Source organism: Danio aesculapii, chromosome 5, assembly GCF_903798145.1.
Source record: "Danio aesculapii chromosome 5, fDanAes4.1, whole genome shotgun sequence".
Lineage (NCBI taxonomy): Eukaryota > Metazoa > Chordata > Actinopteri > Cypriniformes > Danionidae > Danio > Danio aesculapii.
Window position 1 is genome coordinate 11,839,903 of NC_079439.1, and position 72,089 is coordinate 11,911,991.

At 33.9% G+C, this 72,089-nt stretch overlaps 2 protein-coding genes and 1 long non-coding RNA gene across 3 annotated transcripts; 2 read left to right on the plus strand and 1 right to left on the minus strand.

Annotated features, from left to right (window-relative positions):
* The first annotated feature begins 21,184 nt into the window (after positions 1-21,184).
* Positions 21,185-27,510, plus strand: selenoe (selenoprotein e). Its single transcript, XM_056456846.1, has 4 exons — positions 21,185-21,368; positions 24,374-24,450; positions 24,693-24,771; positions 27,193-27,510. The coding sequence occupies exons 1-4, from the start codon at positions 21,252-21,254 to the stop codon at positions 27,334-27,336; spliced, it is 417 nt and encodes a 138-aa protein (XP_056312821.1). The 5' UTR covers positions 21,185-21,251; the 3' UTR covers positions 27,337-27,510.
* Positions 27,511-29,257: 1,747 nt separating this feature from the next.
* zgc:112294 (transmembrane protein 17A) lies at positions 29,258-37,819 on the plus strand. Its single transcript, XM_056456847.1, has 4 exons — positions 29,258-29,387; positions 30,764-30,870; positions 35,459-35,572; positions 37,502-37,819. Exons 1-4 carry the CDS (start codon positions 29,258-29,260, stop codon positions 37,817-37,819), a joined length of 669 nt encoding a protein of 222 aa, XP_056312822.1.
* Positions 37,820-70,579: 32,760 nt separating this feature from the next.
* On the minus strand, positions 70,580-71,849 carry LOC130228421 (uncharacterized). The gene is made up of 3 exons (XR_008837760.1): positions 71,676-71,849; positions 71,469-71,535; positions 70,580-70,939 (listed from the first exon to the last, which is right to left on the minus strand). It is a non-coding gene; the product is annotated as an uncharacterized LOC130228421 (long non-coding RNA).
* Between the last annotated feature and the right edge of the window lie 240 nt (positions 71,850-72,089).

Here is a 72,089-nt window from a genome sequence, read left to right on the forward strand (position 1 = left end):
TTTCTGTCACTAATTGACTAGCCTGCATTAATGCATTTAGTGTAAGCTGCAAGATTAATCATTAAAAGATCGGGATTTCAACACCCACGCAACAAATATAACAAATATATAAATGATGGTGATTTGCATTTGATTATTAATCCTTTGAACCGCTACATTCAAATCTGTGTTTGAAAAACACAAAAATCAAGAAAGAGATTTAGTCTTTGGTCTTTTGAATTAGTTATTAAGTTACAAACTGAGAAATGACACAGAAGTACTGGGATACCAGTTTATAGTTTAGATAAAATCACTTGAATCATTTATTGTAAAGGATAATAAAAAAAATATGGGTTGTATAAATTATAATGTTAAATTTACACATTTAGCATTCTCAGCAACAGTAGTAATAATGTAGTAGTAGCAGTAGTAGTTGTAATGGCGATCTTTTTCTTCCAGTTGTCTGCCATTTTCATAGGGACTCAGCACAAAGGATTTGACGTGTAAAACCACAAACTTGCAATGTAACAGTTTACTTTTCTTATGTCAGGATACAACAAAAAATAAAATTAATTAAAAAAAACAAACAAAAGAACTATTTACAGTTTTCCAAGCTTCAATACAAATATGGTTTCCAAGAACGGTCAAAAGACTGTCTACCATCAAGCCGCTTACTTCTTTTTTATCTTTTTTCCCTGTTGCTTACGCATATATATATATATTTTATTTATATATATATAAAAATATAAATATATAAATATATATGAATGACATATGGTATTAGTTAACATATGAAATGTCATGTTCATAATATAATATCCTAAAATATACAAATCAAATTGCTGTATCAAACAATAACTATATATTTAAAAATAACTATATCAAAAAAATTACAAATCTCTTAGCGCTCTTTATGGCTCTAACAGTAGTAGTAATAAAAAAATGGTCCGATCCGTGACAAAAAACCATAACGTGATCCAAACTTAAAGATTTGTTATCCATTACACTACTAATAGCAATGATATTATTTAGAATTATATATGTTGAATATGATGGTTCATACACTGTCCCACTACATTAAAATAGTGTAGTTACTTTCCCTGGTAATTAGTTACTTTAGAAGTAACTATGTAACTATAACTAATTACTCTTTTAAAGGAACGTGCCCAACACTGGTTGGGACAACACAAATGAATTAAGTTAACTTTATTACTATTATTATTATTGTTGTTGTTGTTGTTGTTATTATTGTTATTATTTTATTTGAATTGGTTCACAAATTTAAGTGGATTGAACATAAAACAGTTAAGTTTTTTGGATTGAACATAAAACTTAAGAATTGTGTTGTTTCAGCTCATTTTAAATATTTTCTCTTCAGTGTTTGGACTTTCAGCAGTGAAATATTGACCACCCTGAACTGAACTAAACTGAACTTCACCTCTGAAAAGTAGACTGACACGGTGTCAATTTACTATACCATATACATTGTAAAAGCACTATAGAAATACAGATGAATTGAATTGAACAAACAGCAAACATCATTTTTGAGTGCACTAATGTCACAGAATCTATATATTGAGGCTCTTCTGTTGATTTGACGTGCTTCTATAGCCTTCGTTTGTATATCACTTCAGATAAAAGCATCTGCTAGATGAATAGATGTAAATGTAATGCACACTGCATTTAATTCATAACGCAACTAACAGCAGTCAAGTACAGGAAAAGTCATTTTGACTACAATTTCTTCCAATGAAAAAAAAAAAACGGAAAATATTCCTGAAAGTATTCACAAAACAAGCATTTTGGAAGATACCGTAGACCTATTTTATAAACACAAAACAAAACAAAAAAATCTCCCAAGATGCAGAATTCTAAGTGTCATCAATGACAAATGAGTTCTGCGAGGATTTGATTTGAGGAGTGTAAACATACAGTATACCTCTCATTTCAGACCTGGAGCTCCGTCGCTGCAGAGCTCAGCGACACACTGAATCCACATCTGGTAGCCATTTCAGCTCTCTGAGAGAGAAAAAAAAAATAGAACAGAAAAGAGGAGGGGGGAGAGAAATTTATGAGTCAAGGCGGAAAAAAGACAAATATTTTCTGCAATGCAAAGCAGAAAAAAAATCAGCGGGCTTGAGTTACACTTGAAAGGGGCCGAGATATGTGCTTTGTTTGTTTGTTTTCCTCCCAAACAGAAATGGAAGCGACTGTTCATACTTCTGTACGTTTTGGTGCTCTGGAAAAGTGAGACGCTCGGCCTGTTTAAGCAGCTTTTCATAGGAAACAGACTACTGAGCGGCCGACAGACTCCAGAGAGAAAATGATTCTATAATAAAGGCTGACAACGACATAACTTTGACATAAATCATACGCTTATGCTCCAGGTGGGAAAGCAAGCTCTCTTCCTGTGTCAGTAGGATGTTCGGCCTCTTAAAAAGCATCGCAGATCTTTGTTCATTTCATATTTCTTCTAAATGGTTTAAAAATTGTCACAAAAATGATTAGATGGTAATGTGATGATCTGATTATCATTCTCATAAACTGTTATAAAAATAGTCTAACCCAGGGGCCAGAAATAGATTTGAAATATCGACTGAATCACTAACTGAATCATTGAATGAATCATTAACTTAATAATAATGGAGAATCACTCTAATAAGATCATTAGAATTAGTGAATCATTAACTGGAGACTCACTCTTACTGGATGATTTGAATCAGTGACTCGTTAAATGGAGATTCACTCTATCCAGATCATTAGAATTGCTGAATCATTAACTGGAGACTCACTTTGACATGATTATTTGATTCTGCAAGTTGTTAACTGGATTCAGAGAATCTTTAATTGGAGACTCGCTCTGAGCAGATCATTTGAATCAGTGAGTCATTAACTGGAGACTCACTCTATCCAGATCATTAAAATTGGTGAATCATCACTTTGACCTGATGATTTGATTCCATAAGTTGTCTACTGAAATCAGTGTATCTTTAATTGGAGATGTGCTATGACTAGATCATTTTATTCAGCGAGTCATTAACTGGAGACTTACTCCAGTGGGATCGTTTAAATCAGTAAATTGACTCACTTTGAATAGTTCATTTGAATCAGTAAATCATTAAATTGTTAACAGGAGACTCACTTTAAATCGATCATTTGAATCAATGAATTGTTAAATAGAGACTTACTCCATCCAGATCATTAGATTTGGTGAATCAATAACTGGAGACTCATTTTGACCAGATCATTTGAATCAGTGGGTCATTAACTGGAAACTGACTGATGAAATCATTTGAATCTGTGAATCGTTAAACAAAGACTCTAGATCATTAGAATAGGTGATTCATTAACTGGAGACTCATTTTGACCTGATGATTTTAATCTGTGAGTTGTGGGATCAGTGACTCTTTAATTGGAGATCTCTTTTGACCAAATTATATGAATGAGTCGTTAACTGATGGAGACTCACTCCAGTGGGATCATTTTCATTGAATCTATGAATCGTTAACTGGAAATTCGCTTTGACCGTGTCATTTAAATCTGTGAATCGTTAACTGGAGACTCACTTTGACTGAATGATTTTAATCAGTGAATTGTTACTGTGAATTCTTTAATGGAGACTGGCTTTGACCGGATCATTTGAATCAGTGAGTCATTAACTGGAGACTCATGCAGATAGAATCATTGAATCGGTGAATAGTTAACTAGAGACTCACTTTGACGGCATCATCTGAATCAGTGAATCATTAACTGGACACTTGCTTTAGCCAGATCATTAGAATCAGTGAACCATTAACTGAAGAATCACTCTAACTGGATCATTTGAATCAGTGAATTGTTAATTTCAGTCAATGAATCTTTGATTAGAAACTGGCTCTGGCCAGATCATTTGATTCAGTGAGTCATTAACTGTAGACTCAAACCGATAGAATAATTGAATCTGTGAATAGTTAACTAGACACTCGCTTTTAATTTAATTTATTTCATAGGAACTAATACAGTTACATAGATTAATGTAATTTTTATATCATCAAATCACTGGGTACTAAATTTCAGGTAGTTGACAAGGAAATAGTTGGACTGATGGACGAAGGTTTGTTTGCAGATGACATTCATACAGCTTTAAGTGTGTGTCCGAACAGTTTTTTGGGTCACAGTTAGCCTCTGATCTGCATGAAACACTCCAGCATGAGCTTCTGCATTGTGTTTTTGTGCGTTCTGCTTCCTGAGAGTTCTGCGAATCACAGCATGCGTGTCTGTGCCGTGTGTGGGTTGTTACTGGAAAGGCGTTTGGCGCGTGTCTCTGCCTCAAACCGCTGGATGCTGAGCTCAGCTCTTCAGCGCTGAGATCATGTGTGTGCAGAATATATTATTACAGGCTAAATCTGCCGGACTCACACTGTGATATAAGTCTGACGGATCTGAGGTGATAACAGAGCACTTCATCATACAGTTAATGAGACATCGGGCTAAAAATAAATGATTTGCTGCATTCCAGTTGCTCATTGCGCACCAGTAAGTTCAAGATTAGTGAGTTGGAAGCAAACTAGGATTTTATCATTTGAAACATCTTTTAAGATGAATGACAAAAGCACAGGGTGATAAAACTTACTTGCACTGAAGGGGGATTTCTGTCATAACTAGACATTCGAGACTTGCATAGGGCTGCAGAGAACAACCTAGATATAAACCAAAAAAGAAGCTTTCACTTTTTTTTCATTTTGACATTATAGAATACTTATTCAGAAAATGATTTAACACCTTAATGTCATCCTGTCTTTCAGATGAGACGTTAAATTGAGGTCCCAACTCTGTGGCTGAAAAAAATCCCAGGATGTTCTTCGAAAAATGTAGGGGTTTAACCCCGGCATTCTGGCCAAAACTTGCTCACTGGCCTCTGTCCATCATGTCCTCCTAACCATCCCCAAATCATAATTGGCTTCATTATTCTGTGTCCTCTCCACCAACCATCTGGTGTGTGGTGTGCGGTCTGGTGCAATATGGCTGCCTTCGCATCATCCAGGTGGATGAGGAGATTTCCCCCCAACGTGTAAAGCGCGTTGAGAGTCCTATTGAGAGAAGCACTATATAAGTGTAAGGAATTATTATTATTATCCCACTATAGACATGAAATGACATGTTCAACTTAAATGATTTTTAAGGCTTTTTTAAGGCCAGTTTTTAAGGCTTTGGTGCAGAGATTTGAGCTTGTTCTCATTTCAAAGACACTAGTTAGACTGTAGCTAAAGCGAAAAGGGTTAAATAAAAGAAGTGTTTTTGAAAATAATAAAACATAGCAGAGTTTTATTATCAGGTGTATATTTGAGCTTCCCCGAATTGTGTAAATTTGGTAAATAAAATTTACTTCATTTTATTATTGTTAATATTTACTTTGTTTAATTTCTACATTGTTTTGCTACTTATGTTTTTGTTATCTATATTTTGTAAAAAAAAAAAAAAAAAAAAAAAAAAGGTTAAATGAATGGCAGTGAAAAACGTCACCCCTTTTAAGCTGAAATATTGTATTGTTCATGCTGTTATACTAATTAAGAATGTCAAAAAAAGATAGTAATAAAACAATAAATTATTATTTGATTATATTACATCAAATATGTTTTTTTTGCCAGAATTATGTGACTGCCAAGTAGTTTTCTGCTAGCCCAAAAAATAATAATAATAATAATAAAAAAAAATCAACTGTATTTCACTATGGTATTTAAAGCTATATTGATGCACCTTTCTTTTATGCAAGACTATAATTTTGCAAGACAGATGAGGTCAATAAAACAACAGTTTCTTCTCAGTTTCAGTGCTTTCTTAACCTCTTCTGTACTTTTTTGTTTTTAAAGTCAGAATGAAATCAATTTACTTATTTGTATATGTACTATATATAGTAGTCCTCATTTTAAATGATGTATCCACACAGTTTATTACTTTGTAAAAGTTCATTTTACCTCAGAATCTTTTCAAATACCATACCTTCCACCTAAAAAAAAAACAACTTATTCACTTCTGGTCACATGGAACGCTTTTAGGGCGGGGCTATCATTGCATTAGGGTGCGGCTATCAGGGCATGTCCAATTGTCAATTGTCCCAAATTTTGTTACCAACGCCCATCTTCCAATCCAATCAGTTCCCAAAATACGAAATCATGCACAGTCCTCCATTTTATTTCTAATTTTAAGACCATTTTCATCTTATATCGATCATGTTATGGGAAAAATTTTAGTTTTAACTTGCATTTCATTTCGACTTTGAGAAAACGGAGATTAATTTTCACATAATGATTTACATATTTTCCTTTTGACCTAAAATTCACTTTTAGAAGCTAATAAATCACTAAAGGCAGGTCCAGCTTTACTTGTAACCCAGAAAAAAAGGAAAGGATATACCATGAGCATACCAGGATTTTAAATCACAATCAATATAGAGAGTAGTTGGAGGCTGCTGTTCACTAAACAGCCACTGGGGTCACTAATAACAAGGTTTTCTGAGTTCATAGAGTCCTGTTAAATGTGCAACAGTAGATTAAAGATGTTCAAAGCAGCTCAGTAGACTTCATACTTGCTCTGACGTATAAAAAGGGCAAAGCTCCTCTGAACAGATGAAAGTTTCACATTAGTAAGACAGATCTACGGGGTCAGCAAACAGTTGTCTGCATGTCTCTTTTCCTTCTTTGTCAGCATATTTTGTATGTCAAGTTTATTCAAGACCTGCCTCTAATGGAAAACTTTTTTTCTTGCATCTCTCCCTCATCTCTCCTTCTCCATTTCTCAGAGAGGAGGAAGTAGTACGGTTTATTCAGGGCTCAGGTTTCAGAGCCCTTTTTTTAGTCTTTTTACTGGCTCTTAGAAGAGAGAAAAGAGCTGCTTCTGTAAGCGTCAGCACAGTGATGAAGATCAGACCAAAATGGAAAACAGCTCATACACTCATTTCCTCTTTGATGATGCCAGCACCTAGCAAACACACTTGCTTTTTTACATATTGCCAGAAAAGTGACTAATTCAGACAAATTCTTATGATTTAATTCATACGAAAACGGAGTTATGCCCCGAAACTGGACCACTAAACCCATATGTCAATAGCTATGTTTCCATCCAAAGATGTGAATTAAATGTATGCGCAAAACTGGAATATTGCATAAAAGATATGTAAAGCAGCATTTCCATCAAACGAGTCAAAGAGAACAAAATCATCATTAACTTCCTGATTAACTGGCGCCAAATATCAACAGTCAAAATGAAATTTGCAGTGGTAGGAGAAGCTGCGTGAATCTTTATTTAATAAATGACTTGCGCCCAGTGCTTAATTTGTGAATTGCGAGGTCCTGGAACAGATCGGGGTAACAGATACGGCATGTTACCCAAGGATGGAGAGGTGTCGCGCACAACAGTGGAATGCATGCGAAGGCGTGTCTTGGACGAAAGTGTAAAGATGGTTGGGGAGCCGCAGAAAAAAGTAAAGAGCGGCCGGGGGAGGAGGGCGGTTGAGGAGGGGATCGGTAAAATGAGGTGCCGGATCCGGCGTCTTCCGGCACAAGGTGCTTGCATTGCTTCATTGCTTGCACCTCAGAAGACAATGGCGACAAGCAATGAAGGCCTGGTCGCGTTTGAAGGCGCGAGACGTGGAGCACAGATTCTGGATACGTGGAGACAATTCTGGACGTAATTAATAATATAACAACACTAATAATGAAATGGTTACGGCATTTTAGAATGACCAAAGCAACATTTCAGATGTTTTACAATGCGGTCAGCCTGCTGGTTTTTCCATTCACACACACTTTTATCATCACATGATCTCTTATAAAAAATAACATGACCTTTTTTAATGTGCATAGTGGAATTTGTTCGGTAAAAGAAGGGCTGAGCAATAAAATCAGTATTGATATTTATTGACCGAACAAGTGTTTTCATCATAGTTTATGCAATTCTTAGTGAATAAAACGTTAATCCTTCTCAGTTATGCACGTTTTCAAATTTTATGTGCATCTTGGTGTTTAAAATAAAAATAGGTGTATGGAAACAGCTATTGGGGGGTAAGCAAATTTTACTAAAACGTATAAATGAGATTGCACAAATTCAAACGAATTAGCCACTAAATTGAATTTACTAATTAAGATTGCGTTGGCTTTTTGTTTACACACTGCTAAGCATTAAATGATGGTGCACAGTTTGTTCAATTTAAGCTATTTGTTGATGAATGGTGTGCTATTAATTAAAGACTGTAATCAGGCTTTCTGATGGACAATGAAAAGGGTGAAAAACAAACCCTATAGACTATCACTTCATCCATCTGTCTATCCATCCATCTCTTATTCCATCTTTTGGTCTGACTAAATCACCATGCATCCTTCTATGGTTGCATCTGTCTATCAAGTAAATTAGTATCTGTCCATCCATCATTCTGTTCTATCCAGCCACCTTCTCCCATCCATGATTCTATCCAATCTATGATTAAATCTATTCTGTCCATCCATCTCAATCTATTCATCCTATCCATTCTATCATTCTATCCACCCGGTTAATCAATTGATCCATCATTTCATCCATACATCCATTTACAAGTTCGTCAGTCGTTCCATCGCTCTATCCAACCATCTCTCAATCCATCTGACTAACTCACCATCCATTCTTCTATTGTTCCATTTGTCCATTAATCCATCAATTTATCTGTCCATCCAACCACCTCTCTCTATCATTCTATTCAGTCTACGATTCCTCCCTTTTAATCCATCCATCATCTACTTATCTACCACCATTCATTCATCTTTCTACCTACGCAATCAATCATTCCTTCCATGCACCTCTATCCATTCTATAATTTCATCTAGCTACAGTCTCAATCCATTCATCCATCTACCTATGCATCCATCATATCCAGCCACCTCTTTCCATCCATCATTCTATCCAATCGATGATTCTATTTATTCATCCTTCTATCTACCTACAGTCTCAATCCATTTATCCATCATTCCATTCATCTACCTATTCATCCATTCACCTATCTACATACAGTATGCATTAATCATTCTGTCTATCCATCCATCCATCTCTCAATCCATATATTGGTCTGACTAACTAGCTGCAGAGGCTCTTTCAGTGCAATGTAAACAAAATATATTTTTTATTACCGGTATATGAATATAATAATATGAATATTATTAAAATGATTGTGTATGCATGAACGCAGATGGCAACAACAATGAATCTAAATAGCTATGTACTTCCCCAATATAAAGCTTGAATTTACATTAGATGTGATAACTGTGAAACCATGATTATTCTTTAGACTATATAATCCTACAACCAAAATCGGTCATCCATAATTGTTATGCAGTTCAAAACATAACATATGAATGTGTCTGAATGTAGAAAAAGCCTACTTTTGTTGTGCTTTGAGAAACAACATTTGAATGTGTTTAAAAAAAAGTCTATTGTATAATGCAGTGATGTTATGCAATTTTAAAATACAATATATTAACATTTTAATGTAGAAAAAGCCAACGTGGGTGTCTTAAGAAAAAAATACAGCATATGGGCTCTTATATGCTGTTGTGTCATCACTCATATAGCAAGTCATATCTCTCCGGCCCTTCGTTTGGGATGCTTTTCATGAACCGGCCCTCATGACGAACTAATTGAATAGCCCTGACCTACAGTACCAATCGATTCATTCATCTACCTATGCATCAATCATTCAATCCATTTGGTCTATCCATTCTTTATTCAATCCATCTACCTCCATACATCATTCTATGATTACATCTACTTTCCTATTAATCCATTCATCATCTACCTATCCATTTATTCATCTATCTACCTACGCAAACAATCATTCCATCCATCCACCTCTATCCATTTATTCTTCTATCCATTTCATCTACCTACAGTATCAATCCATTCATCCATCTACCTTTGCATCAATCATTCAATCCATCCATCCACCTCTCAATCCATTTGTTGGTCTGACTAACTCTCCATCCATCCTTCTATAGTTCCATCTGTCTGTCCAACCATTATTCTGTTCTATCCAGCCACCTCTTTCCATCCATCATTCTATTCAATCTATTCTGTCCATCCATCTCTATCTATTCATCATTCTATCCATTTTAATTAGTGTCACTGCATTCATTAATCAATCGTCTACCTATCCATTCATTCATCCATCCATCTACATACAGTAAGAAGCAATAATTCTATCCATCTCTCAATCCATCTATTGGGTTGACTAACTCTCCATCCATCCTTCTATCGTTTCGTTTGGCTGTTAATTCATTACTTTGTCCATCCATCCTTGTTCAATCCATCCCCCTCTCTCCATCCATCATTCTATGATTCCATCTACTTACCTATTAATCCATTCACCATCTACCTATCCATCAATTCCTCCATCTACTAACACATCAATCAATCATGCCATCTATCTATCCATCAATCTCTCAATCCATCTATTGGTTCGATTACTCACCATTTGCCTTTCTATGGTTCCATCTGTCTATCAATTCACCATTTTATCTGTCAATCCACCTTTCGCCACCCATCATTCTATCCATTCTTTGATTCAATCTACCACCATATCAATCATCTACCTATCCATCTATGCATTCATCCATTCTACCTATTCATTGATCATTCTGTCCATCCATCTCTATCCATTCTATCATTCCATACCTACACTCAATCAATCCATTCATCTATCTACCTACGCATCAATCCTTTCATCCATCAATCCATCTATAATTCTCATAACTGTGTTGAACCTGTAATCTCACTGGGCCTTTAGGATCTCTCCACAGTCTGGATTCATTACAGTGTCGGTATCTTTAAAAAGCTTCGTCTACATCCTGTTCCTCTTTCACACTCTTTCTTCATTCTCTCTCTCTGGGCCTCAGCCATTTCACAGAGCATGTGGTTTTCATTAGAAGAGTTGGACTAAAGCACAAGGGCAGATCTGCAATGGTGGCAATCCACACTCCTCTCCATTTCTCTGCCTTCCCTCCATTATCTCATACACGATCGATCCTTCACTGTGCGCACAATGATGTCACCACCGCCGCCGCCGTGAATCTACCCCTAAAATCTAAATATATAAACCCGACTTCAAATTCCCATAATCCTCTACTCCAGAGGTTAGAACTTCTAATCACAGATCTGAATACAAGAGAAACCATAAAGTCTTCGGTTAACCGAGCCTGTGCTGCCAAAAATAAAGAATAGCCATAATGTTTTTGGTGATGAAAGTTGGAAACGCTTTGCAAGCATGTGAGTGTGTGTGTGTGTCTGTAGCCTGAGGATCCAGACGTCCAGGATCAAACGATGCTTGTTTTGGAAACAGGGGGAAGCACTACCTAAATGCTGAGTGTGGAGAAAAACAACAGGGAGGGAGGGAAGGGGAAAAAAAAAGGGAGAAGAGGATGAGAGCCCAAAGGATCCGGTGGAGGAAATGGCTCCTGCTCATTATGTGTGCTGCTGGAGAACAGCATGCTGGGAAAACGGACGCCAGTAATGTGTGTGTGTGTCAGATCCTGCATGTGTGTTGACGTGTGTACAGGGACGGTGGCGCTCTCGTTTAGGAGAGAGAGAGAGCGGAAGAGCTCGTAAAAAGTGTTTTTGAAGTTTAGCCAAAGGCGTATGGCTGATACTCATGTGTGTCAAAGTTTCAAGACGAAAACTGATCATGAATAAACTTGAATATATTGTTGAAAAAATGATTTTCACACAATTTAATCTTACAAAATCTAACATATTTGCCATTTAAGTTTTTAAACCCCTCATATTTCTTTTTAGAAAATACTGGTGATTAGTGCCTGTTTTTTTTGTATGTGTGGTGTTTTTTCGCGGTGTTTTTATTTTATTTTATCATTGTATGGTTTATTAGAAAGTGTTTAGGGAAAAGGTTAATGTTTGTTGTATTCCATAAAAGTCTAAAAACTAAACTGCTATTTTCAGACCAGCGCAACCCTAATTTTTTTTAACGTTTTGCACCACATTGTTTAAATAGCAAATCCATTTGCACCACTTTGTGGACTTATGGGTGTGCTGGTCTATAAAAGGAGGTGTGTTTAGGCGCATTGCTATTTTGAGTAACTGAAATAGACTGCATTGTTGACCAGCTAAAAGCTGGTCTAAAGTCCAGCTCAGAGCGTGTTAGTTATACACCTCTGCAGGTCCAAATGCTTACACATTGCTTAATACACACAGGATGTACAACAATACACAAATATCTTCACATATGAAAAAAATTAAAGGATTAAAAGTATACACAAATTATTTTCTACACAAATAAAAAAACCACTACCTTCATGTCAGGGGGCTTTTTCAGTTTATTCAAGACAATTTGCATTTGTATAATGTTAATATTACATTAGCAGTATTATTAATTATATGCATATTTATATTTGTTTTAATAAGAAGTTTAGATTTTTTCACCTGTCGGGTTTTGGAGAGGTCTACATCACCATATGGGGCATAAGAACAGGATGTGTTTATATATAACTCAGTTTTTTGACCACACTTCGTTATTATTATTTATTTATTTGTTGGAAATTAGAACTGAATTTAGAAAGTTTTAAAACAAATGTTTGTGCTTAACAAATGAAATTAAAAATGTAGGCTAGTGCATGTCTTCAGTGGAGCGTGTACAACAGTTTTCTCATCCATGAAATTAAAGTGAGTAAATTAAAGAGTAAAAGTAAAGAGAAAGTAAAGAGGCCGAATGGGGGAGGCTTGTTTTTTTTTTTATCCTCGCACTGCAGATGGTCGGTTTAACTGTTTTCTTGCAAGTGAAACGTTCAGTTTCTACTTACAAAGTTCTGGATGTAAATAGCACAAGCGCAATGGCGCGACGCAATTGACACTTAAAGGGAATGGGAGTTGAGATTCTGATTCGTTTAATGCATGTTATGCTCAAAACACACTCATAAAGAGAATAAGCAGAACCCTTTTGACCATATATCGGTGCGCAGAGCGTATTTTATCATCCTTAAAATAGCAAAAGTGGATTAGGACATGCCCTTAATGCTTTTGCACCATGCGCTTTAGACTTTTTGCCAGAATCGTTAAAATAGCCAATTTTATTTTAAAATTTAAATTCCTTGGATTTACTAAATTTTTTCACGTTAAGTGGTTGTAAACAATTTATTTGGGCTGAATTTAAACAAACAAATTAAGTTGTACATTATTAAATTTAATTTGTTTGTTTAAATTCAACACAAATAAATAGTTTGCAACCGTTTTGCATGCAACAGTTTTTTTCAGTGCAGGAGAAAATTATATTGGGCTTAATATTTGACCAGAAGATATTATGAGATTTCTATGGGTCCAGAATGGATATCTGGGTCTTTTTAGAGGGGGATGATTGTGTCATCCAGAACATCAGCATCTGGCCGCAGCTGTAGAGAGAGACAGACGGGCAGATCAAAGACGGACAGAATGACCAGCCAAGTATTTTACGTTTTGTCAGTTTAGTGGCTAATTCGTACGAGTTCAGTCATACGAAAATGTACGATTTTAAAAAGGAAGCATGGCAACTAACCCCAATCGTCATTGGGTGATGAGCAAATTGAAATAAATTGTACGAATTAGATTGTACGAATGCATAATTAGCCACTAAATCAAAAAGTAACGAATTGCCGTGAGATTGCGTTGTAATGACAGAGTTTATACAGACATATGGATTAAAGACAAATATATGCGCGCGCACACACACACACACACACACACACACACACACACACACACACACACACACACACACACACACACACACACCATACTTGCCAACACTCCCAGGTTTCCCAGGAGTTTTTTTCCCAGGAGTCTCCCGTATTTCAGACCCATCTCCTGTATTGTTCTGTCTCCCGGAAAACTCCTGGAATCCCCCCACCCCACAGACAGACAGACAGACAGAGAGATGGAGAGACATACATACATGAAGACAGGCAGACATATGAAGAGAGACAAAGACAGGAAGACAGATAGACAGATGGAGAGAGAAAGACAAACTGAGACCAACATATGGAGAGACAGACAGACCAATAGAAAAATAGACAGACAGATAAAAAGTGACAGACAGACAAAGGGAAAGACAGAGAGATGAAGAGAAAGAGACAAAGACAGGCAGGCAGATGGAGAGACAGACAGAAAGACGGAGGCAGAAAGAAAGACAGGCAGACATATGGGCCCCAGCTCTGCCTCAGGATGATCGAGCAAGATCTCTTCACTGCTGCATTCCTATAGAGAATGGTTTATTTTCACTGGAAACATAATTGTCTGTGGCAAGAGTTTTGGAAGCGCTTTTACCCGAAACACAGCCAAAAAGTCCATCCTGTGTCATGGTCGCCCTCTGTAGGTGACCTAAAATCAACACACTCCTCACTTTGAGAATGAATGCCATTATGTAAGCACTGTGTAACAGAACACAGCCATACAGAAGTCATTCCGCTGAGAATGTATATAAATTGCTACTGTGTGTAAATACACAGAATAAGGGGCTCACAGCACAGGTGGTAAAAGTTGATATTACAGGTTAACATGAACTGCCTTGACCCTGGATTATTCTGTGATAAGTCAGTATACGCATTACTCTGTGTTTATGTCAGCGTCCATCCATATTTTGCAAATAATTTGACAATGGAGATGTATTCAAAAAATTTTAAATGTTAGAAAGTTTACCAGCTCTTCTGTCAAACAACAATTTAAATCTCACAACACACACACACACACACTCATGAACCAGACTCGCTATAACATTGGTCACCCTAACAATCAGTAAATTATATTAAATTAGCTTAATTAATTGCATACAAAATAAAAGTTTGTTTGTTTTGACAATGTGTACTGTCTTTGTATATTTATTATGTATGTACAGTGCATCCGGAAAGTATTCATAGCGCTTCACTTTTTCCACATTTTTTTTACAGCCTCATTCCAAAATGGATTAAATTCATTTATTTTCTCAAAACTCTACACACAATACCCCATAATGAAATGTGAAAAAAAAAATGTTAATTTTGTAAAAAATAAAAAAATCTGAAGAATCACATGTACATAAGTATTCACAGCCTTTGGCATGAAGCTCTAAATTGAACTCATGTACATTCTGTTTCCACTGATCATTCTTGAGATGTTTCAGCAGCTTAATTTGAGTTCACCTGTGGTAAATTCAGTTAATTGGTAAATTCACATGATTTGAAAAGGCATACACCTGTCTATATAAGGTCCCAGGGTTGACCGTTCATGTCAAAGCACAAATCAAGCATGAAGACAAAGGAATTGTCTGTAGACCTCCAAGACAGGATTGTCTCGAGGCACAAGGCTGGGGAAGGTTACAGAAAAGTTTTTGCTGCTCTGAAAGTTCCGATGAACACAGTGACCTCCATCATCCGTAAGTGGAAGATATTTGGAACCACCAGGACTCTTCCTAGAGCTGGCCGGCCAACTAGGCTGAGTGATCGGGGGAGAAGGGCCTTAGTCAGGGAGGTGACCAATAACCCGATGGTCACTCTGTCTGAGCTCCAGCATTCCTCTGTGGAGAGAAAAGAACCTTACAGCAAGACAACCATATGTGCAGCAATCCACCAATCAGGCCTATATGGTTGAGTGGATAGACAGAAGCCGCTCCCCGCCAGGAATTTGCCAAAAAAAAAAAAAAAAAGGCATCTGAAGGACTCTCAGACCTTAAAAAACAGAATTCTCTGGTCTGATGAGAGTAAAATTGAACTCTTTGGAGTGAATGCCAGGCATTACTACTCTTTATAAAGTGAAGCACGGTGGTGGCAGCATCATGGTGTTGGGATGTTTTTCAGCAGCAGGAACTGGAAGACTAGTCAGGATAGAGGGAAAGATGAATGCAGCAATGTACAGAGACATCCTGAATGAAAACCTGCTTCAGAGGCTCTTGACCTCAGAGTAGGACGACGTTTCATCTTCCAGCAGGACAATGGCCCAAAGCACACCACCAAAATATCAAAGGAGTGGCTTCACAACAACTCGGTGAACGTCCTTGAGTGGCCCAGCCAGAGTCCAGACCTAAATCCTATTGAACATCTCTGGAGAGATCTGAAAATGGCTGTACACCGTTGCTTCACATCCAACCTGATAGAGCTTGAGAGGTACTGCAAAGAGGAACGGGCAAAAAACCCCAAAGACAGGTGTGCCAAGCTTGTGGCATCATATTCAAAAAGACTTGAGGCTGTAATCGCTGCCAAAGGTGAATCAACAAAGTATTGAGCAAAGGCTGTGAATACTTCTGTACATGTGATTTGTCAGGTTTTTTATTTTTAATAAATTTGCAACAATTAAAAAAAAAAAAAAAAAAATCACATTGTCATTTTGGGGTAGTGTGTGTTGAATTTTGAGGAAATACATGAATTTAATCCATTTTGGAATAAGGCTGTAGCAAACAAATGTGGAAAAAGTGAAGCGCTATCAAAACTTTCCGGATGCACTGTATTAATGTACACATGCATGCATATACTTGAGAAAATGTTTATTTATATTTAGATATTATAGATACAAATTATGTATTGTAGATGGCCTGTAGATGGATTAATGGTGTTATCCATTATTTGTTAAACCCATGTGAACTGTGTATTGTTTAATGTTGTCCGGGAAGCTCTTGTAAAAATTGTTTTACCTCGAGCTTCTTTCCAGGGAAAAAAAAAAAAAAAAAAAAAGGCTACAATAATAATAATACTAATATAAATTGAAAAATTTATGCAAAATAGGTTTCATATTGTTTTGTTTATTTATCTATGTGTGTATTACACAGTCATACTAGTTATACAATCACCAGCCACTTAATTAGCTACACCTGTCCAACTGCTTTTTAACACAAATTTCTTATCAGCCAATCACATGGCAGCAACTCAATGCATTTAGGCATGTAGACATGGTCAAGACGATCTACTGCAGTTCAAACCGAGCATCAGAATGGGGAAGAAAGGTGATTTAAGTGACTTTTAACGTGACATGTTTGTTGGTGTCAGACGGGCTGGTCTGGGTATTTCAGAAACTGGTGATCTACTGGGATTTTCACGCACAACCATCTCTAGGGGTTTACAGACAATGGTGCGAAAAAAGAGAAAATATCCAGTGAGCAGCAGTTCTGTGGGTGCAAATGCCTTGTTAATGCCAGAGATCAGAGGAGAATGGCCAAACTGGTTCCAGCTGATAAAGAACCACTAGTTACAACAGAGGTATGCAGAAGAGCAACCATGTCCATCCCTTTATGACCACAGTATACCCATCTTCTGATGGCTACTTCCAGCAGGATGTTTCTTGAACATGACAGTGAGTTCACTGTACTCAAATGGCCTCCACAGTCACCAGATCTCAATCCAATAGAGCTCCTTTGGTATGTGGTAGAGCGGGAGATTCGCATCATGGATGTGTAGCCAACAAATCTGTGAGATGGTATTGTCAATATGGACCAAAATCTCTGAGGAATATTTCCAGTACCTTGTTGAATCTATGCTACGAAGGATTAAGGCCGTTCTGAACGCAAAAAGGAGTCCAACCTGTAACTACTAAGGTGTACATACAGCTGGTGAGTGTATATATAATAAACACACATAACTTGTCAAACTTTTAACCACAATAAAACCTTTGCCCAGCACTACATAAAATATTTTTTAAAATGCTGAGTTAAAAAAAGCCTTAAACAAGCATTTAATATATACAGTATATGAATGACTGTTAATCAAATATATGCAACAATTACAGACTCATTCCTCATCAACACCTTCTGCAATAGGTTTCACTTGAGAGAAACCATTAAAAACAAATCCAACCAAAAATGAAAAGCCACCATGAATTTAAATAAGAGTCTAAAACACAAACTCTTAAGCGTCACTCAAACAGCAGGTGTTGTTGTCAAGACTCTCGGCTGGTTATTCATCAGTAAAAACTGTGGGACAATTTGACACACACACAGCTGCTACAAACAGAGAGAGGGAGAGAAAAAAAATTAAATATATCATTAACATTCAACTAACTTCAGAAAGCATTTGCCCTCATCACAAAAATTTCCATCAGCTTGCTTTTTTTCTCACATGAATTAGTTGAATAATTTAGTCCCACACGAAATCTGTGCCCATACATTTTTAGATCATTATTGAGTCAATTTATGTAAATAAACAGTTGAAGTCAGAATTATTAGCCTCCCTTTGAATTTTTTTCTTTTTTAAATATTTCCCAAGTGATGTTTAACAGAGCAAGGAAATTTTTACAGTATGTCTGATAATATTTTTTCTTCTGGAGAAAGTCTTATTTGTTTTATTTCCGCTAGAATAAAAGCAGTTTCTAATTTTTTAAAAACCATTTTAAGGTCAAAACTATTAGCCCTTTTAAGCTACATTTTTTCGATAGTCTACATAAACCACTGTTATATAATAACTTTCCTATTTACCCTAACCTGCCTAGTTAAGCCTTTAAAATGTCACTTTAAGCTGTATAGAAGTGTCTAGTAAAGTATTATGTACTGTAGTCATGGCAAAGATAAATAAATTAGTTATTAGAAACTAGTTATTAAAACTATTATAATCAAAAATATGTTGAACAAATCTTCTCTCAGTTAAACAAAAATTCAGGGAAAAAAATAAGCAGGGGGCTAATAATCCAGGGGGTTTAATAATTTTGACTTCAACTGTATATGTTTTTAGTTTTTATATTTGTTTCAGTAACATTTCTAAATAATGTGCATTTTTTTTTTGTCCTTTAGTAGATATAGTTCATAAGAAACTTAATTTGTGTACTAAACAAGGAAATTAAAAAAAATTTTAGTGCCGAGCAAAAGATTCATTGCAAGTAAAATAGCATCCAAAATAAACATTTGTTTTGACATAATATTTGCATGTACTATATATATTTATTATGTGTATGTGATAGAAGCAAAACTATATAATTTTGTTACATCGACATTTAAATGTATATATAATTTGTATTATAAAGACATTTTATGTCTGAGTATATGCGTGCACGTTTACTTGTATATACATAATAAACATGTGGCTCTCCACTTGTCTTCCTTCAATAATATTTGAAGAAAGAAAAAAAAACAATTGTAATCGACCCTAGAAATCACTTTCCTAATGAAAATACAATTCCCATTTTATTATAATTTTTTCCAGCAAAATAAATAAGAACTCCGTTTACAATTTTTTATAATTGTAATTTTTTCAGTTTACAATAAAAAGACATTTCGACTAACGAGCGTGTACGGCGATATGGATAACCTTGAATCGCTACACCAATAAAGCGCAAGCAGCTGACATTTCTATGGTAACCTTGTGCACATAAATTCAAACAACATTCATGTGTGGATGGCGAAAAAAATAAAAAAATCCATAAAAAATTCATTCACGGACTTGCTCAAAATGTGATGCTTCATGTGTTTATTTTTGAGTTGTGCATTGACATAAACAAAGATTATAGAATACACAAGACATGTCACTTGTATCTTTTTGAATGGGGAAAAGTGTAACGGCAAAGACTATGGCTGCATCTGAAACTGCATACTTCCATACTATATAGTACGCTAAAATCAGTATGCGAGCCGAGTAGTTTGTCTGAATTCATAGGATTCAAAAATCAGTATGCGAGAAGTACCCGGATGACTCACTACTTCCGCCGAGATTCCTAAGTGCACATCCCATGCACGCTGCGCTATCCCATGAGGCCCCACGAGAGAATTCATGAATAGGAGTGAAGCGACATCTGACGCAGGTAGGTCATGTGACCATGACAAAATGGCGGATGTAGTTTGGCTGAATTCCATTTATACTGCTCACATTCATACTGTATATAGCACAAGAATACACAAAAATACACAAGACATGAATACACAAGACATGTTACTCGTATTGTTTTGAATGGAAAAAAGTGTAACGTCAATTTGTCTAATAAAGCCCGGCTTCTAGTACAGGAGCCAATCGTCGATCACTATATGGTGAATAAATCCCGCCTTCTAGTACAAGAGCCAATCATCAATCGGTATACGTAGACTGACAATACTCCAGGGGAGGGGCTTGCACCGGATGTGAGTTTCTGCAGATTTTGTGTGATTTGAACATTTAGAAATGAAACTTGTGAAGTTGTCGTTTTGTTTTATTGGTGATTCCTAAAATGAAATTGAATTGTAAGCTTGGTAAGTATTTTTGGAGAATTTGATGTTTCACCATTCTGACCGAATGCCAGAGCATACTGCCCGAGAGGCGTTTCAAAGATGGCCACTGAGTTAAATGACTTGTCTTAAAGGGACTTTGGTAACAGTCAAGAATAAAGCCCTGCCTACTAGTACAGGAGCCAACCATCGATCGCTTTATGGTGAATAAAGTCCACCTTTTAGTACAGGAGCCAATCACCGACCGCTATAGACTGATACTCCGGGGGAGGGGCTTAGACCAGACGTGAGTTTCTGCAGATTTTGTGTGATTGGGACGTTTAGAAATAAAACTAAAAAGATGTTGTTTAATTTTATTGGTTATTCCTAATATGAAATTCAATGGTAAGCTTGGCAAACAGTATTGGAGAATTTGATTAGCCCCATTCAAACAGAATGCCCAAGCATACTGCTCGAGTGGTGTTTCAAAGATGATTGCCGAGTGAAATGACTCGCCTTAAAGGGACTTTGACAAAAAGGTTTTGTTGAAACCTGTATTAAAGTAGTTAAAATATAAATATATACACCATTTTATTGGACATGTTACACCATATATATTAGATTTAAAGTAAGTGGTTGCAAACAATTAAAATGGGCTGAATTTAATCAAATTAAATTTAGTAATGTTCATTTTTTTTTGTTTAAATAGGGCCCATATAAATTGTTTGCAACCACTTACCTTAAAAAATTAAGTAAATATAATGAATCATCATTTCTAGTGCACTTAAATTGTCAATTTTTTTTATTTTGGATGTGATTAATCATGATTCTTATTAGTTTTCCAGTCCTAAATTAATTATGTTTAATGTGTTTTTAGTTTGTATAGTCTTAAAATCATTCTGCACAAATTTACAAAAATGTTATATTCAAAATTCTACGCAGAATTAGCAAAAATCTTCTCAGAAACTCTCACCCTGCTAATAATCAATCATTTCCACACACTAAAGACTTAAATCCAATACCCCCTCAACTAAATCAACCAATCAGACTTCGCCACATGCTGGCGAACACCTATCAGCCAGTGCATATCTACTGTACTGACCCTCATTTCAAGCACAGGACCTCAATCTTTTTTGAATACGGTGAGTTGTGTTATCCTGAACACAGCATGTGGCTCACACTGGTGGCCCTCCTGGCTCTGTGTGTGGCTGGGAGAACAGCTGAAAATCTTTCAGAAAGTAACGATGAGGAGGACAAGCTTGTTATAGCAAGAGGAAAGCTGGTGGTGAGTGATTGATGCAAGGCTTTTTTGGTTCAATGATGTAACACATTTACATCTTTTACTTAGTGTTGAAGCTAAATATATGTCAATTAAGGAAATACGAATGCTTACACTACAATGTAAAAATATCTGTAAATTAGCTGCTCCATATTTTGTGATTCATGTTTATATTTGTAAATTCTCCCCATTTATTTATGCTTTTTTTTTATTATTCGCCTTATTTTCTATTTAAATGCTGCATTTTAGTGAAATTAAGCACTATTTTTTGCTGCATAAGCTTGTCGGGTGGTCATCTTAACAACACTTTTTTATTTGAAATAAAGAAATACACAAACAAAACTTATTTTTAAAATACAAATTTATTACATGATATATATTTATTATATATATATATATATATATATATATATATATATATATATATATATATATATATATATATATATATATATATATATATATATATATATATATTAGATATTATATTTATTTGATGATATATATTTATTAGATTATATATATTTATTAGAAAATAAAAATTTAAATTTGTAATGTTTTAAATTATAAACTGTAGCCTATTGTCATTTATTAGGCAAATAACAAACTGGCCAGTACATTAAACTGTCCTCAGTCAGAATTTGGGATGCCGAATTCGGCACGACATGACTTCAGAATGGGAAGTAATGCCGTGCCAAATTTGCCATCGCTTGGTCTCTTTCCATGGGTTATTTCAACAATTTCTTATAGCATAGAAGTAAAAACAGGACAAATAGGCTCATGTATGGGTAAAATTCTGGACCTTTGTCAGTCAGGGGTGAGTCTTATTAACATTTTTAATAGTTTAAAGTGATATATTGACTGGGTTGATGTTGTATATTACATTATAAAAACCTTGTAATAAGCCAGTACTTTTTCTCTTATTTGACAGACATTTTTCTCTATATATTATTTCTTACACATTATATTGTCACAGACAACAAAAATGTCAAAAGTCACTTTGTTAAATTGTAGAGTTAAATTTTCTACATCAAATAGTGTACTTTACCAAAGCTTGGGCTCCAACATTGGCAGATTGACTCATTAATTAAAAAAAAATAATAATAATAGTAGTAATAATTTTAAAGTATAGGTTGCTCTATACAATATTGCATTTATTTTTTTTTTTTTTTTTTTTTTTTTTAGTCTAAAATACATTTAGTTTGTTATATATGGGTCAACTTACACAATAAAATATTTCCATCATAAATAATATTATTGAAATATTATTAAGACAATATTTAGTTGTATATGATGTTACACTGTTCTACCTATAGTACTGTGCTAATTTAATAAATTTCTGTGTATTCATTTTAATTTAATTAGCATTTATTTTTAGCGTTTAATTATTTTATTTTAATTTTAATTTATTATTAACTTCATATTATTTGAATAATTTTACTTATCATTAATGTATAAATAAATGAATTCATTATTATTTATTTATTACATTTTTTATGCCAAACATTTTCATGGGTATTCCCTTGTGGCCCCTGAAGGAGAGTTTAAAACTTAATAATCTATTTAAGAAAAAATGAAAATTATTGTTAATAGTTAATTTAAATAAAAATAAATAAAAAATACATTAAAAATAAACACTTTCAATTTAAACAGATAATCAAAAATCAAATGTATTCACGTGATAGTATATATAGTATATAAATATAATATCTAAAATAATTCAAAAATATTTATAGAGCATGTTTAAAAAAATATTTATATAATTATAAAATTCTATATTATTTATATATTATAAAAATATATATATATATAAAACCATTGTTCAGTACATATTTTGCTTTTAGGACAATCATTCATTCATTTTCTTTTCGGCTTACTCCCTTTTATTTATGCGAACACGGCGAGAAAATGCAAACTCCAAAGAAATGCCAACTGACCCGGCCGGGACTTAAACCAGCAAGCTTCTTGCTGTGAGGTGACAGTGCTAACCACTGAGCCACCATGTCGCCTATTTATTTTAATCGTTATTTTAATTAATTTCATATCATTTGAATAATTAACAGTAATGAAATATCATTCATGTATAAATAACTGTATTCATTATTAATTTTATTAGGTTTTTATGCCCTTTCGCTAAACATTTACATGGGCACGCAGTATTCCCTTATAGCCCCTGAAGAAGAGTTTAAAACTTTACGATCTAACTTTACGAAAAACTGCAACAAAAAAGTATAGTAATTAGTTTAAAAAAATATTGTATGAAATGTATTCCTGTGATAGCTATATACACTATATAAATATAATCTAATGACTAAAATAATATTTTTAAATATTTACAGAGCATGTTTTTGTTAAAAAAAAAGTATTAGCATTGTTCAATACACATTTTGATTTTCGAACAACTTATGAAAAAGTTGATCCACTTCAATTGTTAACTTCTGTTTATATACAGTTGAAGTCAGAACTATTAGCCCCCCTTTGAATTTTTTTTTTCTTTTTTAAATATTTCCCAAATGATCTTTAACAGAGGAAAGAAATGTTCACAGTATGTCTGATAATATTTTTTCTTCCGGATAAAGTCTTATTTGTCATTTTTAATTTTTAAAAAGCCATTTTAATTATCAGCCCCTTTAAGTATAATTTTTTTCCATTGTCTACAGAACAAACCCACAATATACAATAACTTGCCTCATTACCCTAACCTACCTAGTTAACCTAATTAACCTAGTTAAGCCTTGAAATGTCACTTTAAGCGGTTTACTGTAGGCGTGTCTTGAAAAATATCTAATAAAATATTATTAACTGTCATCATGACAAAGATAAAATAAATAAGTTATTAGAAATGAGTTATTAAAACTATTATGATTAGAAATGTGTTGAAAAAAATCTCTTTGTTAAACAGAAATTGGGGAAAAAAAAAACAGAGGGGGGCTAATAATTCTGACTTCAACTGTACATTACACAAATATTAAGAGCTTGAATGTTTATTAATGGATTGTTTCCATTCACAGGCTCCCAGTGTTGTGGGATGATCCATAAAGAAGATGCCAGAGCTCTATAATTTCCTGATGGAGCGATGGGCATTATAGTATCCTGACATCAACACTTGAATTCCCCTTTACTACCTCATAAATCTTGTTTTTTTTTAAGTTTTGTGCCAGCTTGAGTTTCTATAATAGCGTGTTCATGTTTCTTGCGAGTGCTTTTGCTAAGGCAGTGTTTGACAGTGATGTAAACGTTAATGAAATCTTTACAGGCCCGGAGAGCTGCCATATGTTTAAACAGTTTCACAGCCTCGGAGGACAGTTAACCTTAACCTGCTGTTTACAGTCATAACCTGGAGTATGATTCAGGGGAGGATAAAAACCCACGCCTCATCTTCTACAATGACAAGGACGAGGAAGTCAAGGTGATTATTTTATCTGCATGTATTTTATATTGTGTTTACATCACTTGCTCAGCATTGCTATTTTCCCCATTGAACAGTTTTTTTATTGTTATTTTCTAAAAATATTTTAAGTCTCTGTTCTAAATCATATTTTCAGTCTGTCATAAGAGAAACAATAATATGTGACCTGGTGGTTTTATTCATGGACAGACTTTTTTTTCATTATAGTATGAAAAAAAAATCTGTAATTTTTGTTTACTTAATCCTGTCAGAATGAATGTAACAAATAGTAGAATTGTGGAGGGAAAATAAGAGAGAAATTAAAACCTATATAAATCTCAAATTGCATAAATGAAAAATCTAAGGTGATAAAGTATAAACAGAATAAATATAACCATAATAAAAACCAATATAACACAAAATAAATACTAATTAATTATAATGTTACATATACAAATGTAGATAAAAACTAACATACAAATACACACAAATTATACATTTCAGAAAGTATTTATAATAAAAACAGAAGGAACTATATGTAGGAACAGAAGCAAGATAGATGTAGATAGATAGATGTAGATAGATAGATAGATAGATAGATAGATAGATAGATAGATAGATATACAGTGCTCAGTGTGTATATATATATATATATATATATATATATATATATATATATATATATATATATATATATATATATATATATATATATATATATATACATATACTGTACACCCCTCACAAATCTCTCATTTAAAATTTCTATAGGATGCTTTACAATTTTATATTTGTGCATAAACATTAGATCAGTCGGTACTGAAGCCAAATCTAGAGCTAATCTAACAGAGTAAGTTATGATAATGGTTCAAAATTAGTACACCCAAATTATTGTTAGTGAAAAATATTAAATACAAAATAAAAAATAAAAGAGCAAAATTCAAGAGATTTTTTTTTTACAATTTTGATGATATTTTGTAGTTTGCAATTTTTTTCCAATATTTTGCACAAATTTAAATGTATTATCTTTCTATTTCTAAAGATGCTCTGTGACTAAAATATTATTTTAATAAATATAGCCATTTAATAAACCTGTTTTATTCAAAATACAATGCCTATATTCACTAGGAAATGGATAACAAATATTCAAAATGGGGTGTACTCCATTATGCTGAGCACTGTGTGGACGGACAGATGGACTGACGCACAGACAGACAGACAGATCGATGGTGAGATAGATAGACAGACAGACAGACAGACAGACAGACAGACAGATAGATAGATAGATAGATAGATAGATAGATAGATAGATAGATAGATAGATAGATAGATAGATAGATAGTTGTCTCCCTCAGCCTATTATAATCTTTAAATGCATATAAAAATATGCTTGTGCCAATAGCCTAGTAATTAAGTGCGCCTACATATAGCACCACAGTGCTCGCGGTGACCAGGGCGAATTTAACCAATAAGCAAGGTAAGCGGCCGCTTAGGGCCCCAGGAAATTTGAGAGCCCCCAAATAAATACCCAGAAGTATAAATTATACCTATAAATTATATATAACTTCGTTTTCAATCATTTTTTGTTTGGTGAAGATATACATTTCTTTTATTTGAACGTAATTGTGCAAATGTGTCCCCCACCCTCAATCATATAACAGTTTAGCTGTCAAATGAGTAAAGATTTAGTTTTAAAAACAAAATAGTATTTATTTTTAATTGTGAATTCATTTTAAGAAAACAAATCATTTAAAAAAATTAACAAGATGTTTTACATGTCATTTTTACTTAAAATTAAAATAAAATATAGAGAAAGGAGAGAAAAAAAAGTGCATTTGAGGACTTTTGGGCCCCATAGGCTGGCACTGCTTAGGGCCCCCTAAATACGCCCCTGACGGTGACCCAAGTTCGATTCCCAGCTTGAGGTCCTTTGCCTACCCTTCCCCTGTCTCTGCCCCCAACACTTTCCTGTCTGTAATCTCTACTGTCCTATCACAAATAAAGGTGAAAAAATTAAAATTAAATAAAATAAAAATAAAAGAAAAGACAATGGTCAAACTATATATTTTATCTACCACAATGTAGATTGAAAATATATAAATAGATGTTTTTAGGATAGGATGTATATATAAAATGACTACTAAAAAGATGGCATTTGACAACAAGTAGGTGTTTGTATATTTGTCAGTGTTGCGAAAAGTTACTTTAAAAAAAGTAAGATTACAATCTTAAGCCTATTATAAACATTAAAAAAAACATGCAAAAATAACACATACTTTCACATTACTTTCCTAAAAATTAAAATAAGTACAATTTAATAACTTACAAAAAAGTGACTCAAGATTGTAATAAATTACTTTTAAAAGTAACTTTACCCAACATTGGTAACTATCTGTTCAGCACCTATGACTATTTCTGACATGAGTTTTGTTCCCACCTCAGGTTGTTCCTGTGAAGAAGATGAAGGCAGATGAGATCAGCAGTTTGCTGGATTCTCTGGGTTTCTACAAGAGGTCAGAGAAAGGCGAGGAGGTCCCGGAGGAATTCAAACATTTCCCCCTCAGAGCTCCCCGGGACGAGCTGTGACACTCGCTGGTCAGCACTGGTACTGCAGCCTCCAGCCGGTCATGACGTCCAGACTCTCAAAGCCGCAGACACGGACAGACTCTGGACTGAAACACACACAAACACACGGCTGGAGGCGGTTCAGCCCAAAACTGCCCTAATCACAGATATTTTACAATAAACTTTAATTTCATATTCCTTTGTTTTGTTGCTTTATTGTGAAAATCAAGCACATGACATGAAAACGCATTGAAATATCGGTATTAAAGAAAGCAGGTGAAAAGTCGTCAAGTTGTCAGAACAATTGAGAAGCTTAATTGCAGAGTTTTTCATTTTTAAATAAAGTAGTTACTCATAATTTGCTGTCAAAGAACAAACAATTATAGTTAGGTTTTTTTATTATTAAAATTGAGGACTGAGACCACACCTTCCACAAATATAGTTTCACCATTCAAAAAAATTAAACTTGTGGCTGGAAGGGCATCTGCTGCATAAAACATATGACGGAATAGTTGGCGGTTCATTCCGCTGTGGCAACCCCTGATAAATAAGGACTTAGCCGAAGGAAAATGAATGAATGAATAGTGTATTTTTTAGAACCAACAAAAATCTTTATGGACAGTATACAGAAATTAAATTGAGATTAAAGTCTGTATTTATTTAATATATATGGCTTTTGTGTTTTTATAAAATGGGAGTTGATAAACATATTGGACATGCACATATGGGTAGCATTTTGATTGTATGTAGTGGGCTGCTCTGGCCCAAAATGCCAGGGCCAATTTTTCCCCCCAGTCCAGCCCTGGCCAGTGTCCTGCAAATTTTAGATCCAACCCTAATCAAACACACTTGAACAAGCTAATCAAGGTCTTAAGCTGCGGTCACACTGGGCTTTGTGTGTGCGAAATTCTGTCGTGTGTCGCTGCGAAAAGGGGCGGGATTAAACAAGATGATTCGACATTAAAAAAAGCGAGCGATTGCTCAATGTTTTAATTTTCTGTCCAGAGAGGTCGTGTTTTAATCCTCGATTGGTCTCACGCAGTCAAGTGATGCGATTTTCGCAGGTCAGCGTTCAGCAAGCTTGAACTTTGCACCGCAGCGACATGCGAAACTTGACGCGTGACCTTGCGATTCCGGTCTGACGCATTCGCATGCGTATGAATAGAAGTCTATGGGAGGAAAATCCCAGTGTGACCGCAGCTTCACAAAGTATATACTTGAAACATCCAGGCAGGTGTGTTGAGGCAAATTAGACACCAACCCTCCAGGACTGAGATTGGTGACTACTGGATTAATGGATGATTAGACAAATGGATGGAGGGATAGATGAATAGGCAGAGGGTTTAAACTGTATGCAGTCTGTTTGGTTTATAAGCTTTTATAAAAAAGGGGGACATCAGCAATGGGATCAATTCATTCACCTGTCAACCCAAACATCCATCAATCCATTCATTTAATCTATCTGCCCATCTATCTATCCATCTAATAATCGTCATCTGGTGTCCACCCATCCACTCATTCCATCCATCCACCATCTAATTGTCCACCACTCATCTAACTCCACTTATTCACCCATTCATCCCTCAAACCATCTAAATGTCCATCCATCCACTATCTAATCATCTATCCACACATATGAATGGATAGACTGATGATGGATGGATGGATAATAAATTAACTTTATATAAACCTGCCAATCTTCGCAAGTCATAAAAATAAAAGCTCTTATTATTTAATAATCACATGAATACTGAATATTCTTCATTTCTTGCATACATCAATAGCTGCTGTATACCTCAGAGTGACGACGACATCTTAATCCAGTGTCAGACTCCATCTGTTTGCTGGGGTTTAATCTGGTTAGCTCTTGAAGACTCCTGTTAATCTGACTGCAGCAGAGGAGTGTGTAGGACTGAATGAGTGTTTGCTTGTGTTGTCCATCATGCCTGTTTTCTACACATCGATCCCTCAGAACCTGAGAGTGGGTCTGGCCAATGTCAGCGGCTCCGTCTTCATCAACAACAGGACCAGAGACAGCGCAGACTTTAAAGATCACTACCTGGAGAATGAAGGTAAGACCACTGGTAAATATAATTCATTCTATTTAGGAGGGTACACATTTTTGTCACTGTAACCATCTGTGTCGCACTGCATCGGTGGACATTTGGAAATATAAAACAAGATTGTGTAGTTACTGGCATTTATATAGCCACTATCTGTGAATTAGACAAACAAGGGCATTTTGTTAAAGAGGGGTTTAAGCTGCAGAAAATGTTGTTCAACCACAGGCTGCATAATTATAAAACTAGATTATTCATGCATGCATCTATTACATTTTTTCATTTTTGCAATCATTATTTCATTCATTATTTCATTATTTCATTATTTCCTTTATGCATTCACCATTTTTTATTTAATTCACTCATTCATTATTTCATTTATCTCATCAATTCATTCAATGATTTAGTTAATTCATTCATCCTTTCATTCACTATTCAATTTAATTCACTCATTTATTAGTTCATTCATTTTATTCATTCACTATTTTATTCATTCATTCACTCATTCATTATTTTATTTATCATTCCATTAATTCATTCATTAATGCATTTTATTTTTTATTCATTATTTAATTATCACATTTTTTCATGCATTCACTATTTCTTTTAATTCATGCATTTATTATTAATTTATCATTTCATTATTTATTTAATTCAATCATTTCATTAATTGATTAGTTCATTCATTCTTTAATTCTTATTCACCATTTCATTCAAATCACTCATTTATTATTTCATTTATTCATTATTTTGTTCATTCACTCTATTATTTTATTCATTCGTTCGTCCATATTTTTTTTAATATTCCATTCTTTATCGATTAATTTATTAATGCACTATTTCATGTGTTATTTCATTTATGATTTAATTCATCAACTGATTAATTCACTCATTCAGTTAATTAGTTCTTTCATGCATTCACTATCTCTTTCATTATCTCAGTTATTTATTATTTCATTCATTATTTCGTTTCATTAATTAAATCATTTCATTAATTAGGTCATTCATTCTTTTTCATTCTTGCATTCACTATTCCACTCATTTCATTCACTCGTTCATTAATTCATTCACTATTTCTTTATTTAATTCACTCATTCATTATTTCATTTTTTGTTTCAATAATTCATCAGTTAATTCATTATTTCAGTCTTTCGTTCACTATTCCATTTATTATTTCACTCATTTATTATTTAATTCCCTCATTTTATTCATTCACTCACTCACTCAATTCATTCATTCTTATTTATTCATTAATTCATTTGCTCATTCCCTGGTTTATTTATCATTTTTATTCAATAATTGTTTAATTAATTAATTTTTTTTTCCATTCACTCATTCATTACTTCATAATAATATTAAATCTAACGAAACACTCTGATGTGGTCTAGCGTGTGCGGAGGTGTCGTCTCATCTCCCGCTGCAGATGATGCTCTACTTCAACATGTTTTTCTTCCCCTTCTGGTGGATCTCCGAGCTGCTGATGCTGCAGTTAAAGGTCTGTTCCACTGCACTCACTAAGAAAAGTTAAAACTGCTCACTTTATAGGGGTCGAATTATGCAGTATATTTACAATGAAAACATTCAATTGTTTAAAGTTTGGTTAACACTTTATTTTAAGATATCTATATTACAATTATTATACATAATTACATGAAACTAACCTTTAGTAAATGTAATTAATATAATTCAGTAGTTAAATGAAGTTACAGTACATCTTAAAATAAAGCATAACTATATTATGAATTAGACCTTTTTGTGGTTTTTGTTATCTTAAGTTCTGAATTTTATATTTTTCAAGTTTTTTAAATAAATTACTTACATTTTATATTCACTTTTTATGATAAAATAAAGAAAAGGAAAACATTTTTTACACTATTTTAAGCCACATTAAGAATTATGTACTTAAAATAAGTGGAATATACTTATTGTGTTCATATTGTACTGCAGAAGTTGGAATTAGAGTAGGGTTAGGGACAGATTTGGTGGTATAGGTAGGCTTAAAGCCTATTATGCAAGAATCACTTTTATAAGGGGATTAAACAGTTTTGTGGCAACAATCTGTGAACATAATATAGTAGAAATATATATAATAGAAATATATCCATTTTTACAATCACACTTGACAAAACAGTCTGCAGAAACACTTTGATTGACATTCTCCCTTGCGTCATCAGATGGGGAAAGCCCAGGACATTAGTGATGATCTCTCCCTCATTAGCATAGATGGCCCTGACTGAGAAGCAGCTGTCCGCCATGTTACTCTTGTTTTTTAATCTGCCACTATGCTGACACAAAGGCATTTGTAGCTCCGCCCTCTTTAGAAAAAATCTCATTAGAATTTAAAGTGACCGTCACCAAAATGGCACAATTAGGATCAAAGCCTAAAAGGGGCCTTTTCAAGAAGTTATAAAACATTATTTGTGGGGTATTTTGAGCTGAAATTTCACATAAACACTCTAGGAACATCAGAGACTTTAGAAGAAAAAAGGGGCATTATAGGTTGAGTTCTCTTTTAAGATTTAATATTATGGTTCTTCTGAGTGTGCCAGTATAAGTTCAGTTCAAAACAATTCAGATTTTTTTTATTATTATAATGTGTTAAAAAGTGTAATTTTGGGGGTGTGTACACAGGTTGTTGTTTTAGGGGTGTGTTGCTTCATATGAAAATTTGTTTCGGCTTCCCGCCCAACTTAAGGGGGCGGAGCCAAGAGCTCCCCTGCTTTGTGTATGGCAACAGACAGGCAGACAGAGAGAAGCAAGATGAGTGAGAGGACCAGCATTTAGCCATACATGTACGACCCGGACACAGACCAAGCAGAAACTACTGTTGAGGAATCAATATTCCTAATGTGCCAGAATATGTCAGAGTGGTAGTTATAAAATCATGTGTGTCTTTGTATGGTTTTACAGCCGCTACGTAATGATACATGCGTCATCCATATAGGGTTGCAATGACTAACCGGTTTCACTATTAACAGCGCTTTAATTTATCATGATTAATTAATCGTAAAGGCTTTACAACATGTGTTTCTGCACGTAACAAAACTGCGGCATCTAAAAGTTATGCCGACTGTGCGCTAGTTCAAAGTTCCGAGCTTGTACACCGAGACTAATAACCACGCACACTGGATTAACTTTGACTGAGACTATAACTAAAGGCAAATTTGTTATTTCCAATGGAGGGAGGCAACGCGCTCACACTTTTCAACCGCACCTAGTTCAGATGACAGGGAGCTTCTGTGACCATGGGAAATGCAAATGGCTGAAGTTTAAGAAATACGTAATGAGAAGTACATGATGAGAGCGATCATGTGGTGAATGTTGATCCGCCAGCCGACACCAATCAAATGTTTTCAAAGAAAGTGCTAAAAGACTCAGTGAATCAGCTGTTTTTAATGGCCCGAATCTCGATACGTTGCATTCACTGTGTGTTCGGCGCAAATGGCCACTAAATGTAAAATCGCTGTTGCTCATTCGCAGGAAGACGATGACGGCTCTTGTTAAGCCCAATGAGCCTTACATGCAAAAATAGAGCAAGGGTGTTCCTTTGGTGACATCGCTTTGACTTACATGCTGAAAATGGCGAGTGTGAAACAACAAACTGCCACACTAAATATGGTAATGCCTGCCTGTCAATCAATATTAGTGGGCGGGGGAACCGCACTCCTACATCAAGTCGGTCTCAAAACCGCTCTAATTGGTCTGTTTTTATGCTATTAAATTGAAAAAAAAAAAAAGCACTGGGTGTTTATATAATCCCCAATGTGACGGTCTATACACTATACCTACACATGTCTGTACAAACAGCTTGAAAAGTAGATTTTTTACCATAAGTGCCCTTTAAGGAGTACGGGATGGAGCAAGAGTTATTATTAAAAAAAAACTATACAAAAAATTATTTCAGATGTAATTACAAGAATAAAAATGTTACAATAGAACGCATGTACATAAATGCATTATACCAAACAATTAATTTAAATGATACGAACATGGAACACTGTAAACAATAAACATTAATGTAAAGGTATTTGTAATTTTTTTTACCGAATTTTGCAGTTTTTTCATTTTACAGTGAAATACCTGTTGTTTACAGTTATTGCTTGTATTTTAGTATCAAGTTATTTTTCTGTTTTTTTTAAATATGTTTTCTGAATTTTCAGAGAGTAACAGTTCTACATTAATATTTACAGACTATTCCGGTAAAAGCAGGGAAACAATTCAGTCACATTTTTTTGGTGCTATTGAAGATTGCAATCACATGTGGATTAAAGTGAGGTTTATAATGTCAAATAACTGCCTATTTTTTGTAGGCTGCATATAATGCATGCACTGAACTATAAAAGGTTTATTTTACTAATATTTGTTAAACTATATTACAGTTTATAGTTTTATTTAGTGTTTTATGACAACAGCAATTATTTGTACTTAAGCTTTTTTAAATCATTCTTTAAAAGGTTTTGTTCTGATTTAAAGGCATGTTAAAAGGGGAAAATTTTATGAAATATTTAGAGATTTTGTGCATAATTCAAGAATTAATCTGTATAATCACTAATTAATCTGTATAATTACAGCAATAATCTTTATAATTACATTAATGATCTTTATAATTACATTAATTACTCTGTATAATTACAATAGTAAATTATTTACAGTAATAATTTGTAAAATTAAAGTAATTATCTGTATAATTGCAGTAATAATTGGTAAAATGTAGTAAATAATTAGTAAAATTAGTAAAATTTCCTGAATCTTTACAGGTATAATCTACAAAATGACAGTAAAAACTTGTAATTATGGAGCAAGAAATTATTGATTTGTTGTTTGTTTTCTTTACAATTCATTCCTGTTTTTTTTTTTTTTACAGTTCTTTCAGCCCCTGCTGCCAGAAAATTACAGTTTTTTTACAGTGTATTTAAATGTGACAAACTTAAGTGTAACCAGATTTTTCTAATTTATATCTTTTTATTAACCATTTCTGAGTTAATTAAACCATGTAACTGACAGGGCCAGACAGAATCTGCAGACGTTTTTTGCAATTTTTAAAATTTTGTAAAAAAAAATAAATACATTTTAAAAATTAAAAATAAAAAATCTGCAGATTTATGCAGAATGATTTTGGAAATGTCATAACTAAAAATGTAATATACAAAATAAAAAGAATACCTTTTTACCTTTTATTTAATGTTTACACTGCAAATCCACTTATTTGATAAAGCAAGTCTCTTTTAAAATACATCTACTAAAAGATTGAAAATATTACTTTTACAAACTGTATTATAAATAAATTGTATAAATATTTTCATATTAGTTATGATAGAATTTTTAATAAGTCAGACAACAATTTACTAAATTATCTACCAAGAATGGTCTAAAATCATGCAGAAGGGTGACAGAATTATGGTTTTAACATTTTGAAATAACTAAACACTCACATTGCTTCAAGGAGAGTTTTAGAGACTGTGAATTAAATAGTTATTAAATTGAATGCACAAACATCACACTCAATAGCAGCAGCAGCTGGCAGGCCATTAGCATCAATGCAAGGCTCCTGCGGCCACAATGAAGTTCTGCATGCTGAAGAGCTACTGTTACACACTTTACTGCTAACAGCTCAGCTATTCAAGAAATAGCTGTAATTAACACTCAAGAGGTCTTGAAAAACACTGCAAACCTCTGTTCAAAAAAACCTCTAATAACATTTGAATAAGGTTGAGGTCAGACTATAGATATTTAATAATAATAATAATAAAAAAAACATTGTGCATCTATGAAGTGTGCCACAAACCACCTGTAGAAACACTCTTTTTTCTCTATAAAACAAAAGCCTCCCCCTCCTAACTCTAGCACTTAATTCTCTAAGCACAAACCTTTCCTTAGTATAATTAACACTTCTTGTGTGTATTGCCTCTTCTTGTTGACTCGCCGAATGCCTCCTCAATCGTAAGTCGCTTTGGACCCAAGCATCCGCTAAATAACTAAATGTAAATGTAATAAGACAGTTCTAAATAAATAAATGTAATAAGAATCAGATTTTTAATATGGAAAGATGCACCATACCTGCTTTTCTTCCTCTGTTCCTGTAGTTCAGTCATCTGCCGCTGTATTACCAGTGTCTGCTGGTCACAGGGATGGTGCTGATCAGTATATTTGAGGTGTTGCGGATGTACCTCGGATACGCTGGGAATCTCAAAGAGAAGGTAAAGACCACAAGACTCTTAAATCCTTCATCCAAACACTAGTACACTGTAAAAAAAAAAAAAGATTTCTAGTTGAATCAAATTAACTTTAGTCATCTCAACTTGCATCAATCAAACTGACTAAACTTAATGGTAAACTTAGTGACTGAAAAAAAATGTTGAAACCCAATTAACCTAGTAAAATAAGTAAAAGCAACATAAAAATATTTGTTGTCTTGTGTCATTAAATTAATTGTAGTTATTTTACAGTTGAATTGGATTTAATTTTTAAAAATTTTCAAATTCTTTAATAAAAAAGTTATTTTATTTTAAAAATTACCATCAATAAAAATACCTAAAAAAAAAAACAAGTGGTAATTAAATCGCTTCATTTAACCAGTAATTACTTTCAGATTTTTCAAATAGCATCAGAATTCACATTATGAATGTGTATTAATTTAATATACACCAGAAATAAAAGGCACAAAAATCGGTCACTGGGGTAGTACCATTTCACAAGGTGCATTGCTGTACCTACCCGGTCCACATAAGGTACGCTTTTGTACATTTAAGGTATGATGCGGTACACGTGTACTTTTTATGTACTAAGGTAAGGTAAAAGGTACTACCTCAGTGACAGCTTTTGTGTAATAAAAAAAAAGAAAAAAATTAAAAATAAAAATCAAAGGGTCATCTTAAAAAAAAAAAAAAAAAAAAAAAGATACATACAAGATCATGTAAAGAAAGAAAAAAGGAAATAACCATGAATGTAGTGACCACAGTTGAAAAAAATAAATGAAAATAAAATGGCCAAATAGCTTGTTCTAGTAATGAAAACTGATTAAAATAAATTAAATAAAAAATAACAAAACATTTCTCTTTTTTTTTTTAAATAAATAAAATAAATCAATCAAGTCACTTATTCAATTCAATTCACCTTTATTTCTATAGCGCTTTTACAATGTAGATTGTGTCAAAGCAGCTTCACATAGAAGGTCATAGTGAACTGAAAGTGTCAGTTCAGTTTTCAGAGTTTCAGTTCAGTTCAGTGTGGTTTAATATTCACTGCTGAAAGTCCAAACACTGGATTTGCTTTTCATCGATGCACAGCTCTACATGTCCGAACCATGCAAGCCAGTGGCAAGGAAAAATTGGCGAAAGCGAAGGATAAAAACCTTGATAGAAACCAGGATCAGTTGGGCACGACCACTTCTCCTATGGCCAAACGTCTAGTGCAGAGCTGTAGTCTAGGCAGCGGAGGCTGGAGAACGCTGGACATCAGCGAAGACTCGGCTGTCCCTGGAGAGTCACAGGAATCAGTCTTATGCTCTCCACTCCTCCATGACAACCACAGCAGCTGCTCAGGATACTGCCTGGTCTGGGATTGTGGAAACCTTGGGATCATTTCTTCACAGGTCTTGGATCGCATCAGTGGCACTGCATAGTCTCTGGGGGCCTCGGGATGAGTTCCCCAGGTGGAAATAGGGAATAAAGAGAATAATTAGCATAGCTGCTATTCATAGTGTTTTATAAATATAACTTTTCTATATTAACAATTAAAATTCAACAACATCAATAAATAATAATAATAATAATAATAATAATAATAATAATAATAATTAATAAAAGTAATAAAATAAATAATAAAATAATAAAATGATAAAATAAAATAAATAAAATAAAATAATAAATTAAAATAAAATAATAAAAGTCTCTCCAGATGGAGAAAAAAAAAAGTGTCTGAAAACATAATAAATAGGGCATTCCACAAGAATATGTTTAACAGTTTGGTTTCTGTTGTCTCTAAAATTAGCAATAAGTAAACAGAACTTATAATTAAATAAATAAACTGTGTAACTAGTGACCTCAAATGTGGATTTAATCATTTATTATAAATTATCATTGTTATTATTTTTTAATCCTCAGTTTCCTCCTTTTGGTTCCCTGTAGGTTCCAGAATTAGCCGGATTTTGGCTGATCTCCTTCCTCTTCCAGCTGCCCATCCTGCTGTTCTTCATCACGGATCCGGACATCATTATTCTTCCTCTGGAGCGGGCCGTTCACTCGCTCTATCTGGCCTTCCTCCTGGGTGAGCTGATGGCCTCGTTCCTCGCCCTGCGTGTCATGACTCGAAAACTGGCCCAGCAGTTTCACATGAGGCAGTTCGGCCACGTCCAGGGTCTCCACACAGCAGAAGCTCTGCCCATGTTTGGACTGCCGTATGGGGGCAGAAGTGTACTGCCTGTGCAGGACATCCAGCCTCACTGACAGACAGATCACAGACACTGGCTTTATGACTCCTGATGCTTTAAGACAGCATGAAACTGAAGCTGCAACTGTCCTTTCTTCCTTGCAGGAAGCAGATTAAACAGATTGTCAAACAAGAGAAGAAAAAAGAACTTGAGACAGATCTTTAGTCTAAGCAGCCTAATTGGATGGTTATGGGACTGAACAGAAGGTTTGCTATTGGTGGATCATGTGATTGACAGGTTGATTCCACCCTTGTGAGGGTAAACGTATCATAGATGTCACTGGATGAGAAAAACTTTTTCTTATGAAGAGCCAAAATCCAAGCTTGATTGAGAGCTGTGTGCCAAAAGTAAATTTAGCAAACTGTATTACATTAAATTGCCATGGGTAATTTCCTAACTTATTTCATAACATTCATAAATAAATAGAAAAACCAACTTACTAATGCATTGTAATGTTTTAAAAATGTAAATTATTTTAACAAACTTATTACAATCAAAAGCATTAAAAAATTCATTTATAATGAAAAGTTCACTGCCGAATACACTAGTCATGCTGAACATGATATGCACGCTGATGTCTTCTGCTTTGTCCCCTATTCGTTAAGTGACAGTATGTACATTTTTTTTTTAAATCTGATTCATTTACAACATTTTATTAAAACATTTAATTTCAGTTTGCTTTTTTTGTAACTCAAAAATAAAACAAACAAGCAAAAGGTTACAATAATTAGAAATGTGAATTGCTGTTGAAGGCATTGCCCAATCCCTCTGACGGGCCAAATCAAAGGATACAAAGGGCCAACTTTGGCCCACGGGCCCTAGTTTGGGCCTCTGTGGTTACACACATACAACATACACACAAATTGTCCATTTAGATTTTTGGATATCCACCAAAATGACCTTCAGCAAGTGCACTTGTTATAATTAACTGTTATTTTTTTCTAAATAAAAGCAGTCATAAACTGATTAATAATCTGACTCCAAATAAATTTGGGCCTTTTCTAAAAGCCTTTGTTAAAAATATTGTTTAATGAAAGGATCCCACTGTTACAGTGAAAGCAATTTTTTTTTACTATTATTATTTTCAATACAAGAATGCAAATATTGACTTCTGAAAAACAAAAAGCCCTACCTATAAACATAGACATATGTTATATACATATGTATTTATGTAATAATGCTTTTAATATGTAAACATTATTATACATCTTCCAGAAATGTAAAATAGTACATTTATATATATATATATATATATATATATATATATATATATATATATATATATATATATATATATATATATATATATATATATGTATATATATGTATATATATGTATATATATGTATATGTATGTATATGTATGTATATATATATATATATATATATATATATATATATATATATATGTATATATATATATATATATATATATATATATATATATATATATATATATATATATATATATATATATATATGTGTATATATATATATATATATATGTATATATATATATATATATATGTATATATATATATATATATATATATATATATATATATATATATATATATATATATATATATATATATATATATATGCACACACACAGTTGAAACCCCCCTTGAAAACCCCCCTAATTTTAATATTTCCCAATTATGTTTAAAAGAGCAAAGAAAATTTCACAGCATGTCGGATAATATTTTTTCTTCTGGAGAAAGTCTCATTTGTTTCATTTCAGCTAGAATAAAATCAGCTTTTAATTTTTAAAAAACATTTTATGGTCAGTATTATTAGCACCTTTAAGCTTTATATTTTTTCGATAGTCTACAGAACAAACCATCATTATACAATAACTTGTCTAACCATCCTAACCTGCCTAGTTAACCTAATTAACCTAGTTAAGCCTTTAAATGTCACTTTAAGCTGTATAGAAGTGAAAAATATCTATTAAAATATTATTTACTACCATCATGGCAAAGATAAAATAAATCAGTTATTGGAAATGAGTTATTAAAACTGTTATGTTTAGAAATGTGTTAAAAAAAATCTCTCAGTTAAACAAAAATTGGGGAAAAATAAACAGGGGGGCTAATAATTCTGACTTCAACTGTATATATTAATATTTTACTTTAATGGAAGATGCACAAATGAAAACATACATTCTAAACAAATGAATAAGGGCCATTTTTTATTTTTATTTTTGTACATAATTAATACCTTTATTCCTTTTATGGGTGAACAGCAGACGTGCCTTGTGTTCTATAACATTCTTTTTTTATTGTATTTTTCTAAACCCAACCTCCTTAACATGTGCCAAAACAAAAATAATGCTTACACACAAATATTAAAACCTGTGACACACACACAGAGAATTGATAATGTAATTGCAAATGCTAACAAATGCAATATACAGTCTAGACACATGGTGGCGCTCAGAGACTGTTTCCCTCAGCAGTCCACACTGCAGAACACAGAATGACTCATCAGCTGAATCTCCCATGAGCACGAAGACATTACACTTAGACCCTCATATCCAACACACAAACGACTGTTGAAAACAATAGTAAAACATCCAAATGAGTTTAAAATACACAAAGTTTGTATATAGATAAAATCATTCATTTCATAACAGACAATTTAAGGCATTAATAAAAAGTTACACAACTTCTTCAGTCATAATACTCTTTAATATTGGCACAATTTAAAGAGAATAGAGTATTGAAAAACACTACTGAGTGCTTCGCATTCATTTGCACAAAACTAGCTGTTAAAGATGCAAATATCAAAATTTTACTGATTCATGAAACCATATTTAACAATATCAAATATCCTAACTATAGTAAAAAATACAAACACATCTAATTTTAATGCAATTTCAAAATACCCATATATGCATGTTATTCAAATTCATTATTACAGATCATTAGCCAAAGGATTTGTTTTAACAATTTCTGCCACGTGGGAGGTTCAACACGCACACACACACGCATATGTTCTCTATGAAGATCTAAGGGGCTTTTCATGAGCATGAAGATAAAGTAACTCATGCACCATATTGACTTATGTCTTACATTTGAGCAGTAATTTGGCAGTTCCTAGAGTCTCCGTCTGAAACGCGTCTAATTATTCTTACAGCAGATGGGAGACCTGTCAGCATATGCTGGAACAATGTTATAATGCTAACGAAAACACTGGCGAGATTAGACGCTCGCCTCCGAATTCATTTCTAATGATTTCTGTCAGCACTTCTGTTTACGCACTGTAATGGATGGCGTTTCAGATTGTTTCTTACAGATCATTTTTTTTTCAGAAATATCTCGCTTTTCCTGCAGACAGTCTGGCTGGCAGTTTCTCCAGGTGTTGTGTGTTGTTTTTCATTTGCATTAAACAGAGTGTGGATCTGCGACGTTGTCAATTAAGAAGATAGAGTCTCGCAGTCGAGCTTACAGTGGTTTCTCTGAGAACTGCTCTCACAGCGTAATTGCATTTTTTTTCCTCCATCCTTGTTTACACTTAAAAATGCAGCGGCGCTTCAAACAAGGAGATAGGGTTCCATATCGCAAAGCAAATTGTCAAATTAAGTGGGCTTAATTCTTCCGAAGTGCACAACTTCTTATTTATCTCATAAATAAATGATGATTTCCTTTGGAGCTGTTATTACATCAGAGTTAGTCCTTTCTAATCCTTTAAATCGCTTATTCATAAACATTTTTACAGCAAACTATGAATAATGAAACAAAATACAGAGCATACTGTATATATAGGGGTCTGAACTTACATTAGTCTAACAGTTCAGTTACGATTGTGCCATCGATTTGGTTCAATTCGATATCTTGGTGCATTGACGATGCTTTCCATCAACGATTATATATTTTTTCCTTCACAACACAAGACTTCAATTCAAATTTTTAAATATATTTATACAGTATATTCTTTGTAATACAATTTTGTTCTTTAATACCAGCAGCAAAATATTAGGCTTGGGTGGTAATGTGGTATATCACGATATCTAAAAATAGCAACAATATCAGTTTCAATACCGCTATACCATCATAAAAAACACTTATTTAGGAGAAAAGGATTAAATATTAAATCTAATTTATTTAATGTCTAAAAAAGCTTATGCGCGGTTGTCATCACAGGACAGTGTGGAGGAGAAAGAGAGAGGTGGGGAAAGATGGCGAGTCGAGCACCAATTGACCTGGTCTCGAAAAAGAACACAACTTCTGCAGTTTGGCAGGTTTCAGCCAAAGAGAAGGGAGAGGTGGTAAATACGGACGTGACAATTTGCAAATTGTGCAACAAAAAGGTGACTGCAGGAGATGGAAATACCTTCAACCTAAGGTTGTATATACGAAACTACTATCCACTAACTGCTGCACGGATGGACCAGAGTTTACTCAACAGTTTCAACGCCTCCCGATGCAGGACCAATAACATCTAGGTCCTCCTCCAGTACACAACCAATGATAATGGGGGCCTTTGGTAAAACAACAAAGTACAAAAGGGATAGTGTCCGTTGGAAAATCTATTCTGTTGCAGTGGCAAAATACCTGGCAAAGGAAATGGTCTCTTTCCACACATTGTTAAAAAAAAAAAAAAGTCCTTCAAGGACATGGTAAAATTTTATTGATTTGACTGCGTGAAAACTGTTTTAGATGTTTACATTAATTTAATTCTGTTTGACTGTTGTATTTGGACATTTTTATAAACTGCAATTTGTTGCTAATAAAAGTTGTTAATATTGTTGTGCATGTTATTTTGCTATTGTTTCAGTATTAGTGTTTGGTATTCACTTTCTGAACTGTTGGCACAAGCCAACAGTTTGGTGATGCTGTCTGAGCCTTACGTCATAATTTTTTTATTATTCATGGTAATACCATATACCGAGGTAAAATAGTGAGGAGGTTTGGCTCTCAAAAATTGGATACCGCCTAAGCCTACAAGATATGTAAGAAAATTAACTGTACCCTTAATTTTACCTGCTCAAAGAAAACATTCTTCTTTTAATGTTTCAAACAAAACTCGTATTCAATCAGAGAAGACAACATGAGCATTTACATACAGCATTTATTCTAGCCGAAATACAACAGACTTTCTCAAGAAGAAAAAATATTATAGGAAATACTGTGAAAAATTCCCCACTCTATTAAACATCATTTGGGAAATATTTTAAAAAAAAAAAAGAAAAAAAAAAAAGAAAAAAAAACAGCCAGGCTAATCATTTTTTACTTTACCACTGTAAGCGTAATTCTAAAAATTAAGTCAACTAAACAGTTTCAAGTAACAACTCGTTTAATTGCTTTACATGAAGTGAACTTGTTGCTCATAGGGTGCTTTAACACCTGACCCAAAGCTTGGTTAAAACATACCAGAATTCGCTTGGCTTTTTGGCACGGTTCGTTTGGCTTTCTGGCGCGGTTCGTTTGAGTAGGTGTGAAAGCAGCAATTATACGCAGGTGCCCTCCAAATGTGGACCAAACTAGCGTACCGAAACCTGCTTGAAAAGGTTGACTCTGTACACTTTCAAACAAACCTTGGAGCGTTTTGTTTTTGGTAAGAATGTAAGCGAATGCAAATGCAAAAGTACTTCGCTTTTTTGGACTAAACCCACTGCTGTGATGTGCATTCTGATAAAGGAAAAACGTTTTTGTCAATTTACCACAATCATGGGAGGTTCCAGACAAACTTGGAGTTGTGAGAAGGTCCATTTTGCCTGCTGACTTTTACTCCACTCTTTAATTACTTCCATGTTTTGCACAAGTGAGTTTCCTGCATGTTAATCAAGCTGTTCAATTCACAAATGTGCCCAAAACAAACAATAAATTTTGTAGTGGTAAAATCCTTGACCAGTTTGTTGTTTCAAATATTCACCATTAAAGGGATAGTACACTGCAAAGCCAAACACGTTCACCTTCAGAACGCAAGATATTTTTAAAGCAATCCTAGAGTTATCTGACCCTCCATATACAGCAACGGTCTTAAGTTGTACCAAGATCATCTTTAAGAAAACTTTGTTGCACAAAAAAAGCCAACGACTGCAATTGTATATACCTGTTGTGTACTCTGAGCTGCTGACTTTAGGCATGGGCTAGGCTAGTAAAAGATTCTGATATATTATGATTGCAGCTGTAAAGCTTTTAAAACGTTATTTTAAAATGTCTGGGTAAAAAAAAAAAAAAAACTTTTGTTGGATAGAAAGTAAACCACTGGACTGTTCAGGTCCACAGCTTGCTTGGATGTTAGTGCATAATTGGGCTGCACAATTCTGGCTAAAATGTGAATCACGTTTAAATTTTTTTTGCTTAAAATCAAGATCACGATTCTTTAGATGTAAAATAAATGTTATGAGTACGAGTAGGCTATTATTATTGTTAATTCTCAAACATATCGTCACCTTGGAATTATAAGGTTCTATCTGCGTTCTTATTGAGCTTCAAAGTTTTTGCAATCCATATAGCAAACAGTGTGTGTGTGTGTGTGTGCAACATTTGTTTTTTTTTTTTGTTGTTTTTTTAAAGTCTTAAAATGTAAACTATAAGTTGTCATTTAATAAGAATAGGTTAACTAAATTTTGACAAAAATGTCAGATAGAACCTTATAATTCTAAAGTGACGATATGGTAAAACAACAATAATGATAATATTAGGCCTATGTGTAGGTCTATTGTTGCTTAATGCTAAATTTTGTACAGTCATTATGGTGGACTTGCACAGACTTTCAATATGTCCTGTTTGTTAAATCACAGTAAAAGATGACATCAGAATACAACTATTCATAATTATAAAATGTAATTATTATGTTTGAGACATGTGCTTGTCATTTGTCATTGACAGCATTATTAGACCATTTGTTTTCACTGGTAAAATCCGACATTTGTCATTATCAGATTTCTTCTTGCATTATATTCAACATTAGGCTATATAAGCTAGAGTAGCTATACTGACACTGTTAAACATTTATGTTAAACATTATGTAACACTGTATTAGCTATGAAAGAAAAAACATATCAAATGCTTGTCATAATCATAACCGTAAAATGCGATATGATCATTTGTATGATGTGCGGACAGTTTCATTTTCACTTCCTAGTGCGGCTCATGGCTGCAGTCACTGTGAGAAAACACACGCACATGCAAATCATTCTTTCAAACGATCACTCTGTGCAACAAACTGAATGCTATTTACAACTTTAATACTTGTTATTCACAGCCTATGCAGGTTCAGTTCACTAAAGTAGACGTCATTGGCGTGCTGCGTGCACATGCGCATTCTCGGTAGTAGCTCGTGGTCATTACATGAAGACAGAAATGACATTTCTGGGTGAATTATATCTCATAAATACACTTTGTGACTCTTTTAACACCATTTGAAGGTGTTCGCGTTCCTGTGAAGACATATGTGACTGCCTTTATGCTTCTCTCCTGACCTTGAAAATACAATTGGCTGAATCATAGAAAAGCTGAATTAAGATCGTGTGTAGGGTCGAATCGAGATCGTGATCTTTTTTTCGATTAATCGTGCAGCCCTAGTGCATAAGCTGCTTTTAATCATGTTAAAACAGAAACATTTTTCACTATACTACTGTTATGAATGGAGTTTTTAATTGATGTGGTTTTATTATTAATTCAAAGAATCAAGCATTTTTAACAGATAAAGAAAACTATATAAATTAAATAAAAGCACATGAATGTAAGTAATACAGCTTTTTAGGCATGGGGTGGTATACGATTCTGATGGTATGATAACCTTGAATAAAAACATCAGTTTCATGGTATTACAGTAATGGTATAGCATATATTGTCAATTATACGAGCAATAACACGCAAATGTCAACCTTGCCATGAAAAAAAATTAAGTTTTTGCCATAATAGCAAAACCATTTTTGCGTTTTTTGTGCAATTTTTTTATAGATTGATATTTTTCTAATCCCATAACTTTGTGGTCAGTTGTTTTGGCAAATATAAACAGATAGTTAATATAATGTTAACATCTACTAACATGATGCTTTGTCTAATTTATGTTTACAAATTTTACTCCAAATGTAAAATTGCAGTTAACATCCGTAACGCTGGAATTGCTCAAATATAGAATATATAGTTGATTTTTAAATGTTTGCTAAATCATGGGCTGAATAATAGCCTTAGTAGTTCATTTATATATAATAGTTCTGTTGATTTGTAATTTCAAATATTCCTAGCTTGAAATAGATGGAAATAGGAAGTTCAGTAAAGTTAGCAAAAGATTCACAGATTCGTATTTTCCGGATCAATAACTCATTATGACCTATTCGCTATTAGTATATTACACGGAGCAGTGCTCATAATATCGAGCGGAAATAAAAAAGAAAAAGAAAAGCTGGGAAACATAACCTACTTTGTATTTTTGTAGGAAACTCCGTTAGATCTGTTTAGGGTAAGAGGTGTGTGAGATATTGCCGTCGGTCATTGAATGTTTAAGGAATTTCAAAACAAAAACAATTTATCTCCGCTCCTTTAGCGCCCCTCACACAGCTTGATCCACGCTGGCATTTCTCTGCTTGGGTTTTTGGTTTTGAACAGGGAAAAAAATTCCACCATCCCATCTAAACTTTTAGGATAGCGGGAGTCAGATTTGCACAATCCATATGCACAACGTGTTGGCCTCTTTCCCTCGCTTGAAAGCTTGACAGAGCCCCTGCGCGTAGCTACGGTTGGTGGGTGGCGGTTTTTGGGTGTGGCTTAGCGAAGGGTCAATTAGGACCAAAATAATTACCATACACTTTCTGAAAACAGATTTTTTTGAAAACAGATTCAAACATTAACAAAAGAAAGTTTATTACTCTCTTTTCATCTAGAGACAAACACAAATGAAATCATCCATATAGTGCTCTTCACAATGCATATCATTGCAAAGCAGCTTTGCAGACGCTGGCAGCTCACAAACCCTCCAGTAAGAAGCCACAGGCGACAGAGCCAGGGAAAAAAAAAAAAATAGCTGAGATGAGGAATAAACCTCCGGAGGAACAATCTCTGCTGGAGAAAACCTCCTCCTCTGGCTGATACTTAAACCCTCATCTCTTCAGTTTTCTCCAATCTCTTTATGTCTCCCCTCTCCTGCAGTATAAATATCAATATAAGCTATCTGACATATTAAGATTCAGAAGACAAATGATGATACTGTGGTGTTAAGTTTGCTTGGACCTCAATGACATTATTTTACAGACTTTTTTTGATACTATAGCTTTTTTGGTCACAAAGAAATGCAAGAATTCAAGTTTAGTTAAAGATAAAGTCAGAAATGTTAATTCTTAAACAGTTGTAGCTATTGGCATTTAAGCTGTGCATTGAAAATATTTTCCAAATGATGTTTGACAGAGCAGGAAAATTTCCACAGTATGTCTGATAATATTTTTCTTCCGGAGAAATTCTTATTAGTTTTATTTCAGCTTGAATTAAAGCAGTTTTAATTTTCTTAAAAAAAATTAAAGGTCATTATTATTAGCCCCTTTAAGCTATACAGGGGCGTAGCAACCAGGGGGGACGGAGGGGATCAGTCCCCCTCACTTTTAGAAATAGACCATTTAGAAACAGGTGATTAATAATTATATAAACATATGATCTAATACAGCTGCCCCCCCACTTTTATAATGTCCGCTACGCCCCTGAAGCTATATAATTTTTTGATAGTCTACAGAGCAAACCATCGTTATACAATAACTTGCCTAATTACCCTAACCTGCCAAGCTAATCTAATTAACCTATTTATATAGATCTATACATATATAAAAAAAACTCGCATGGAACGTAGAACACAGCGCATGCCCTTCCAGCATCCGAACACAGGGAGAACATGCAAATTCTACACAGAAATACCAACTGGCCCAGCTGGGACTCGAACCAGCGACCTTCTTGCTGTTAGTCATTCGTGCTGCCCACTGCACATATTTCTTAAGTGTATCACACTAATACTTATCAGTGTTTCCTCTAGGATTTTTTCCAGCTGTGGCGGCAGGCCTTTTGCACAGATCTACCACCTATGGTGCCGATTTTCTGTTCATACCGTTCATACCCTGAAATAAGAAGACTGATGATATCCTACTTGTGTAGTCTCAGGACGATAGTACTTTCTAAAATACTTTTACTATCTCAGCTTAATATGCAGAGACAAACAAGCAATTTGAAGGTTGATTTCCCTGAAGACAGTAAAAACAATTTATTTGGCTTGACAAAAAAAAAAAAAAAGAGAAAAGGGGGAAAGAATAGTTAGAAAGCAATCAAAAACAATCATTAATGTTGCATAAATTACACAGTTCTTACAACATACTTGTGATCAAAACACTGCGAGTCACTGAGCGGCGATTTTGATGTGTGACCCCCTTTAGATATTGCTTGATAATATTAGCAGATTTGGCATGCTGTCCCGGGATAGAACCCTGAGCTTCGAGATAATTGAGCCCAGGGCTCCCGCCTGGTCAAGAGCATGTAAGGTGGATCAGGGTGGGTGAGCATGCCCTGGTAAAGGAGGAAAAGGGGAGATGGGGTGATTTAAAAATGAAGCTAAGGAAGTAATGTTAGACGGGATATTTATAGTGAGTTTGGAATAATTCGATTGGCTTGCTAATGATTACAGATGAGAGACCAGCTGCGACCATATCACGTCATTCATGTGAAACTTCACTTCGAGAGGTAATTTAGTAATGCACAGTAGGTATAGACACAGTAGGGCTGGGTGTTTATTTAAAAGGTAATCGAAATTAACATTCAGAACCTATAATCAAAATTTTCCAGGTTGATTTTTTCAATTACTTTCCCTACCGCATGTGGAGTCACGTCATACCGTTCTGTTAAGGCCAAGGCTGATTTAAACTTCTGAGACCACTTAGCAGGCACAACTGATCTCTGGTCAAGTAGGACGATGGACCCATTCCTGAGCCTTACTTTGCACTACATTGACGATGATCGGAAGCTGTGCCAGAGATGCCTTGAGACGGCATAATTTCCATTAGATTAAAATGATTATTTACATAAAAAATTTGTTTACAGAAGATGCAAGAAATGCACAGTTTAAAATATTATTTACAGCAGTGGTTTTATAAAAAAAAAAAAACTTTTATTTTGAAAAATGACTATTCTCTACGTTACATCTTGGTAACCTCAGCGCCAAAATTTAACCCACAATCGGCAAAATGATTAACAAACTTGATTAAATGAGTAAGTTTCTTTGCGAAAAGGAAAAGGCCCAGAAAAGGACCACAAACTGCCAAGGAATAGATCCACAACCAATTTGTCAACAAATCAGGTGAATCCAGCATGTCTGTACAAGAAGATCAACTGCTGAAGATCACAAATGACGATGGCCGTTGACATATCACGTCTTTTCCGTGGACTGGTTTGTCATTTCCAATAGAGGCACGTGGCTTGCGCATGCATATTGGGAGTGATACACTCACGCCTTCCAGGCCCACAAAGTTGAAATCATCTTAACTTTTCAGAATGTGACGAGAACCGACAGAGCAGCTTCATACTTTGTCTAATATAATTAGTCTACCGAAATATGCATTTCATCCAAACACAGAGCAATCAAACACTGCAGTGCTTTTAAATTCTCCATAAATAAAACTTGTATCTGAGTTGCAGCAACGTTTTGTGGATTGTCATTCCCCTCCACAGTCCGTGGTAAAATTGTCAAGCGTTGACCAGTTGACAGTGATAAAAAGGTTGGGGACCACTGATTTACAGGATATGAAAGTTATTTAGTTTAGAAGAGATACTGCTTATTTTCTTTTTGTTTTAATTTCAATTGTTCAACTTTGATATTCAATAAATACTCGTAGATAGTAGATTGTGTGTTTCCTTCAATTGCTTTAAAATCAAGTAATGCACCCTTCATTCAGAAATTGCTCACTTGTAATATGTGAGCATATTTACTGTACAAAACTTGTCAGTGAAATAAACTTCTAAACTTTTACTCATTATTGATTTCAAACGTTCAATTAAACAAGATTTTGATTTTAGGCCAAATCACCCAGCCCTAAGAAACAGTTATATACTATATATGTGTTGTCAAAAATATAGATATGAATAAATACCGGTACTTAAATATTTTAAAATAATACAATCTTGCTTTTGGTTAGTATTGATACTGGCTTTGCTCTCTCGCAAGCTCTCTTGTCACCAACAGGTTGATGAATAAATAATAATAATAATAATAATAATAATATTTTAACATTTTTGTTTTAATCAGAAAATAAGACATGATTGCAATTAATTGACATTTGGACTTAAGGCCTGGTGACGTGCCCAGTTTAGCATACACTGAAAAAAGTAAAAAATTAAATTCATTCAACTTGATACAATTAAATGAATTAAGATTGACAAACTTAAGTTATGACAGTTTGCACTAATAGATTAAGTTAGTTTGGTTTAAGTTAGTAATTTAAGAGAACAAGAACGGAACAGTACACACAGTACAGTACAAATAATTTCCTTCTCATGATAATATAATACTTTTATGTTGTGGCAAGTACAAGTATTGTTCGCTATTAACGATAAATTACTTGTTACACCTTGAACTAAATTTATTACTAAAAACTGTCATAAATTAGGTGTCAAACCTAAATTCAATTAACTGTAACAAGTCAAAGTAATGCGTTTGCAGTAAAGTTTTCACTTTTAAGGTGTATGGTTTAGTTATTTTTTAGTTTCATTTTTTTACATTTGCATACTTTTAATAATGAGGAATTTGTTCACCACTGTATCAAATATTGATTTTTTCAGGGTATCGTATCAAAGTCAGAAAACCCAGTATCGTGACAACACTGTTTAAACTGCAGGAGCATGGTAATAGTACACAGCAGTGGCTTTACTTCCTGCAAGTTCTTTTTTTTTATTGTGCAGCAAGTGACTTAAGCGTTTGAGGATACACTGCTGAGTGAGGTATAGTTTCTACTTCAGCGTGCAGGGAACAGATAAAGAGCAAAATCTCCTTAGCATTTTTTAAAGAGATCCACCTCAGTTGCTTCAAAAAGCAGGAGATGAGCTTGCTAAATATTCATATTACTGTTTGAATGCATTTCAAACATTTAGTCAAAAGATTAATCTTTACAGCCACACCACAAAAGTAACCATATTTATACATTTTAGGGAGTGAGGAGGAGGAGGATGCAAAAGCTGTTATTGAATGAGAAATCCGAGCCACAGGGAAATCCCTCGATTCTATTTAGCCACACTTGAGAAAGCCCTGTACATTTTCCCCATCCGCTACGGGATGACGTGTAAAATAAAAGTAATAATAGAAAAGTGATGGATGCTATTGCATGGATGGCTTCATTACATGTTGACACTTGCTAGATAGAATGTCCTTCGAGACCTGCATTCGGACTGTTCTGCACATGATTGATAGGTTTTATTACAGTTGTGGAAATTTTATTTTTACATCTGTTTCTAAAGTTGCACGTGTCATATAGAGCCAGAAAATACTGCAAGAATGCACGCTTTTATTATTATTTCGTAAGGTAGGAACTGTGCATTTGTAACCTCACATGATAACACTGTTATAGTAGCATGAGCAATATTATACTACCATTCTACTCACAATATGTTGGCATTATATACACTTCCCTATTTACATTTTTTTTTACTGTGTAAAGTTCAAGTAAACTTTTTTTATATAAATGCATGTGAACATTTTATAAAATGCCAAAAAATTAAATAAAATATATATTTTTTTAAATCAGTGTCACGAATTTCAAATGCTCGATTTGCAGAGTGACAAATTAACCACAAATTAAATGAGCAGATGATAGAATGATAGATAGAACGATACATAAAGATAAAACGATTGATAGATAGAACGATAAGATAGAACAATAGATTGAACGATGGATAGAACGAAAGATAGAACAATAGACAATAGACAGAATGATAGACCGATAGATAAAATGGTAGAACGATAGAACTATAGATAGAGCCTACAATGGCAGAATGATAGAACCATAGATAGAACCTAATGACAGAATGATAGAACCATAGATATATAAAACGATAGAAAAGATGAAACTATAGATAGAACGAGAGAGAATGATAGAATTATAGAATGATAGAACAATTGACAGAGTCTATAGTAAAATATACACTGCATTATTTGGATAGACTTGCAAAAAGACAACATTTACATTAGTTTTTTTTTTATAAATGTTTAGATAAAACTGTCTTCAAATCAAGTTAAATTGAGTGAAATTATTGATGTCTGTGATTAAATAATATTGTATAATGACACTAAACTAGCACTGCTTCATAAATGTAAAGACTCAGCTATAACTTTGGATCCCCTCTTAAATAACAATAATGTAAAGTTTACTTCAGTTGATTTAATCAATATTTACATTACTGTGTCGATATTTCAGTACTTACTTGAAAAAAATACTGTTTAACAAGTATGTCAACATTAAGATCTAGGTGAGCTGTGAGATCATAATTTTAAAATATCCTAAAACTGTTTGAATATAATTGTTTCCCTTAAGAAAAAGCACTCAGATATTGTAAAGAATGTCTGAAGAATTCAGGAGCTTTGAGTCTGTATACAAATTATTTTAAAAGTTAGAACTGATCGGAGGGTTAAATTTTAAAATTACAAAGTATCATATTAGCTTAGATTTTTATATCAATATTCAACTTTTATATATATTTTTTCTAACAAACATCAGGGGTTCCCAACCTTTTCAGCCCACAACCCACAAAATAACAATGACAGTGGCTCGCGGCCCCCAATATCCTCTGAGGTGGTTATAAATAAAAACCTTGCATGCAACGACACACACACACACACACACACCAATAGGCCCAAGTCAGTTCTTTGTTTAATTTTTTTTAATGTATGCGAGTGCTGTAAATGTGCCAGAAAGTTTAACCTGCTGCCATAAAATCAATCTGCTGCATCTTTAATATAATATAATCACCCCAAGGGTAGCAATCAATAGGAAAAAAAATAAATCTATAGGTTTTAACTATAAAATACTATTTATTTTTATCTTCAGTATCCTATGGATAAAATACGGTAATTGTAATGGTTTAATAAAATTAATTACATTTTTGGAAATCACCAAGCAACCCCCTTCATTGTCCCGTGACCCTCACTTTGGGAACCACTGATATACATTAGAAGAATAAGAGACTAAAAGCTGAAACAAATGTTTTTGCTTTTTCTCTGGAAGTACAGTAGAAGAGGAAATATCAAACATAAGTGGGTCTTGCAAAATCAAAGGGTGCCATGAAGTAATAAAGGTTGAGTACTCCTGCTTTAGCTCATGTAAAACTACCCTGTTATCATGAGTAAATTTTGCATCAAACTAATAAGGAATGCCATAAATGATGGACCCCAGATCAGCGTTGGCTGATAATCACTTTATGACTCGAACACTAATTATGGTGCATCACAATCTGACAAACGCAAGACAAGGGAGGATCAGAGGTCGAAATGAATGATACAAATGCCACTAAAATAAACAAATGCGTCACATATTCATGATAATGGGGCAAAATGCTTCTGAATAATGAAAAAATGCGTTATTTTAAGATTTATGATCCTTTTTCTCCACAGAGTAGCAAAACGGCAGTGATGAGTCCTAAGAAACAGCAAAATGAATCTCTGTCCTTATATTTATTGCTGTAACTAATACACCACTAAAAGCATATCTGTATTACTTTATCTGGAAAAAACTCAACAGAAAATGTATATATCAGTTACTGTATACAAAGTTTGAATGATTGAGATCAGCCAATCAAAATGGCAAGAAATCAAGTCTGTGTATCAGCTGTAAAAATCCTGATCACTGCATCCCCAGAGCATGTTAACTGTACATTTATTATTTACAGAATGAGTACATGAATACATATGTGGGATAGACTGAAATGTCACTGCATGGTACGCTTGTAGCATTCCTAAGTAAGAGCGCCCTGACAGTCCAATGTGTGATTTTAAACAAGCCTTTGTAACTGGAATGTAATGCAGAAGCGTGGCCTGCAAAAGCCAGCGGAGCTCATCTATGGCATGAGAATTGCGTTTTATTTAGCTAGCCGCATCCACACGGTCTCTCTTGCCCAGACAACCAATTGAGGAAAATCACATTTTCAATTTGTCTGGCCATTTGTGTCAGAGGCAATTCTGAAATAACGGAGCCCTACAGGTGGTATAAGCGGCCGTTCAGGACGTTGATGAATATGGCTTAGTGGAGGTTTGTGTTTAATCTCAGGATTCTGTGACAGCCGTGAGCGCTGGGCCTGTTAGGAAACTTGCACCGCGGTTAATGACTTTAGCCTCAGTGTTGACGAGCAGGTGAATAAAGCAATGTGTTTGACGTTCACTACAGGATGAGAAATGTTGCAGAGCGTTCAGGTGTCACTCAGTAGTGCACTAGGCTGACGGTGAGAGACAGAAGACGGAATGCATTAATTATATATAGAATGTGGCTCCTTAAAAAAATAGATGCTTTAGTTAAGTCTTCATTTTTGTAAGGTCACTGCAATAGACAGACAGTTTAGTCTACAGTGTTTCCCACACAGACTTTACTTGGGTGGGCCGCCTAGGTATATTAATTTTCTATGGTGTGCTTGGTTTTAACAGTACTTTATTCTTTCATGAGTTATTTACAAGCCCCCTCACATATACTAATGTGCCAAAAACAGGACGTTACCATCACCAACCATTTGCATTTTATTAAGGTGTATTTATATAAATAAAAAAATCTACTTTTCAAGCTGTTTGGACAGACATATGTGCATGAATGGTGTATAGACCGTCATATTGGGATGATATAAGCACACCCAGTGCTTTTTTTTCAATTTAACAACATAAAAAACGCTGGACCAATTGGAGCGGTTTTCAGAGCGACCGCAACTTTACGTAGGAGAGCAGTCCCCCCACCCACCAATATTGATTGACAGGCGCGTCATCATATCCTCAGTTTGTTGATTCACGTCCGCCATTTTCAGCGTGAGTCGAAGCGATATCACTAAAGGAACACCCTTGCTCTATTTTTAGATGCAAGGCTCATTGGGCTCAACACAAGATCAATATTCTCCACATTATCGCTCTCATCAGAATTATTGGTTGTATCTTTAGGTAGGTTTGCAAACATGTGTACTTCTCATTGAGTCTACCTTATACTTCAGCCATTTGCATTTCTCGCGATCCCAGAAGCTCCCTGTGATCTTAACTAGCATGCGTTTTAGAATTCTAAACATAGGTTTCTATCAGGGTACACTCAAGTCGACGACTGGGCGCCGCGGACCGCTGCAGACTTGAAGCGCCGTTGTGTGTACCCTGATAGAAACCTATGTATAGAATTCAAAAATGCGTGGCGTGACGATTCAGGACACTTCATGCTTCTGGTGTGCTTCAGAGAGTGTCTGGTGTGCAGTGGCGCGGCTTCGAGCGGCGCATCTGGTGCCTCAATCAAAGTTAATTCAGTGTGCGTGGTTATTAGTTTCTGTGTACAAGCTCGGCACTTGAAACTAGCACACAGTTGGCTGTAAAACTGTACAAAGACACACATGATTTTGTACTCTCTGCTTGGTCTGTGTCTGAGTCGGACATGTACGACTGCATGCGGATCCTCTCCTGCTCCTCTCAGTCTGCCTCTGTTGCAAACACAGAGCGGGTGAGCTCATGTCCCCGCCCCCTTGTTACGTTGGCGGGAAGCCGAAACTAATTTACATGTGAAGCAACACACCCCTAAATCAGCGAACTGTGGACACGCCCCCAACATGACACTTTTTAACACATTATAATAAAAAAATCTGAATTGTGTTTTGAACTGAACCTAAACTGGCACACTCAGAAGAACCATAATATTAATATTAAATCATAAAAAAAGAGGTAAACTATGTGCCCTTTAATTTAACGTTAATAGGCCTAGTTGCAAGCCATGGTTTTTGATTTTTATGTATAAAACAAACGCGACTCACTCGCTGTGAACATACCTGTGTCTCATTTCAGAGCACTTTCAGCACTCATTGTTGCCATGGTAGCACACAACATTATCGATGCATCTATGCCTGACCTTCAGGGTTTCAAGGCAGTAACGTGCATGAGCAGTTATTTAGATTATTTAAACTGAACTCTGATCAGTCAGATCAAATGATCTTCAACTTGCTGTTATAGAACCAATTCAAACGTGCACTTTTAGTTCGGCTCACTAAAATCAGGTTTTTGACTTTAATCCACACTTTTCTTAACCACTTTTATGAAACAGCCCCTGGTTTGAGAAATGTGATCACATGCTTTTGACTCAGGTAAACTCAAACTGTGTACATGACATCTACTTAAGCTGGCCCGGTTAGAGTCCAGGCATCGGACATGCCAAAAACCCCTGGCCACTGTCCTAGAAGAAGCACTGATGAAGCCCCAGACAGGACAGTGGAAATGTGACTGGACCTGGCATTCACAACAGCACTCACTTTTGGCCTGACAGTAAAAATCTCTAATTTTCACACATGAATTGACCACCAATTGAGCGGAACCCAAATGAACATCTTGAGATGTGCTGGAGCACATCTGAACCCAATGAAACTTTGGACAGTCAGCCTAAAATCAGACCATGGGTTATGACTTCAGACCTTCAGTCGTTAATGAAATAAATATCTATACACATGCACTAATTGTGGAATTGCTGCCAAACATAAACCTAAAACAATCTCCTTAACAAGTCTCCTTACAAGTTCATTATTTATTACACAACGGTCTCTTCTTTACATTTACGTCATAACACATTTAACTCTGCATTCTGGTCTGTTATAATGACTGTTTACATGTATATGCTTAACCAGCATTTCATCACAGTACTCTGAAACAATTTCGTTACTTCTCATATCTATAGTCTATTCGTTTTCATCTTCTGATTTAATATTTAGTAAAACAAGTTTAGTTAAAACAAAAAAAAATAAAAAGTGTAGGATTTAAAAGACTTCTCTTTAGATATCTTCAAAATGTGCACTGTTTAATAGTTGTGCACAATACATACATGTAAATGTGTAACTAAAAAAACATATACAGCTGATTTAATTGTTGTTAATAAATCACACAACTGTGGTATACAGGATTACTTTAACAACACTGTAATGGGGACATAAAATCCTGTGTTCTATATTTACATTCAATGTGGTTGTTTTCTATCCTACAATACTTTGTTGTGTTACTATTTAAGTGTGCTCATTTTTTGCTCTGACAATGTAGCTCTGTTTTCTATAGTTCTGTTTACTTTGTTTTCGCACAGTAGGCAAAAAACACTGTAATTTATTTATTTATTAAAGATTTTTTTATAATTTGAAATGTTGTGCACCTTATAGTTAAGCAGGAGAAAAACCTGTATTGTATTTTATTTATCAAAGATTTTGTGCAGCTGTTATTTTTTGTACAGCTGTTTTTGTAAATGGTGAGAAACCCCTGTATTTGAATTATATTTTTCTTAAAAATTGTTTAATAAAGTTTTAATAAAGGCTTTAACACAAGTAACTATTTATGGGAAAATACCGGATATATATCGTATACAGTCATTTCTGCTAAAACTACAGAGATATTTTTGCCCATATCGCTCAGCCCTAGTGCGTGCCTGCCAATAATGTCTACATTAGTGAACAGAACCTGCATAGGCTGTGAATAACAGATAATAAAGTTGCAAATAATGTTCAGTTTGTTGCGCACAGTGATCGTTTGGGAGCCACGTGGGAAGTATGATTTGCATTAGGGCTGCAAGATTCTGGCTAAAATGTGAATCACGTTTTTTTTTTTTTTTTTTTTTGCTTAAAATCAAGGTCACAATTCTTTCTCACGATTCTTTAGATGTAAAATAAAGGTTATGAGTATGAGTAGGCTATTATTATTGTTAATTCTCAAACATATCGTCACCTTGGAATTATAAGGTTCTATCTGCGTTCTTATTGAGCTTCAAAGTTTTTGCAATCGATATAGCAAACAGTGTGCGCAACATTTGTTTTAAAAAAAAAAAGTCTTAAAGAGCCCATATTATACATGAAATAGGGTCATATTTAGGTTGTAAGGGTCTCCAACAACAGTCTAATATGCATGCAAGGTCAAAAAACACTTTCATGGTCTTATAATCTGCATTTATTTTTACCTAATTATCCCAGCGACTCCCATATGATTCGTTCAGCGATTCATTTGTTCCCAAACCCCTCCTCAGCGCGAAGCTAATCTGCGCTGATTGGACCGATGACAGCCTGCTGCGATTGGTCGACGACACCGACAGGCTTCAGCGCGAGTGAAATGCCCAGCTGCTAATCAACATTATAAAAGTAGTCACAGTGCATACATGCTTCATAGTGGATTTTGGCTGCCAGTGGGTGAATGTAAATACAGACGATGGACTAGAAAATACCAACGACTAACTAACTATCAAGCAAAAAGTCCAAGAACTGGTGAGGAGATCTCCTAGCCCATCACAGGCAACTTGCTGTTTTCACACACACACACACACACGCACACAGGGCCAGCGCGTCCAGAGAGGCGTCGGCGACACCTCTGTCACCACCCGCGTCCACAGTTATAGCCGCGAATAATAATGTTCCATAATAATGATCCATGTTCTGACAGTCTTTATTGATCCTTCCTTTAACAAACTGATGAAGTCTTCTTTGTACGCATGTAGTTTCCAGAAGCACTCGATCTGCTCAAGGCTGGGCTATATTGCTGAGCTTTCATCTTTAATTAGACTGTCAATATCCATCTGCACAGCATGACTTCATTCGACCGGTGTCTGTGTATGTCTCTGTGTGTTGCTTTTTTTCTGTTAGTGGGTGGGGCCGCAGGTTTCAAATCTCCCGGGTTTGCATGCGCAACTAATTGTTTCGTGGCTGCGTCATCACGAAACACCTAATGACTCGTTATCAAGACGACTCGTTTGAAGCACTATGAGTCGACTCTTTTATAGATGAATCAACAGTTTTAAACACTGTACACTTACAGATTTAAGCCTTAGCTGGATATTTCACTTCACTTAGAGCTGTGTGCCGCACTATATGGAAGAGCATTTTCAAAAACCCATAACATGGGCTCTTTAAAGTAAACAATAAGTTGTCATTTAATAGGAATAGGTTAATAACTCAATTTTGACAAAAATGTCAGATAGAACCTTATAATTCTAAAGTGACGATATGGTAAAAAAAACAATAATGATAATATTATTCCCGTGTAGGTCCACTGTTGCTTAAAATGCTCAATTATGTACAGTCATTATGGGGGACTTGAACAGACTTTCAATATGTCCTGTTTGTTAATTTACAGTAAAATGACATCAGAATTAGGATGTGCAATTACTCAAAAATCCGGTTTCGATTTCGGCTTCTAACGGTTATGAAAAAGCATTAATCGAGATAAATGATTATTGCATCATATACCACCCCCTTTCCAGTTGTCCACATTTGTTGCTCTGCAAAGCTCAGTTCCACGTGAAAATGACAAAGCATGTACTGTAATGTAACTTTTGCAGCACGGGATGCGCATCATTCATTGATATACGTTCAAATCATTCAAATTTTTTAAAAGCGCGAAAAAGCACATGCTGTTGTGTGTGCCGCGCTTGGGCTCAGAAAGGCTCGTAGACAAGCATAGCACACACATATAACGGCATCTTAATGTGAGCGCTTAAATGGTCAAATACATGCACATTTGTGTCAGAGCGCAGTGTTTAATGATTATTCATATTAACCCTCATTTGTGTAATAAACAAACAAGTTGAGAATCACAAGGCATGTGAAAGTGAAACCATATCAGAGCCGCACTATTCTTAAAGTGCCTGTTTTTATCATTAATCAAACAACAAAAGGAAAATCCCTCACTGCTCTTGACTGAAGGACTTTTGTAGCTAAAGTTTTTTTTATACAATGAAGCTGCTTAAAGCACAGTCTAAACATAACAGATTTAATAACTCTTTTCTAATAACTGATTTCTTTTATCTTTGCTATGATGACAGTACATGATATTTTACTAATGTTTTTCAAGATACTAGTATTTTGCTTAAAGTGACATTCAAAGGCTTAATTAGTGTAATTAGGCAAGTCATTGTATAACAGTAGCTTCTTCTGCAGACAATCAATAATATATATTACTTAAGGGGATAATAATGTTGAGCTATTAAAATAGGTTTCAAAATATTGAAACCTGCTTTTATTTTAGCCGAAATAAAACAAGACTTTCTCCAGAAGAAAAAATATTATAGGCAATACTGTAAAAAATTCCTCTGTTAAACGTAATTTGGGAAATATTTATATGTAAAAAAAATTCACAGAAGGGCGAATAATTTTGACTTCAACAAATAATCATTTTGAATAATCGTGATTACAATTATGACCAAAATAATTGATTATGATTTTCCCCATAATCGAGCAGCCCTAATCAGTATACAACTATTCATAATTATAAAATTGACTTATGTTTGAGACATGTGCTTGTCATTTGTCATTGATAACATTATTAGACCATTTGTTTTCACTGGTAAAATCAGATATTTGTCATTATCAGATTTCTTTTTGCATTATATTCAACATTAGGCTATGGTAGCTATACTGACACTGTAAAACATTTATTTTCATGCACACTATGTGTTAGCTATGAAAGAAAAAAACATATTAAATGATTTAAAATCAACATATTAAATGATGATTAAATGCTTAAATGCTTAATCATAACCGTAAAATGCGTGAAAAAACCTTGAAAATATAATAGGCTGAATCGTAGAAAAGCTGAATTTAGATCGTGTGCAGGGTTGAATCGAGATCGTGATCTTTTTTTGGTTAATCATGCAGCCCTAATTAGCATGCATGCGTTTTTTTTTTCTTCAAAGTGACAGCAGCCATGACATGAACAGCACTCAGAAATCGAAACCAAACACATTTAAATGATCATATCGCATTTTATCATCTAATAATGTCAATAACAAAAGACAAACATATGTCTCAAACACAATAATTCAATGTTAGAATTATAATAGTTGTATTCCTGATGTCATCACTTTACTGTGAATTAACAAACAGGACATATTTAAAGTCTTTATAATATGTAGCATTTAACCAACAGTAGACACTACACACATGCCTAATATTATTGTTGTTTTACCACATGTTTGAGAATTAACAATAAGAATAGCCTACTCACATCAACTTTTATTTGACATCTACAGAATCATGAGAAAATCATGATCTTGATTTTAATAAATGAATATACAGTAGTCAACATTTGCCATTACATTGTGAAGTTGTCCTAAAGACAAGAATAAGTATTACTCAATACACATCCTAATTTTAGGACAATTTTGATTAAAGTATTTTGTTTTGAGTCCAGCTTTATGTACAGTGGATGCAATTAAAATACATGAATGAAATTTGTTTTGTATGTATTATGATCACATGGCAAGAGTATTCCAAACATATATCACTTATTAACACAGATAAAGATAATCAAAAATAAATACAACGCCAAGGTCTCTTCGTTCCCATCTATGAGGTGTCATTTGTGCATTACATTTAAATATATTCACCCCTCTGGCTACATCCACAGACATGTTATTTTATTGTGAAATATTCGCAGTTCCCCTTTTCAGGATGTCATGTTTTTTTCCAGAGTGTTTAATATTCTCTTTGACATATTTGGGTTCCGGATTTTTTTCTCCCTAAATAAAATGTATTACTTGTAATATCTGCAAACATTTTGGAGAGAAAATAGGCCATGTACTAAAAACAATTTGACTAATTCATGTTTTTGGGCAGGAGAGGTGAAGACATGTTAATGCAGGCTCATATTATTCAAAAAACAACCCATTTGCATGGCACAAAATATGACATTAATGCTTTCTGAGGGACAAACACAGCCATGGGTTATTCATTATTCACCATAACGTCTCATAACAAATGCTTAACAATGCTGAACTTTAATGCTATTGCATGTTGAAGCTACATATAAATGAGATAAATATTGCACATGCCTTGCAAACAAGCTTTTGTTTCAATGTCTTACACCCGACCAAACAAATGGCGCACAACACTTATCTCCACCAACACAGACTCACTCCTAAAGACAAAACGCACAAGATGTGGTGCACACAAATGAGGAGCTCTGCCCAGCAGTGAGCTTTTCTATTGTCATGTGCATCATATCAGTGCCGTGTGCAGTTTGGATGCCCCAGATCCTACAAATAACAGCGTGTAAGAGTCAAAGTCTTAGTTTTGAGGGCTGCAAACAGACGAAACAATCTGAAGGCATGTGCTGAATTGCTTCTAACCTCTAGATGTGTATGAACATATTCATCCTCTGGACAAAGTGTCAAGTTTGACAGTCTAAGCAGAGATGCACACACACACATTCACATGAAAGACAAAAACATTTGTGAGATGGTAAACAAGAAACCTCTGGGTTCTCAAGTCAGACATGTGGAAAAAGTTGCAGAAATCACTACAAAACTAGATGCCTCGGCTTCTGTAGTTTCAACTTAAAAAAATTAATCCATCAGGAGGAAGTACAACAAAAATACATATTTCTAAATATGAGCTCAAACAGTGCGTAAAATTGACAAATAGCAAGACGTGTGCCTCCGCTGAGCTCATCTCAGTGCCTCTATTGTCCAATAATTGGCAAATTCGACTAATTTGATTAATGCAATTAGTAAAATCACCACAACAGGTTTGTAAACCAGCCTAAATCAGTCAAACGTTCAAAATTACAGACCACTGCAAACACTGAAGACATAACAAATAGTCTGTTTTATAATATATTTAAAACAATAAATCTGCAAAGAAATAAAAAGAAAACCATAACAAAAGATTAGCCTACACTGAAAAAAATGATTTAGGCCTCTATTAAATTAAACATAATTCAATTTTGTTAATTTTAAACAATTTAATTTAGTTGTTGATTTTAATAAATATTTTTTAATTGGTTTTAAGTGAATTATATGTGTTTTGAACCAATCTAAATTAATTAATTAAAGTCTATTAGAAGAAATTATGTTTGTTTTGTGCGCATGCGCGTTATGTCCCTTTGCCTCGGCGCCAAAGCCCACAGGAGTTTTTGCTCTTCAGAATCCAGTCAGATTGAAGGAAGATGCCAGACCCGGATTTTTGTACATCCATTTGCACAGTAAGTCACATTTGATATTGTAACAGACTGTTTATTTCAGAAAATACTTTGTTGATTACATGTACGCATAAAATGGTCTCGTTCGGACTGTCTATTTTGGTCGTTTTTAAATTTCACAGCGACCGACCAACGGTCGAGCGCGCTCTCAAGTTACACACGGTTTGACAAATCTCGCTTTTATGTCGCAGAATATATTTAAGATTCTTTTTAGCAAGAATTTATTTATGTAGACTTGGTATATAATGTTTTTAATGAAGTAAATGGTTATTTTCAAGAGAATAAGCATTTTCTTTGATGTGACGACTGTGTCCATGATCCGCCATTCCTAACGAGAAAAGTTAACGTTACGTTGCTAACGTTAGCTCAGTCCTTTGTGAATTTGCCGTAGCTTTTACTATGGGTAACATTAAACATGCGTTTTAGATAGTTGTGAACGGACAGTATCATAATGGTTTTGTTATAGAACGATTTGGTCTGGTGTTAGGGCAGTGCTACGTTGTCTTAGGAGGTTGTCCAATGTGTGCCCATACTGGCTTAACATTAACTTTTAACGTAACTTAAAGGGCGTCCATTTCTACAGTTTTTGAATTTTTGACGCAAGTGAGATGCTGTAATTATGTCGTTGGGGTTATAAAACTCCTAATGGGCTAACTTATATGCACAGCAAGTGTTTATCAGCCACCGATAAACGTCCAGCGAAAGGTTAAGGTAATGTGACTTTTTTTTAGATTCATAAAGTGCCTTTTACATCAACAATAATGTAATTTAATTAAAATAGAATCCGTTAAATAGGCTTAACCATTCATTTAGTTGTCCAAACGTAAAAACACATGCAGACATGCAGACGAGTGCTAAAACTCCATGGAAAATATTGTGGTAAAATAAATTTACATATTTTTAAGACATGGCGCTGAAGAATGGAATTTAATGCAGTGCTTTGTCTGGCCTGAGACCCACTTTATATCGTATCAATCAGGCAGTGAAAATCAATGATTAAAAAAAAACAGACTTTAAAGGGGTAGTTCACCCAAAAATTCCCCATTAGTTTACTCTCTCACAGGGAGACTTTCTTCAGTAGAACATTAAAGAAAATTCAGCTAAAATATTTAATGTTGTACTGAAGAAAAAGTTCTTGCTAACCTTATTAGTGTTGTTGGTATAAAAATATCCCTAACTAATCATATTAATCACATGTTCTGCGATATGTTCAGTAAGTAATTTATCTAAATGTTGCCTAACATAATTGATCAGTAAACAATATGTTTATTAAGAAGTTGGTCATGTTGTTACTTATGCTGAATTTTGAATCTAAAATGATAATCATGTATTTCCTTTCATTTGAGGTACTGTACAACAAGTATCCTTTGCTGAGTTCCTTGGTCAGGGGTTTAAATACATTTTCTGTCCAGTACTGCAGTTGGAATTTTCCATCAATTTTTTATGGTAAGTAACTGCAAAATATTTATCACTACACATTACAGTAAACAGTCTTTTAACTGAATATGTTGCTCTGAAAAATCTGAATAGTCCTTAAAGGGATAATTCACCCAAAAAGGGAAATTTACTCACTATTCACCCACTATGAAATGGTTCCAAACATTTGAGTTTCTTTTTATCTGTTGAACACAAGAGAAAATATTTTGAAGAATGTTAGAAACCAGTAATCATTGACATTCATTGTAGGAAAAACATATTACAGAAGTCAATGGTTACCGGTTTTTATCATTTTTCAAATTATCTTATGTTGTGTTTATCAGAACAAAGAAACTCAAACAGGTTTGTGACAAGTGAAGTGTAAGTAAATGTTATTTTTGCATCCCCAGTTTTCACAGTACTCAGTCAACTCAGTTCAACTCAGTCAACAGCTCTAATTCAACTCTGTGATTCTCTCAAGAGCGCCGACCAAAATGTCTAACCTGCCATAAAATGATTCGACTATCTGATTGCTGGTCAAGAGAGGTTATATACCTCTTTGTTCCTCCTGTACATTGCATTCAAAGAAGAGTCACAAATCAGAATTTGGCTCAAAATTGCACAGTGCACATCCGGCCTTAAGCCTGCTTTTTACTTCTGCGTTGAGTGATTGGCGTGACCTACGGCGCCTGCCTTGCGCGCAGCTGTGGACTTATACTTGTGTGATTAGTCTTTTTAAACAGTATTATAATTTCTAAATTACAAACAAATATTCACAAAAGTACAAGTATAACACTTTTGTCCAAAAAAAGAGAAAATTTATGTTTATGTTAAGATTAAAATTACTGTTTAAAAGCAACTTAACTTGAATTAAATTTTTTGGGGGGGCCGTATCAACAATCAAAAATGTATTGCTGAATAACTTTTCAAAAATGTTTAATCTAATAATAAAACATGACTTTTTTTAAAGGATAAATTAAAGTTTTAAATTTGTATACTTATACATTTAAAATATACTTAATATATTTATATTATTTTGGTTTAATTAAAAATGTTTAAAAACATTTAAAAACACTAATTAAATAAATATACATGTCTTATCAATTTGTCCAATTAAATTTGATTTATTATCATTGTACTTTTTTATTATTTGCAGAGGTCCTGTGGGTCTTTGATAAGTATTAAGTTAAAATTTTAGGTCATAAAAAGTCTTAAATTTGAGAGGTCTTAAATTTTGCATCAAGGTGTGACATATTTCTACTGAATTATATATAATTGTGTGTGTGTATGTATGTGTGTGTATGTGTATATATATATATATATATATATATATATATATATATATATATATATATATATATATATATATATATATATATATATAATGAATATATGACTATTATATTTTGCAATATGAACGCTATATAAATGTATAGACCTGTTTATACTCTGAGCACACCTTCATTCTCTACAGTCCCCAAACCAACCGCGGCCACGCCCACAATACAAACAAGAGAGCATGGGACAGAGATTATGGCGTTACTCGAGTCAGAGAAAGATCATGTAAACTTAGATTTCATTCGCCAATGTTTATTTTACCTGTGCACTATTATTCTTAAGCCTTATGTGCTGTTGGAGATATTAATTTGGCCTCAACAATACACTCTGGGCAAATTTATTACTCTTTTGTTATGTTTGTGGCTGATTTTGCCCCATTGACTTCCGTTATAACAATGTTCTTTAGTTGCAAGGTCATGATAGCATATTAAATATTTTTGATCTTTGATAGTTTTTCTTTTTAGGAAGACGTAAAATTAGTCATTTTTTTATAGTTGATTCATCAGTTGCAGAGCAAAACTTTGTGGCTTTTTTATAGTTATACGGAGTATTGTGTGTTTGTGTGAGAGAGAGACTTTGCACACATTGTTTTGAGAGTTGCTTATTTAAATTTTCTCAGACATATAGTAAACATAGTAAGTGTATTTATGCACACACACTATCATTTACTGTTATACTCCAAAGAACTTCATATAAAAGCCAGAAACTTTTTTGCACGGGCCTATCTAAAGGGTTAATGCTGCCAACTGATCATCAACAGTAAAAATGACAAAATAAACATCTACTGAACAGGGAAGAAAACCAGCAACAATGCATGATTACATGCTGTCATGGATTTGCATCCAAAAAATGTTGTTATCATGGAAGTCAAAAGGGCAAAAAAACCCAGCAACTAACATAAGGAAAGGGTAGTAAATTTGAACAATACAGAAGGGTTAAGGTGAACAATTATGACCAGGTATATTACTATACAATGGGTCTGATCAGAAGTTATTTCCACATTCAAGTGGCCAAATCAGTGGTTTTCAAGCCTTAAACCTTGTGTAATATTATTTCATTAATAATGCAATAATGCTTTCTTGAAATTATATGTAGTTTTCAACATATTGCTGTATTGTTTGCCCTTCAATTATTTTTTCCAAAATTCTTTTTAGTTAGTCTTAAAAGATCTTAAATTTACCCTGATAAAACCTGGATAAACCCTGTAAATAATTGTGAAGAAGTCGTACTTGCAGATTACGCACAAATATTTGTTTGCCCAGTGTGATGTTTGCCAATATGCAATCATAAATTATTGTTATAATATTCCAGAGGTATAAATGTGGGTGTGGGGAGGGCCGTTAAGGTTTTGGTTTTATTTACATTTGATTTCTACTGACTTTTCACAAAATTTGTTTCAAAAACAATGTCTAATAATAGTTTCTTTTTATTCAAATATAGGGCAACCAAAAAGAAGAATTTTTGAAGGACCTGACAAACATTGCCATGGCCATATATGTCATCAAAAAGGAAGGAGGAGATTTTGGAGATTATGACGACATTGGCATCGTTGTTGATGGAACAGTGATTCTTGAACAGATAAAATCTGTTGCACAAGCCTGTGCACTGATGTTGGGGGCAATTTATGTGCTTGATTTGGCTTACCCAAAAGAGCTCAAATACTATTACGAGTTTGCCCAAAAAGTACTCATGCAAATGAACTCTGACAAGCTCTCCTCAAAGGTTCTCATACTGAAAAACAGTGTGATACTGTAATTTGAAGCATTGAAGTGTTGATAAATGCTCAACAACCTTATGTATATCACATACAAATTGCGACTTAGTGTAGGTTTACTTTGCTGTAGGAACTTGTTTTAAATGTTGACTTAAGACTTGTATTTAGTTAAAACTTTTTACAAATTGTGTGTGTATGCGTGTGTGTGTGTGTGCATGCGTGTGTGCGTGCGTGCGTGCGTGCGTGTGTGTGTGTAAGAGAGAGAGCGAGAGCGTGCGCATTCCATAAACTTTGTATTTATTCAAATCCATAGTTGCTCAATCTGTTAATAAGTACATTTTTTAAGTTAATCAGTTGATTATTTTGTGTATTGACGAGTCTTCGCTGAGGCCAGCTTCCAGCCTCCGCCACTGAGACTGCAGCTCTGCACAAAACGTTTGGCCAGCGGAGAAATTAAAATGGTCGTGCCCAACTGAGCCTGGTTTCTCTCAAGGTTTTTTTTCTTCACTTCCGCCTTTAGTGAAGTTTTTTTTCCCTCTCCGCTGTCGCCACTGGCTTGCATGTTTCGGGATCTGTAGAGCTGCGCATCGTTGGATTTGCTCTTCAGTACTTGGACTCTCAGTAGTGATTATTAAACCACACTGAACTGAGCTCAACTGAACTGAACTTAAACACTACAAACTGAACTACACTGTTCCTATTTACTGTGACCTTTTATGTGAAGCTGCTTTGACACAATCTACATTGTATAAGCGCTATACAAATAAAGGGCAATTGAACTGAATTGAATTGAATATTGGAGCAAACTGCAATTCTTATGACACACACACAAAGTCATTCTATGACTTCATAGAGTTTTCTTTTGTGTGTTGGTTTAAATTAAATGTGCTGTACAAACAGTTTTTGTTTTATGGTGTGCTGCTAAAGCACTTATAGGCAGTGATTTATGTTTTGTTAGAAATTGCATCTTAAAAAGTCATTAAAATGAATTCAAAACAAACTTGGTCACGTGTCATTTCAAAGTGTATTTGCAAGCAGTTCAATGATCATTTTAGACATTAAAAATAAATACATGTAAGTAGGAATAACAATTAAATTGTAGTGAACTAACTAAATTTCATTGGATGAAGGTAACTTAAAAAACTGAGTAAATCCAACTTAATTTGATTGTTTAAACTCAACACATATAAATTGAGTAAATCCAACTTAATTTGATTGTTTAAACTCAACACATATAAATTGAGTAAATCCAACTTAATTTGATTGTTTAAACTTAACACATATAAATTGAGTAAATTCAACTAAAATTGTTTGCTTAAATTTAACCCAATTGAATTATTTGCAACAGCTTGCCTTAAAAAAATTAAGTAAATCCAATGAATCATTTTTTTCAGTGTACATGTTCAACAAGCTGTAACCTTTTAGAAACTTGCATTGTTAACGATATAATATTCTTGCACAAGAAATGTATTGATCTATATTAAATAATTTCATTAAAAAATATAATTGATAAATAAAAGTAAAACTATATATGATGCAAACTAAAACATATGGTTTACTGCGGTTTGGCTAATGATATAATTTAATCAATTCAATTTTAGTAATTTAATTTTATTTGATCATTTAATTTTAATGATAATATAAATAAAAAACAATAATTTGCTATAATAAAAAAATAGTTGTGGTCTAAGTTTGTTTTCAAAGGAAGACTCAAAGAAAAAGTTGTGTAAGATACAGGAAAAAAATAGTAAATTAACCAATTAACATAATAAATTAAATAAAAATTAAATTAAGTATAAAATAAAACATTAAAATATAAAATAAAAATGTTTAAATAAAATATAATATATATATATATATATATATATATATATAATATTAAACATTAAATAAATTACAATAAAAAAATAAATAAAAATAAATACATGCATGCATGCATACATAAACATAATTAATCATTGTTTGTAAAAATATATTTGAAAAATGTCATTTATTCCTGTGATGTAAATCTCAATTTTCAGCATCATAAATTAGGACTTTAGTGTCCTTCAGAAAAGAAATCATTATAAGCAGATCTACTGCTACAACATGAACTGCATAATTTGTTATTTTTTGCAAATCAATCTTTTTTTTTTTTTTTTTTTTTACACTTTCTGATTAACAGAACACTCAAAATAACAGTTTTTGAGATTTAATTCAATTCATTGTTGCTAAAAAAATTTAAAAAAAAAAGAGAGAATTTTGAGTTTGCCATATCAGCTTCTCTGGCTATATCATAGCAAAAATACACATCAAGTTTAGCACATTTCATAAATATCACTTCTCTATAATTACAAAAATATTCTAACAATTAAAAGTCATCAACAATAAATAAGATAATAAATAAATAACAATAATAATAATGAAATCTAAAACTGTTTAATGTTTACGTTTAATAAAATTTTACAATTTTCGGATTCACATTTAAAAATATTTAATTGTTGCTAAATAAAAGGGAATAATTTGATGCACTATCCTTTTCAATCATAATGCAAATAAATAAATATCACACATTTACTCACATAGAAAAAGTATCTGCAAATAACCATATCCCCAATAGGCTTGTGCCGGTATTCGGTAATGCGATAAATCACGGTAATGAATATGTTGATAATAATGATATTGTTATCGCGGGCACTTCAAAATACCAAGAAAAATAATAGATCCGAATTTATATTCTTAGAACGCGCCTTTGCTTATTTTCCATCAACCGCTTGAAGAAACACTGCGTATATGCTGCGCAGAACTGATGCGCACTCTGATGTAAACAATCCCCACATGTACACTGTAAACCCGAATTAGTTGACGTTACTAGATTGTTGCGTGGAAACCCGTTGCACGAAATAAGATTAGTTTTTACATTTATTCAACTAAACAGGTTAAGCTGTATTAAAAGAAAATCTTTAGTGTTGTAGAAGACAAATCAAATTTGGATTAGTAGTCTTTACTAAAAATCATTAGTTCACATTACTAATTTTATAGAGGATATATTTTGTAAAATGATTATTAAATTGAACGTAACATATATAATAATGTAAAAAAAATGCGTTTATGCAATGATAATTGTTATATTTATGTAATCTATTATAATTAAAAATAATGCCACTGAAATTTTACAATTTTAAGCACAAAGAATCAAACAACCTTTCAATTTTTTTATTTTTGTTAAAGTTTCATTCACATTTCTTTCTGGCATTAGCAATCATTGCTAATAGAACAATTGTGCAAATTTTGCAGTGAATCGAAAAGCAATTTAATTATTTAATGTCTGTAGCTTGGGCTTTAAGTCACTGTAGCCCAACATGAGGAGAAATTTGTTGGATGAAGAGAAAAGTGTTCTTCGTCGACTTGGGGTATAGTAGTCCAAAGAGAATGCACAGCTTTTGACAAGTCTTTGATGCAGTCCATCACAAGTTGTCCCTCAATGATCATCTTAACTGAGGCTTTGTCTGCAATAAGAATAGGATTTCAAGGTGGTGGAATGACTGGATCATCAGAGTCCTACCAACAGAGAGGATCAGTTATGTTTCTCATTACATAATTATCAATAATGTTTAACAAATAACTTTTAATGACAGAGACAAAAGATAATATGTGAATTGGTTTTGACCAATTTACTTTTGCTTCAGTTACACTGCAAAAGGTTTAATGCATTCTACAATGTTAAATTTAGCATTTACTTATTGACCCTCATTCCCAATTTAACTATAAGACTTGTGTATCTTCATCTTTCCCTCAATTTAAAAGTCACAAAGCCAATTCATCTTTAAATTGAAGTTTGACTTTTAAAACGGGGACACAAAAATCACAGGTATCATTAAAAATAACTTAAACTGTGTTCTGAAGAAACAATCTTGTGGGTTGAATATATTATGACATGTTAGAGAGTTTAACAAGATGTTTTGCTATTTTTAAGTTTCAATGTTTTAAACCAAGTGTGAACGTTTCATAAAATGTAAGGACCATGCATTAATGGAAAGAATGTTTTCAAGGTCCTTTAATAAATCCATTGAGACAATATGTTACTTACAAAGCATGGTTTAAAGAAGTCTGCAGGCTTGTCCTCCAGGAGAATCAAAATCTGTAGGCTCTTGAGTCTGTTAATAAATAAATGAATAAATAAATAAATAATGTTGGACAAACATTGTATTAGACAAACAATATAGTAACACTTGGGAAATTTTCAATAATTTAACTGTTAAAAAATAATGCAAATATATAATGGACATGAACCAACCTTGGTTTGCTGTAAAAGCTCTGATAACAGCTCTCCAACATTCCTCCTCTTTAACTGAAAGATCTCAATTAAACAGACTGTGTTGATCAAACATTTCGGTAACTCTTCATAATAACTACACACTATGAATCATTTATTAAGCATTAGCATCTAGTGAATTCATTATCTGTTAAGCATTAACTCTACATTAATAAACGTTAGTAAGCAGTTTATAACTGCAGCTACAAATGCTGTATTCTTGACTTATAAACACATTTATAATGTGCTTATTAAATGTACTTTCCTACTTTGTTAATAATTTATTTTTCATTACTAAATGAAGTATCGCATTATTTACAAACCATTTGTATTTAAGAGTAGTTGAGGGTTTTTAGAATCATTCAGTGTTTATCAAATCAATGTTTATATATCTTA

Bases quoted from the DNA above. Each gene is read 5' to 3' on its own strand.
- zgc:112294 (XM_056456847.1), top strand. From the start codon at position 29,258: ATGCCTGTTTTCTACACATCGATCCCTCAGAACCTGAGAGTGGGTCTG. The intron at 30,871-35,458 runs GTCTGTTCCACT...CTGTTCCTGTAG, and splicing joins TGCTGATGCTGCAGTTAAAG to TTCAGTCATCTGCCGCTGTA. The intron at 35,573-37,501 runs GTAAAGACCACA...GGTTCCCTGTAG, and splicing joins CTGGGAATCTCAAAGAGAAG to GTTCCAGAATTAGCCGGATT.